The sequence below is a fragment of the Miscanthus floridulus genome, chromosome 17 (assembly GCF_019320115.1).
Source record: "Miscanthus floridulus cultivar M001 chromosome 17, ASM1932011v1, whole genome shotgun sequence".
Classification (NCBI taxonomy): Eukaryota; Viridiplantae; Streptophyta; class Magnoliopsida; order Poales; family Poaceae; genus Miscanthus; species Miscanthus floridulus.
Genome location: NC_089596.1, coordinates 8,556,493 through 8,617,789, shown reverse-complemented (window position 1 = coordinate 8,617,789; position 61,297 = coordinate 8,556,493). Strand labels below are relative to the sequence as shown.

Genomic DNA, 61,297 nt, shown 5'->3' with positions numbered 1-61,297 from the left:
GTTTGCTTCGCTCCAAAAGAACTCTCTCTTGCAATATACCAAAAAGATGGTTCAAAGGACTATCCACGAAATCATTGGATGATTGAACTAGATAAGAACTCCTTGAGCTTACTTACACATGATGGAACTACCACTAGCAAGAAGTCTTCAGTCTTGCATCAAAGTCCATGGATTAGATCATTGGGTGAAAAATCTAAGAAAAGAGGATGGTTCTCCTTGAGCTCATCATGAAGGGATTGAGAGGTGAAGGGTGTCCATGGGTTGCTGCTGATGCTTCCCTTCTTCCTCTCCTTCATCTTCTTCAATCCCTTCTCCAATCTATCCCCTCTCTAGCTTTTAGGGTTCTTGCTTGTTTTTGAGTGAGTAGAGAGAGAGTGTTGCAAATGGGAGGATGAGTGAGAGAGAGTGGTTTCATCCGAGGAATATCTATTCCAATTCATGCTGACAAGTGGGTCCCACCCACTTAAGTGACATACAACTCATTTCTCACTTACTGCTGCTACACTATGATCTATCGGATGGTCTGATGGCATTGTCGGACTGTCCAGTAGATTGTTGTCTTTGCCCAAATGGTTCTGTCATTAGTTGGCTTGGTATTGTAGACCAAGTTACCATATCTTGATGTGCTCTCCGAGGTTGAGTTGGTGTTTTTGATGTCAATAGGATATCTCTTAATCCATTTGGGTTCCTCTCCATCGCTCTAGGTATAAACCAGATCATGGCTATCCAAAGATGGTTACGGGTTCCTTTTTGGTCGGCTCATGATGATTGATCTAGCTCAAGGCATCAGGAATCTATATAAGATCTTGAAAGATTGCTCACTCGGACAACCAAAAATGATGGCCTATGTTGTAATGAACTCGGGTTGTTACACAAACTATCCGTATGTATCTATATTCAACACATCTCACAATATCCAAGTTGAAATATAAACAATAATAATGATATACAGCGGGCGTCCATTCCATTCAGATAGACCCACCGCACACAGTGTTTTCCTAAACGCTAAATGGTAAACAGTCGGTCACCTACCGTTTAGCCATTATTCGGGCAAAACGTCCCATTAAACGAGCTAAACGGCCAATTAAACAGGGTAAACGGGTGATTAAACGGAAACGGCGCACCACCGTGTAGCGTTTACACGGTGTTTAAACGGGCTAAACGACTGTTTAGGCAAACAGTGACTACACAAGGAATGACTCAGCCGCCCTCATCTGCTCCTGCTCCGTGCTCCCTCATCCTCATCCCTAATGTGTCGCTTGCTACACCATCTCCACACTCCAGCTAACTATCATGACGCGCTCGACGGACGTCGTGCCCGCCCTACCCACACATAGGTGCTCCCTCCCTGCCTCCCCCTTCCTCCCCTCCCCCTCTGTGACCTCCATTGCTACCCCATGCTCCCTAGTGACCTGGTTCCCACCCCCCCCCCCACCGGACAACAGTGGCGGCTCCGATGAGCTGAAAGCTCTAGTTTGGTTTTGGTAAATTGATGAAACCCTAAGTGCTAACCTATTTGCTCTAGTGATCATGAGATAGGGTAGCACATTCCAAGTGGTGGAGCAAATGGTGAAGATCATGATGATGGTGGTGATAGCCATGGTGATGATCAAGAGCTCGGGTTTCGAAAAGAAGAAAGAGAAAACAAAATGGGCTCATGGCAAAGGTGAATTTGATAGGGACATTTTGTTTTGGTGATAAAGACACCTAGTGGGTGTGATCACATTTAGGATAGATAGTCATACTATTAAGAGGGATGAAACTCGTCGTGAAATGTGGTTATTAAAGTGCCACTAGATGTTCTAACTCATTGCATATAGATTTAGATTCTAGTGAGTGCTAATACCCTTGACAATGTTTGTGAAAATATGCTAACATGCATGCACATGGTGATACACTTGGTGGTTAGCACATTTGATCAAGGGTGGCAAAGTTGGAGTTGATCTAGGGGCATCGGACCCTAATCATTGGAGTGTCGGACCGGCCTCTAGCTGGGTCTGACGGCTAACCCTTGCGTAGGGGCTCGGGCGTAGGAGCGTCGGACCCTACAGCGCGGCGGCAGCGGGCGGCATGCGCGCACTATTCCTCTATGCGGGAACTGGCTCGGCACGCGCTGTCCTGACATGTGGAGGCGTCAGACCAAGGGTTCTGTCCGATGGTTTGTATTAGACAGGGGTCCAACCGAAAAACACATTTTGGACCCTCTCTGTGTAAAAATCACATGCGTCGGACCCTGGCCTTCGATGCGACCGATGCTGAGTCCGACGATGGAGTTGTAAGCGCGATCGTGTGATCATTGGCGGCAACGATCAACTGACTTTGAACGACGACGCATGGCAGCTCATGGTTGGTTAAGACTGGCATCGGACCCGACCGTCGAATGGTCCGATGCCCCGAGGCTATGTATAACACCCTAAAATTTGACCTAGTTTAAAAATCACTAAAAATCTAAACTTTTTAAAACTTTGCATAGGAACTAGAATATATAATCAATATTGGTAATATTTATAAATAAATCAACATAGGAAATAAAATATCATGTGTGAAACCTTGTGTGAAAATGTTTGCTTGACTTGCTAGACATATGGTGGTACTCACTGCATACTTGCATTTCAAATTTGAATTCAAAAGCTAATTTAAACAATGCATAGGAAGGCTGGGAAAAAGAAAACAAAATGGAAATAGATAGAAGCCCCATGGGCTCATTCTCTCTCCCTCTCCCCTTTCGGCCCACAGCAGCCCGCTCTACTCCTCCCCCTCTCCTTCTCTCCACATGTGGGCCAGCCCAACTAGTGCAACAGCAGCCGCAACCCAGCGCTCGGCTAGGCTCGCCCGCACCCCTCCCTTCTCCCACTCTCTCACCGATGCCTGGGCCCCACCTATCATCTCCTTCGTCCACCTCGTGGCAGCAGCCGTACACGGCATAGCTATGCTTCAACGCCTCACCCCGCTCCACCTTGGTACCAGCAAAGGTAAACGATGACACGATGAGACCTCAGGACCCCATGGCGCCCCTCTTTTCACCTTTTCTCCCCTCTCCTCCCTCATTGTGAGCTTGTCAACATTGATGCCATGGTCGCCTCTACGCCAAGCCACCGGAGTAGCCACTAAGGTACCTTGTCGTGCGTGTGGGCAAGCACTAGCTGTGGTGAACCGACCTAACAAGGTCAACCATGAGTGCATGTGGTGGATAAGAGCGGCCACGAGAAAATATCTCGCCGCCGGGAATCGACCTAGCCGGCCTATAAATAGGCCCGGCCGGCGACGGTCTCGCCTCGCCCTCTCCACCATCAGCTCCACCGAGGACGAGAACACACCATCTCCCCCTCCGCTTTCCTACTCCCCTCCTCTCCACCTTCTTCCAATTTCCCCCAAATCAGGAGTTCACCGGCGCTATTGGTGCCACCTCCCCTCTTCTTCTTTCCCGCTGCGTCCTTGGCTGATTGGAGTGACCGATGAGTTCCATAGCCCCTCCCCTATCTCCATTGCTAGCTAGCTAGTTAGTCATTGCCCTCTCTGTGTTGCGCTGCCACCATGCACCTTGCTTCGCTGAGCCGCCATGGCTATCGGCCATCGTGGGCAAGGCCACCCAGGGCACCACACCACCCCCACCACACTCAACACTCACCCGCACTCATGTACATGCTATTGGTTGCAATGGTATAGGCTTGTATGGCTAGGTTCACTATGCAGCACCGACACGTTCCCTTCGACGATCCACCACCGCCACCGTGGGCACCCGCTACTGATGGCAACTCCGCCATCGGTCGTGGTGTGACCCTACGAGCACCGTGTACCCATCACCTATCACCACCGAGGGCCGATGCCGCTGGCGTGACTAACTCCGGTGAGCCTAGGCCTTCCCTCCCTTATTCCAGCATCATGGTGGTCACCCCCGTCCATCGTTGTCTCCCTCTCTCCCCTTCTCTGTCTTAGCCAGGTAGGCCAGGCGTGGAACGGTGTCGCCGTTACCGTTGGCTCCCGTTCGTCTCTCCCTCTCTCTCTCTCACTGACACATGGGCCCATGGCCATACTGCCACTAGCGCTGTCTTCGCTGATGTAGCAAGATGGCCCACCTATCATCCGCGCGCGCACACACACACCACACACAGCGTGGGGTATGCGTTAGAAAACATTTGGTACACCCGGCTAGTGTACATAGAGAGCTAAAAACACATCTTCCTAGTTTGAAAAATTCCTAGAAAATTTGTAAATAAACTAGATGCATTAGGGAATTTAATCATGTAGTTTGCACATATTTTCATGCACCAGAAAATGCATATAAATTTCTACCTAGTAAAATAGATATAGAATAAACTTCTAAATTATATAACTTTTAAACCCTAACTCCTTTTTACATGAAACCACCTCTAAAATTTATCTAAGATCTAACTTTCATTTGCACCTAGTACCACCATATTGTTCTATATTTGTTTTTGTCCTTTCTTTTATGGTTCTTAATGGTAGGAGCAAAGCTATCCATTCTATTATTTATATTTTCTAGAATTTTTATCATTGGTAGCTACCTTCTTAGATAATCCTTCCACAAGTCTAGATTGGCCAGCAATTAATTCTCTCAAGGGTGGTTGCTTGAAGTTATTATAATTATTACCTTGATAGTTACCTTGGTAGTTTGGCCTCTGTTGCCGGTTCCATCCTTGATTCTGTTGTGGACGATAGTAGTTGTTGTTGTTGATAAAGTTCACATCGTCTTGGGTTTCAGGACAACTGTTCCCTAAATGCCCAGTGTTGCCACATACTTCACATGTCATGCAGGAATCATATGCCTACCTTCATCATCTTCAAAGGGACTAGCTCGCGTGTTAGCAACAAGGACCAAGACAACAAGATGCCACTACATCATGGCATGCATCATTGTGTCAACAAGCATCATCAATCAATGGTTCATTGATGACTATGTCTCATAAGGACATAAACGACCATGGTCGCCCAAAGACATCCCCTAGTCATTGAAGATGAAGCTTCCATGCGAGTACCAATGAGGATCTTTCTTTGATCATCAAGATGGTTGGTATATCGCTACGTTAGACGATCAAGGAGGAACTTGAGTTTGCATCTCCAATGAACCCCAACTCATCAACCAAGGATCAACAAAAATCAAGAAAGGTTGGTGGAAGAAGAGCATGCAAATGGATGGTGCAAAGAAAAGCTAAAGGCAAGAAGAGGTCTGGCTCAATGGACCTAAAGCCATGAAGCCCTCACTGATAGGTACATCAGACGAGTTTCCTTCAGGTATGTTTGTCACTAATCATTTCAATAAAAACAAGGGAAACATAAGGTATATTCAACCAAGCATTATGCAACATAGAATCACAATAATAGGAGAATTCTATCATCCAAGCTAGATTTTGCATTATGCAAAATTTAAGTCTAGGGGATGGAGTTCTTTAAAACATCTTATGCCATGTTGCTAATTTGCCTTGATCATCTTTACCTTCATGATGTGCTCGATTTGCTAAATCACTAACAAATAAAAATCTAAATAATCATGCTCCCTTAGTTCATCATACATATTCTTGTTTTTACTTGAATGAATCTCTTTAGTCTTTTAAGCTTCCTTGTTTTGTTACAAGTATGTTTTGGAATATTATTCAGACCTGATTATTAAATCAAAATATACTTGTATAGAATTTGGTTGTATATATGGACTAACCCTTGTAGGAAAATATTCAAATTTTATTGGAAATATTAGGAGATCATTCGTAGAAACAGATCAAGGTTTGAGGTATTTTTCAAAATGATTTTACACATCTTTGCCTTAACCTTGTTGAAAATTTGAAGTAGTGGTGAACAATCAAGGTACACTATTTAAAATATGGGATAAAGATTCTATGTAAATTAAAATGTTAAAACTAAGTTTTCTATAGCATAGAAGGTAACCTTTGGCTCTATGACAGCACTATCCTTGCTTTGAATCATTTGTATATTCTTTTGGGTACGTGTTGTCCACTAATCCTTTGCAGAGAAGAAATAATGAGTTGAGCAGAAGGTCTAACACAATGCCAAGATCCACAAAAGAAAGGACAAAAAGATGGCATGACAAAAGAATAAGAAAGAAGGAGTAGGACATAGGAGACAAGATGCTTATGAACAGCTCAAGCAAGGGAACCTTCAAGCAGGAAGAGAAGATCACCATAAGTCATCTACCCTTCAATACATGGTGTCATCATGCTCCAATAATGAAGGTAACATCTTAAGATAAGTGATCATCATCATCCGCTTGATCTTGGTATGCACATAAATAAAGAAACAAACATGTTTCAGTTATAATTTTGCTTAATCCAATCAGATTAACTCAACATGTTTTGTTCCTTAAGCTTATTCTTAGCAACACTTTCTTGATCTCATAGTCTTAACCAAATGAGCTAAAATTTTGCATTTCTTACCCTTGGAAGATAATATTCATGATCATATAAAGTTTGATACATTATAAAGATGGACAATTGTCACACCCTAAAATTTCTAATTTTAGGTTATGCATAGAAAACACAAATTAAAATAAATGTTTTGCTATTTGATAAACTTTTTTAAGTTTAGTTTAAGTTAGCGTCAATTAGTTATAGAAAAAATGTGAATCTTCAAACTTTTCTAAATTAAATTGACATGATATTGCTTGATGTGATGTTTGCTTATTGTTTCTTTGTGTGTTGAGAGTGAGCAAAGTCTCTAAAATGCGTTTAGTAGGTCGATCTTCCTTCTTTGGCACGCCTTTATCATTTTTTTGCAATCAAATTCCTTGTTTCTCAGCTCAAGCTTTCGTTCGCAGCCTCTCAAAACTTTTCTTTGTAACGCAGATCACTCTTTTCAGTTTCTCGTCCGTCAATCAATCTCTACAAACTTCTTAGAAATTTTTTTCAATTTTTTCTGGAACTTGTTCCTACTTGTCTATGAGCATAATTTAATTTTTAGATACTCCAAAGTATCTTATCATGAGCTCCAAATACTTTATTTGGGTTCCTCATGTTCCATAATTTCTCTAGGAATTTTCCCTGAATTTTTAGAGCTTTCGGAGTATTTTTTACGGCTTAAATAATAATTCTAAATTTTTCTAGAATTATTTTATCCATAAAATTAATTAATTCTGAAAATAATAAATCTCTTATTTTTTCCAACGCTCAAAGCCCATATGCAATAATCCTAATAAATCCTAAAGGCACGTGTCTTTATTTACTAATGGGCTTTAATGTTTATTTTGGACCATTAGTGCAGGTGGACGGTGCAACGTCAATTAGTACCATATCGCTAGTTGACGTGGATGTGGGGAGTTTTTCTCCCTATATATATGTACCAACCCCTTGGGCAAAGCACACCAAAACTGCCGTAAGCGGAGCCCCTAGTTTGGAAAATCCCTCGGGTAGTAAATTACAATTTTCTCCCTCCCTGTCATGTCATCGTCGGCCTACTCCGACGACTCTTCCCGTGAGTCCCCGCCATCACAAGGTATCTCTCTTCGTTCTCTACATCTTAGCATCTTTGTTTGTATCAAACCACCGTCGTATGACCGTTTCCCCTTCGTTTTCCTTTTTCCGGTCAACTTTTCGGGGAGGAACTCCATGGACGACGAGGCTTTCTTTGGTTTTCCGACCAACTCTTGTGCAACGACGTCCCTTGTGCCCCTCAGTTGTCACGTCCTAGCTCCGTGCCACCGTCGACCTGCCATTGGAGTGTTCTCTGTCCATGTGAAGCACATCTCCAGCGTCGCTGGAAGATCCAGTCCGCACGTCTACCGTCATCTAGAGGAGGTTGTCGCCTGAGCAGCACTGCAATGCTCGAATAAGCTAGTTTCACTAAGTGTGGCTCAAGGCTTAGGGATTAAACCAAAACTCATGAGATGAGAGATAAACCTTGAGATTGAGATAGAGATCCTTGGCTCCAAGATCAAGAGCTTTTATAGCCTGAGGATTGAAGATCCAACTCTCCTTCCATCCAAGCTTCCATCATCTCCAACCTCCATCAAAACCACACATTAACTACTTTGGGGAAAATTCACAAAATGGGAGCTGCTCTCTTGAGCTCACCATGACTATATTGAAGAGGTTGATGGAATCTATGGGGAGGTGCTGATGCTTCTCTTCTTCTTCCTCTTTTCCTCCTTCAATCTTCTCTTTATTCTTTTCTCTCTCTAGTTCTAGGGTTCTTCCTTGTTCTTGAGAGGTAGAGAGAGAGAGGGTGTTTGCAAATGAGTGAATGGGTGAGAGGGTGCTCCTTCAGCTGGTGAAGTATCTCAACTCATGCTGATATGTGGGTCCAAGTCCATAAATAAGAAACAACTTAATTTCCACTTAGCTTTGTTCTGCCCTGACTCTTATCGGATGGTCTAGTGTACTGGCGGACAGTCCGGTATTCCCTGTCTTTGCTGAATTGACTGAGTCATTGAATGGATGTTCTCGATGTCGAGTGTTGTGTTTCATGTTGCAAGTCTTCACTGATGGTTGGTGACTGACTCCTTTTGATAAATCAAAACGGTTGCCTAGGTTGCAACGAACTCGGATCGTTACAAATCCGTAATCTTAGTCCACTTTCGGACCAACCCCACACCACCTCTTTTCGCTAACGGATCAAGCTGAGTGTTTTCTCCTTTGGGCCAAGTTTGGATCAGCCCAACACACCTCTCTTCCCTTCTCCCAACTCCTGGCTACCCCTGCCCCCTCTCTTTCACGTGAAGATGGAGCCCTCTCTTATGGTGTCGCGCCTCCTCTTCTCACCATGCAAAGATAACAACAACATCTAATGCCTACTCCCTTAGTTCCCTGGCCTTACCTCCTTTGCTTGCCTCTCTTCAATCTCTCTTTAATGCTCTCCTAACAACACCCTTTACTCCATCAATTTTTCTTTTTCTTCACTTGCATGCATGAAGCAGCAATATTACGTGAAGATGCTACCCCTCTCCTCTTCTACACTAGTGTCACCTTCTTCTCTTTTCCCCATACAAGAATATCAGCACATCCCATTTTTCGTACATTAATTTCCCTTCTTTATTTCATCACAACTCCTCTCTAATATTCCCTTCTCAACTCTATTGAAGTGCATGGAAAGGAATAGCCCTCCCCATGGCCGGCCACTTCATTAAGCCGCACCACGCCTCCTTACTACTCATGCAAAACTAGATGCAAGAATTCCTTCTTTTAATTTCCTAGACCCACCCCTCCCAATAGTGCTCCTTTACTCTTCATTTGTTCTCTTTTCCTTTCAATTGCATGCATGAAGAAGTTAAAATAGCAGCGCATCTCTTCTCCATGCCGACCACCTCATCCCTCCCTCATGCAAAAATAATAGCAATACATAATACTCCTCCTTAATCACCTACTTCACTTGCCTCCTCTTCAATTGCATGCACAAAACTGCAGCACATCTCTTCCCCATGGCGCATCTTCCTTTTCATCTCATGCAAAAACAGCAGCATCAAATTCTTCTTCCCTTAATTCCCTTGGTCACACACCTCTCTTCAATCCTATCTTGATAGCACCCATTTTACTCCATCAGTTTTGTTTCTATTCAATTGCATGCATCCATGCAGAAAACTGCAGCAATATCTCCCCCTCCCTCACGCACAAGCAGGACACCTCCCCTTCATCTCCTCCCTCCCTCTCCTATAAATGGAACCCCCTTGCCCCCTACAATTCCTTTTCATCCCTGCTGTCCTCCTCTCCCTGATGATCTCTCTTGGGCATCCCTCTCTCTTGCATGTGAAGAAGAGGACATAAACCATTGCCATGGCCGCCCCTTCCTCTTCCCTTCCTCCCTCTTCCTCCTTTACATCAAAACAGAGAGCCCCGCTGCTGCAAATTTGGTTTTGCCGCTGCATCCCTCATCGTGAAGCCTCAATACATCAAGGGGGAAAACTGTTGTCGCCATCCTTCTCTGTACAGAGCATGTGGGCAGCAACCATGGTAAGGATGCCCTCCCTCTTCCCTCTCTGTTTCTTCAGTCCATGCCCCTCTCATCCACCTCTTGATCTCCTTCACACATCGCAGATCATCTCCGAGGAGAATCGCTGCTGCCCCGTCGACCGCCGTACATCTCGCCACTGCCACCGTCGCTGACCCTCACAGCAGTAAGGTCGTCCTCCATCTCCCCTCTCTGATCTCTCGTGTGGCGTAGATCATCTCCGAAGAGGAATTGGTGCTGTCCCGTTGATCGCAGGCCATGTCTTCACCCGTCATCGATGGCTCCCATCAACTTCATCTCCAACTGCTACTAACCATGATGTGAGGCCCTCTCCCATCTCCCCATATTGTATACATGTCCTCTGTTGTAAATCATGAATCATCAATCAAGTTTAATCGAGTTTTGGTGAGGTTTGCAAGCGATATGCTCTGCTGTCCCTGCGTCCAGCAATGCTGCTGTTGACGGCAATGGCGTTCCCCGTTGATCCAACAAGCTCTATGATGAATCCTTTGACTATAACATCACTTATATACCTGCACACGCCTCTGCGAAATTTCATGGCTATAGAATCTAAGATGAACGAGATATCATCCTTTTTGTGCTCGCGGTCCCTGCTGCCCCGCAGCAACGCTGCTGCAGTTGGCATGCACGTTCCCGATGATTGGGCACTCCAGCGGTCATACCCTTCAACCACGATGTGTATCACATAGCTGCACATCTCCTTGCAAGATGGATCGGCCATACGATCTTCTACGTTGGAGATACTGAGGTTGCCGTGCTCGCTGCGCCTGCCATGCCAGCAGCCACATAGTCCAGTCAACTGATCGCGTTCCCCTCTAATCCACAATCCAAATAATCAAAACCTTTTACCAAAGTGTAGATATCATCCTTGCACACACCTCTGTAAAATTCCTTGGCCATAGGAGTTCAGATTCTGGAGATATCATCGTCTCCGCGTTCCCTGCTCTACTGCCCTGGCTGCTGCACCCCTCTGCATGGCATTGGCGTTCCCTGCTAATCCGATGCCCAAATCACCAAGCCCTTAAATCTACATGTTCATTATATCCCTGCACATGATTCCAAAAGTTGGTTCGTCTATGCAATCCACGATGGCCGAGATATTGAGGCCGTAGTATCTGCTACTCCTGCTATCCAGAAATCAGCCATGCCACTCGCTTTGTGTTCGTGTTCCCCGGCTCACAGATGGTCAAACCACCATGATCTTTTGCTCATACTCCATATAGTCCTCAACATTCCCACAAAATAGATCACCATTTGGTGTTGCTATTGCCAAGCCCTTGCTGCTCATAACCCCTGCTGTCTGCCAACATGCACGTCCTGGATGCACTAGAATTTTGCTACGTTCCCCGCTAAATTATTGTCCGGATCGCAGAACCCTCTAATGTGATTATGTGTTTTGTAGTTGCACATGACCCCACTGAGTTCCATGTCCAGAAGTTGAGTGTGGCCCTGCCTTTTGATGGTCACAACCACTGCTTTCCGCTGTTGAGCATTTTCAGCGTGTGCACCGGCCACTATAGTCCTGTTCTCTGTTTATCTAATGGCCATCTTAGTGCACCATTTTCTCATGGTATTTCTCACGTCTATCCTATAGATATCCAAAAGATCACCATCATATCCTCAAGGAATAAGAAGAGTGTGTGCCATATATATGTTTAGTGCACTCGCTAGCCTTGTATCCTCGAATCATGCTAGACAATTTCCAGCCATCTCAGCCTCCACCCCCACCTTTTCCTTATCACATTCTATAGCCGGAGATCAATCGTCTTGCCAATATTGTACCATATAATCCGACATGACTATGATGGTGCCATTCTTTCATGAGCTAGTCATCAACCTATCCACTCTCCTACGCAAGTTGTACAAAATCAACGACTCTCCTACACCACATAACCACCGCAAAGTATCATCCTAGTTAAAAACCTTGATAGCTCACCTTGGGTAGTCATGAACATGTCATCTCACTCTTGTCCAGTCATCAACATGTATACGCTCTCTTCCACCAAGTCTAGCACATCCCCTCAAATGTGATCTACTCTAGATATGCTTATGTTCACTTCATTGTTATCAATGACATGACCATCTTATATACGAGTCCCTGATCATCTACATTGAATCTAAAAATCCTTGTGCTTTGCAAATCTTCCAAGATAGCCTATATCCATCATGTTTATTTCATTCCTATCATTTCTCAAAACCTCCTAGTCTATACAATGATCTTGCATATATTTTAAATCGTCTTGTTTTAGTTGTTTTTGCGCTCTACGATCATAGTTACAAGCCCTCTTATGTGTTTAAAAACCTTCATATGTTGTTTTATAATGATTGATGTACTGTTCCTAGGTTTGTCTATGATGCTTGTGATGGTTGCTGCTATCGTTAGAAGAATCTATACAAGGATGATCCAGAAGGAAAGCTAGACAAGTTTGAACACTATTTGAGGCAAGTGTAACAAAGGCTTCCTTGTACCTATGAATAATGTTTAATTCATACATATGCATGTGTCTAATTTTAAATGCCAATAAGGACTTTATCTAGATGATTCTGGTACAACATATCATTGATTCCTATAGGTTGGTATGCATGTTGGATAGTTGCTACCGCGCAGAACCAAGCTATTAATTTAACTTGATTTATGATACATGAAATGTGATAAAATGGTGCTTTTTAGCAACATGGACCTGGGGGCTAGAGCACGGGGTTTCGAGTGCTCTAGATTTCTCTCCCTAAGGACTTAATCCTGAAGCGGCCACCCAGGAGGTACCATACAACCATGAGTATCACATGGCTCTAATCTTAATCAAGTAACTAGTACGTCTCTAGCTTGTTAGTGGTTACCAAAAGGCACAAGAGGGGGGCACTAGTTGGTATGGATCTTTTCCTACTAGGGTGTGTGCTATGCCACGACCATGAGTGTCACTCCTGAAGGAGGGCTCCATATGACTAGACGGCTGAAACCTTAGCGGCTACTAACTAGTTAGGGTGTCTAGTGAAAGGTTACGTAGTGAAACCCTGCCGCACTTCCTTAGAAGAGGTGATATGGGAGTCATGACCCCTGGCATATGGGAATCATAGCTCGGGGATAAAGTTGTACAAATTCTGCAGAATTCTTTGAACTGATATATTAGTCGTGCTCATGGACATGAGCGGCCTAGATCCTTCTTGATTAGTAGTTACTTGGATGGTTTGGGAATGACGTTAATATTGACTAATATTACTTCAACATGGGTTAGTTTATCACTAAAGTAGTGACTCAGGTTTAATAAAATATGACCAACTAAAATTGCTAACTTCAGTCAAATAGTGTCAAGCCTTTGAGCCTTCATGAACCCCTTTGTTATACTTGTTGAGTATGGTGCGCTCACACTTACTTTACAATCAACAAAAATCCTAGATGAGTACCGGATGGTGGTTCAAGTGAAGAGTTCTTGCGGAGTTCCATGAGTACTAGGTGAGTGCTCCCCCAGTGAAGCGTTGAAAGCTCTAGTTTTGTTTTGGTGAATTGATGAAACCCTAAGTGCCAACCTAGTTCATCAAAGTGATCATAAAATAGGTAGCACATTCAAAGTGGTGAAGCAAATAAAGATCATGACATGATGCTGGTGATGCCACAGTGATGGTCAAGTGCTTGGACTTGAAAAGAAGAAAGGGAAAAACAAAAAGCTCAAGGCAAAGGTGAAATTGTTAGGAGTTTTTTGGTTTAGTAATCGAGACACTTAAAGAGTGTGATCACATTTAGGATCGATAGCCATACTATTAAGAAGGGTGAAACTCGTATCAAAATACGGTTATCAAAGTGCCACTAGATGCTCTAACTCATTGCGTATGCATTTAGGATCTAGTGGAGTGCAAACACCCTTGAAAATATTTATGAAAATATGCTAACACACATGCACAAAGGTGATACACATTGTGTTTAGCACTTGGGAGCAAGGGTTTGAAATTTTATCGGTGGAGTGTCCACCCGTAGAGTGCGGACAGTTCGACGATGCCACCGGCGCCCTATACAGTAAAGACAGGGTTTCACAGAGTGGACCGGATGCTAGCCTCAATTGGACTGGTGCGTCCGGTTAGTGGAAGCAGCAAAGACACTGGCGTCGATCTTCGACCAGACGTAGAGTGGGTGCGTCCAGTCCCGCTGACATGGCGGCACAGAAGAAGAGGAGAAGGACCGGACGCTGATGTTGTGTCCGATCGTGTGGGGGTATTAACCCCTATACCCTTACGGCTGGGCTTGGGCTGGCCTAGATTAGGGGGTCCGGTCCACTAGAAGACGACGCGTGGCCCGGCCAACCTATTTGAAATCCCGCGCAAGGAATTAAGGCAGATTTGGAGATCAAGCAAGATCCTGATCGGTTAGAATAGAAATCCTTATCCGGCCACCTATGGCAATTGTAACCAGTTAGGATTAGTTTCCAGATCTATAACCCTGCCCCCCAGACTATATAAGGCGGGCAGGGGACCCCTCTAAAAAACATCTCTCATTAACATATAGCAATACAATCAGACGCAGGACGTAGGTATTACGCCTTCGCGGTGGCCAAACCTGGATAAAACCTCATGTCTGTCTTGCGTCACCATCTTGTTTGTGGCTTGCGCATCTGTCTACCGACAATCTACTATCTTGGGCATACCCCTAGGTAGACTGCCGACCATATTTTGTCGATAGTGGCGTGCCAGGTAGGGGGTGTGCGTACTGCTCTTCAAGCGAACAAGATGGTCATCATCTCCGGCTCCATGGCTATGCCAAATGGCCTCACGTTCACCGTCGGCCAGATCACCTAGACCACTGGCTCCGATGACTTCATCGCCATGATCACAGAGGAGGCGCGGAATCAATCTGCGTCGACCACTGCTTCACCTGCATCGGCTATGGCTCTGACCACGGTGGATCTGGCTCCGACCACAGTGGATCTAGCTCTGACAACGTCCGCATCACCTTCAGCCACGCTGACAACCCGTCGTCTGCTTCCTCGCTACAAAGGGAAGCAGATCGACAACACCGACCTACTCGACTCCATCGATCGGGTCGGCACCAAACTTGCTGAAACCCTAGCTCTGATAAGTTCAATTCAAAGTCAACCTAATGAGTAGGTAACCGCAACCCACAACAGATCTACCTGACCAGCTCGGGCCAGTCATCCTACACAACTCGGTACAGATCTCGTGGTCACATCTACTCCTGAAGGGCGCTCCGCTCGTCGCCGACTAGCCTCCGCGATGGGTCTCCGGCTCTCCGAGTACGAAGCCTCGACGGAGAACTACTAGGCCCAGCCTTATGGCCTACGAAACACTGCCTCCAACTACACGTACAATATACAACGCTGCTCGGATCTGTGGCCAAAGCCACGCAACTTCGTCAACATGGTCCGAATTGAGGATTATCAAGAAGGATCGGTCCACATAGTTCAAGAGGGTGGCTCAAGCTCTTCGTCCGGCATCGCATCTAATGCCTCTGTTCACACCGAGCTCTAGCATCATGACGATGAAGGCATTGAATACGATCTGGATATCCCAGACCACACCCCGGGATACCCCCGATTCCCGTCCTTCCCACCAAGGCGAGGAGACTTGATCAATGTTGTCAGTAACGACGAACCACTGGCAGTCAGTGAGACGGAACAAGAAAGGTTGGTGCGCAAAGCACACAATATTGATCGGTTCAATCGCCGACAAATCGAAGCCAAGGCAGAAGAGGAGGCCCGACGCATAAGGGTCCAGCCACGCGATCTTAACAATGCCTTTGACAGGGTGGGGGACAAGTAGGTCTTCAGGACCCCAAGCGCCAACGTAGCTGTTGCTATGGCAACAATGCAACGACTACCCAACACCCCGGAAACACAGGCAGTTCGTGATGATATACAAGCTTACCTGACGGCTACTATGGCCTAGACCACAGAGATTGTAAATCAAGCCCGGGCTCCATCTGTCTCAGTCGAATCAAGCCACAACCGTCAGTACTCAAGTCGCTCATAGACACCCAACCAATGTGGCTCACGCAACAATGACCCATCAGACAATCGTCAAGGAGGAAACGGTGGCCACGATGGTGGTCGGGACGACAACCGTCGTGACTTTTGGGACGACAACCGCCAAGACAACCGCAATAATCGCCGCGATAACCACGGTCGTAGGGTTAATCAGGGTGGCAACCGAGATCGCCGTGATGGCAATAACGATCTCCGCCATTATCTCAGAGAACATGATCTGTGCGATCGCATCAACCAAAGAGCCAATGATCGTGCATCCCACGAAAGCTATCGCCGTATGGAATATGATACTGCCCATGGCCCTCCAGGTTTGAAGCAGTTTACTCCACATCTTAGCCAAGTCATATGGCCCAAGAACTTCAAGCTCAAAAAACTTCAGAAGTACAACGGCAAGGAGAACCTTGAATTATGGGTCATGCTCTATGAAACCACGTGTAGATCAGCCATGGCTGACGAGCACGTTATGTCTAACTACTTCCCAGTCGCTGTTGGCCATGTAGGTCACCAATGGCTGGTCAGCTTGTCGGTGAACTACTTTGATTCTTGGCAAGAGCTCAAGCAAGCTTTCATCAACAACTTCATTGCCACTTGCGAGCAACCTGGCAACAAATATGATCTGCAGCGGATTTGAGACCAAAGAGATGAGCCACTACGTGAGTACGTCCGACGTTTCTCGGAGATGCGCATCAAGGTCCCATCAATCTCCGACAATGAGGCAATCGAGGCTTTCATCACTGGTCTCCGCTTTCACGATGCCCTATGGGACAAGCTCCTCCGCAAGAGACCTGAATCAGTCACAGCGCTCCTAGCCACTCCCAAGAAATATGCGGATGTCGACGATGCTAAAAAGATAATCATCGAAGAAGCAGCAAGGGTTCCACGCTCCGACCACCCCCCACACCGTGATGACTACCGCGGCAACCATGGTCGGAATGACAATTTTGATCGCCGCAACCAGCGCAACGACCCCCGTGACCACCGCAACCAACGTAATCAGCGGCGTAATTGCCATGACGATTACAGGGGCAAGCGTGCTCGGGAAGACGACGGCAAGGTCAACACCGTTAAGAAAGGTGGCGGACGTCGCAACTACGAAGAAGACTACGTTAAAGCATTGAAAGGACCCTGCCAGCTCCACCCCAAGTTAAACCATACCATGGAGAATTGCCGCATTCTCAAGTCTATCTACACACGTCAACAGGCTCCGGATACGTCCGACAAGCCTAACGACATAGGGGAATAGTGCAACAAGGACAACGATGATGAAGACACAGATCCCTATCATAAGTACGTCAAGCCAACCGATCGTGTCCACACCATCATTGGAGGCAAAGTGTCCATCGAGACCAAACGAGAACGCAAGCTGCTCGCCCGTGCCTGCTTGAACATGGCCAACACCGACAACCTCATCGCCGATCCGCGGCTCCCTCCTTGGTCTCACCGCGAGATCTCCTTCAGCAGAAAGGACCAATGGGCCGCAATACCTAAGCCAGGTTGTTTTCCTCTGGTCCTTGATCCTTGTATCAAGAGGGTCCAGTTCGACAGAGTGCTGATTGATGGCGGCAGCTCCATTGATATACTGTTCAAGAATAGTTTGCCAGCTCTGAAGATAACCCCGACTGATCTCAAGCCATACGAGGCATAGTTCTAGGGTGTTCTCCCTAGACAGAGCTCTACTCCTCTCGTGCAGATCATGCTACCTGTGCAATTTAGTACCCCATACCACTTCCGCACCGACTATGTCAACTTCGTGGTCGCCGACTTCGAAGGCACCTACCATGCTATCGTTGGTCGACCAGCGCTCACCAAGTTCATGGCCATACCTCACTATAGGTATTTGGTGCTCAAGACTCCTACTGAGAAGGGGGTTCTAACTCTCAAGGGCAACATGTACGCAGCTTACACCTACGAGGATGACAGCTTCAAAATAGCAGAGGCTCACTACATCTCTATTCGCATGATCGAGACCACGCTTGATGCTAAGAAGACCCCAGTCGATGACCTGGAGATCCTAGACCTCGAGGCCCCACGCAAGAACGTCAAGTCCAAAGAGCACAAAATGGTCCAGCTGGTCGACGGTGATCCCAGCAAAACGGCCCTTATCGGGGCCAACCTGGATCCTAAATAGGAAGACATGCTCATCACATTCTTGAGGAGCAACATGAGCATGTTCGCATGGAAACCTGCTGACATGCCCGGTGTACCTCGGAACTTGATCGAGCACTCCTTAAATGTCGACGGCAAGGCCAAACCTATCAAGTAGAAGCTACGACGGTTCGCTCATGACAAAAAGGAGGCGATTAGGGTAGAAGTTACATGGCTTTTGGCAGCCGGATTTATTAAAGAAGTGTATCATCCGGAGTGGTTAGCCAACACGGTTCTTGTACGAAAAAGAATAATGAATAGAGAATGTGCGTTGATTACACTGATCTCAACAAACACTGCCAAGACCCCTTTAGCTTACCTCGCATAGACGGGGTCGTAGATTCAACGACCGATTGCGAGCTGCTTTCCTTTCTCAATTGCTACTCTGGTTATCACCAGATCGCTCTCAAAAAGGATGACCAGATCAAGACATCTTTTATCACGCCTTTCGACGCCTACTGCTACACGACCATGTCGTTCAGGCTCAAGAACGCCGGGGCTACCTACCAACGCGCTATACAGGCCTGCCTCAAAGACGAGATAAAAGACGACCTTATTGAGGCTTATGTTCATGATGTAGTTGTCAAAACCAAGGAAGCACATACCCTTGTTGACAACCTGGAACGCACCTTTGCAACCCTTAATACATTCCAATGGAAATTAAATCCAAAGAAGTGCATCTTTGGTGTTCCTTCTAGCATACTACTTGGCAACGTCATCAGTCACGATGGCATACGCCCTAACCTGGAGAAAGTCAAAGCTATCTTGGACATGAAGCTGCCCAAAAAGGTGAAGGATGTTCAGAAGCTTACTGGATGCATGGCCGCTCTCAGTCGTTTCATATCAAGATTAGGCGAAAAAGGATTACCGTTCTTTAAACTGCTCAAAGCATCCAAGAAGTTTGAGTGGTCAGAGGAAGCAGACGTTGCCTTCACACAGCTGAAACAATACCTTACGTCACCTCTGGTCCTCATTGCTCCCAAAGAAGACAAAACACTCCTGCTTTACATTGCGGCAACTAATCGAGTGGTCTCCACTGCCATGGTGGTCGAGCGTGATGAGCCCAGCCATGTCTACAAGGTACAGCGACCAATCTATTTCATCAGTGAGGTACTCAATGAATCCAAGACCAGGTACCCATAGATTCAGAAATTGATCTACGCCATACTGATAACATCCCGAAAGTTGAAACATTACTTCGACGGATATTGTGTGGTGGTCATGACTGAGTACCCTCTGTGAGACATCATTAGCAACAAGGATGTGAACAGGCACATCGTCAAATGGGCAATGGAGCTATGCCCTTTCTCCTTGGAATTTGCAAGCTGTACTACAATCAAGTCTCAGGCACTTGTCAATTTCATCGTCGAGTGGACAGACTTAAGCACACCTACCTCTCAAGGGCCCGATGAGTATTGGAAGATGTACTACGATGGCTCTCTCAACATCGATGGCGTAGGAGCAGGAGTCCTTTTCGTATCACCATCCAAGGAGCAGCTCTGGTACGTCCTCAGGATTCATTTCCTAGCATCTAATAATGCCACCGAGTACGAAGCATGCCTACATGGTTTGCGCATTGTGGTCGAGCTTGGTGTCAAACGTCTCTATGTCTATGGAGACTCGGCTCTGGTCATCAACCAGCTCAACAAGGACTGGGACACGACCAGCGAAAAGATGGATGCATACAACAAATCGATCAGAAAGCTGAAAGGCAAGTTCTACGACATCGAGTACACACATGTGGTCTGGGACAAAAATCAAGCAGCAGATGCGCTGTCAAAGTTAGGATCATCCCGAGCTAAAGTCCCACATGGCATATTTGTTCAAGACTTGCTCACGCCTTCCATCGAAGAGGAAGATTCCACAGTCGACAAGCCTCCAGACCAGCTTTTGGTGGCTATGGTTCTGGCGTCAAACACCATCGAACCACCTCCGACCACTAAGAAGTCTAACTAGAGAGTACCTTTCATCAAGTACCTGATAGATGGTAGCAGTTACACCGATCGGACAGAAAACGAACGCCTGATGCGGTGCAGTAAGCAGTATCTGCTCGTTGATGGCAAATTATGGCGCAAGAACGCAAAGGAGGAAATCTTGATGAAGTGTATAACCCAGGAGGATGGCAGACATCTCCTGGACCAAATCCACTCTGGCTCCTGCGGCAACCACGTGGCCTCGAGAACGCTGGATGGCAAGGCTTTCCGAGTAGGGTTTTATTGGCCGTCAGCTATAGCCGATGCAGAGAAGCTAGTCCGCCATTGTGAGGGTTGTCAGTTCTTCACCAAGAGAATCCATGTACCAGCACACGAGATTCAGACAATACCAGCCTCTTGGCCTTTTGCATGCTGGGGACTGGATATGATCGGGCCCTTCAAGCCGGCTCCTAGGAAATTTACATGTGTCTTTGTGCTGATCGACAAATTTTCTAAGTGGATAGAGTACATGCCTCTGGTACAGGCATCTTCAGAAAAAGCTGTCACGTTCATCGACCAGGTCATCCACCGCTTCGACATACCCAATAGCATCATCACTGATCTGGGTACTCAGTTCACTGGGAATGCTTTTTGGGACTTCTGCGATGAAAGGAGCATAGTGATAAAATACGTCTTGGTGGCACACCCTAGAGCTAATGGATAGGTCGAGCGGGCAAACGGTATGATCTTGGACGCACTTAAGAAGAGGATGTACAGAGAAAACGACAAAGCTCCTAGAAGATGGCTCAAAGAGTTATCAGCCGTGGTCTGGGGCCTCAGAACCCAGCCCAGTCGTAATACCGGCGTATCACCATACTTTATGGTTTACGATGCTGAGGCAGTGCTCCCAGCAGATATAGCCTTCAGATTAGCACGGGTAGAGAACTTCGATGAAGACAAGGCCAATGAAGCGAGGGTTGGCCGTGCTCGGGGACTGTCCAGACCACTATCATGTCCGGGGACTATCCAGACCACTACCGTGCTCGGGGACTGCTTCGACCACTACCGTGCTCGGGGATTGTTCCGACCACTGCTCAGAGACCACTCTCCTCGGCTACATGTGATTTATACTTACATATAGTTGAGAGGCATTTATTTGGACCTTGCTACAAGTCTTATATTTCGCCTTCCAGCAAGCTCGAGGACTGCATCGGTACGATGCACCTGCCGGTGCATCTCGTATTGCTTGTATGACGATTGGATTCTTAACTTCAGTGGAAATTCTTTTTAGACCCTAGCACCACATGCCTACATCACCTACTATCAGGCTCGGGGACTAAGTGGGCATACTTCACCTTGCGGTGAATGTGTTTATCTTATCGACCCCTACGCTTTGACTGATTGCTAGAATTACTATTGTCCGTGGGTCACTTACATTTCTTATTAGAAATACAAGTAGGCACACTTGATAAGGAAAGAAATCTTTTTGTTTTTTCTTTAAGAGCACCATGCATTTTTTAGATAACCGAAATCTTCGGCTATAATCGTGGTCTACTGCTCTCTGTTCTGACCAGAATGCTGGCACATTCGGTTGGCCAATGTTTCAATCAGTTGGAGATGACATGAAGACGGATTGCATTAGTCGACGGAGATCGAACGGCGTGTCGCAGCATAATACATGGTGCTTAGGGACTAGCTGTGGGGGTATTAACCCTTATACCCTTACGGCTGGGCCAGGGCCGGCCCGGATCAGGGGGTCCGGTCCACTAGAAGACGACACGCGGCCCGGCCAACCTATTTAGAATCCCGTGTATGGAATCAAGGCAGATTTGGAGATCAAGCAAGATCCTGATCGGTTAGAATAGGAATCCTTATCCGGCCACCTATGGCAATTATAACCAGTTAGGATTAGTTTCTAGATCTATAACCCTACCCCCCAGACTATATAAGGCGGGCAGGGGATCCCTCTAAAAAACATCTCTCATTGACATACAGCAATACAATCAGACACAGGACGTAGGTATTACGCCTTCGCGGCGGCCGAACCTAGATAAAACCTCATGTCTATCTTGCGTCACCGTCTTGTTTGTGGCTTGCGCATCTGTCTGCCGACAATCTACTACCTTAGGCATACCCCTAGGTAGACTGCTGACCATATTTCATCGACAGATCGTGATCGACCGAATGTGTTTGGTCGTGAATTTCCACCTCTAGAACCTTACTAGAAATGATCGAATGCTAGGTTCCTGCGTCCGGTCATGATCTAACTAACGCGTCCGTTTGTGAATGGAACCTCTCTGTAAACGACCAGACTCAGCCAAGGTGCGTCCGGTCTTAGCACTATGTTGCGTCCGATCGTGACTTAACCGCTGAGATCGGGCACTCAGCATTTGAAGCGAGGGATGATGTGGCAGCCATCCATTGACCAGACGCTGGTAGGGTGCATCCGGTCGATCTGACCGTCGCATCCGGTCACCCCGTGAACTGAGGAGCCGACGTCTCTATTTCATGGGGGCTTCTATTTAAGCCCCATGGCTAGCTCATTCTCTCTATCTCTTGGCCATTTGCATTGATATAGCAACCTTGTGAGCTTAGCCAAAGCCCTCTCACTCATCTCCATCATTGATTCATCATCTTTGTGAGATTGGGAGTGAATCCAAGTGCATTGCTTGAGTGTTTGCATCTAGAGGCACTTGGTGTTCTTGTTTTGCTGCGGGATTTGCTTGTTACTCTTGGTGGTTGCCGCCACCTAGATGGCTTGGAGTAGTGAGGATCATCGAGCAAAGGTTGGTGATTGTCTCCGGCTCCGATCGTGGTGATTGTGAGGGGTTCTTGACCTTTTCTCGGCGGAGAGCCAAAATGTACTCTAGTAAATTGCTCATAGCTTGTGTGATCCTCATCTTGTGTTGGTTGTGCGGCACCCTATTGAGGGTTTGGTGTGTGATGCCAATTAGAGCGTGAACCTCCAAGTGAGTGAATCACCACAAACCTCAGTAAAAAATCATTGTGTCATCATTTGATTCTGAGGTGATTGGTCTTAATTGGTATTCATTCTTATGATTGATTGGTTCATTCCTCGACTCATCGGTATAACCATGTTGCTCACTCTCTCTTTACATTACCGTAAACTAGTTGTCAAGCTCTTTAGTGTAGCTAGTCGTGAGAGCTTGTTAGTTTGGTTAGTGTGGCTCTTGAGTTAGCCTTTGAGAGCACACTAACTTAGTGTAGTGACATAGCCATTGTGTGGATAGAAACTATATAAACTAGAATTGTGGTAGGTGGCTTGCAATTTAGTAGGCTAGCGCAACACTTGCTTCACCTCATAATTGTCTAACCGGTTTTCTAAGTGTTGTTGTAGAAATTTTTAATAGGCTATTCACCCCCCCTCTAGCCATTAGGACCTTTCAACCGTCCCTGTGGAGTATGGAGACCCGAAGAGAAGATATAGAATAGTTTCCGCTATGCTTTGTAATAAGTGTAAGTCTTGTTATAACTATGTTTCGATATATAATAAAACATTGTTCTTGATATTCTCCATATTTATCGCTATATATGTCGTGTGGACATCCTAGGCACACATATAGTTAGCGCTTGGTATTCTTTGAAAAACTGGGTGCAACAAATGGTGCTAAAGATGGTATTATTGGTGCACTCCGATTGGTATCATACTTCAAAGGTCCATCTCTTACACCTTAGCATCATTTGGTAGACATTGCCCTCCCACATTTTCAATATATGCATATGTGCAAGCTTCAATCCAAACTCTTAGCACATATGTAGGGGGAGCTAATTAATGCTACCAATTTGGGTTCATGAAACTTGTCCATATCCTTTACACATGGTAAAATGCTTGGGCAAGCAACATGGATTCCAATTTATTTTAATTCATATCTTTGTGAAAGGGTTGTCATCAATTACCAAAAAGGGAGAGATTGAAAGCTCTAGTTTGGTTTTGGTAAATTGATGAAACCCTAAGTGCTAGCCTATTTACTCTAGTGATCATGAGATAAGGTAGCACATTCCAAGTGGAGGAGCAAATAGTGAAGATCATGATGATGGTGGTGATAGCCATGGTGATGATCAAGAGCTCAAGCTTCGAAAAGAAGAAAGAGAAAAGCAAAATGAGCTCAAGACAAAGGTGAATTTGATAGGGCCATTTTGTTTTGGTGATCAAGACACCTAGTGGGTGTGATCACATTTAGGATAGATAGTCGTACTATTAAGAGGGGTGAAACTCGTCGTGAAATGCGGTTATTAAAGTGTCACTAGATGTTCTAACTCATTGCATATGCATTTAGATTATAGTGAGTGCTAACACCCTTGACAATGTTTGTGAAAATATGCTAACACGCGTGCACAGGGTGTACACTTGGTGGTTAGCACATTTGATCAAGGGTGGTGAAGTTGGAGTTGATCTAGGGGTGTTGGACCCTGATTATTGGAGCTTCGGACCGGCCTCTGGTTGGGTTAGACGGCTAACTCTTGCACAGGGGCTTAGGTGGGGGAGCATCGGACCCTGCAACGTGGTGGCGTCGGACGGCATGCGCGCAATGTTCCTCTGTGCGGGAACTGGCGTGGCGCGTGCTGGCCTGACACTTGAAGGCGTTGGACCGAGGGTTGCATCCGACGGTTGGCGTCGGACCAGGGTTTGACCAAAAAACACGTTCTAGACCCTCTCTGTGTAAAAGTCACGGGCGTCGGACCCTGGCCTTCGATGCGTCCAACGCTGAGTCTAACGATGGAGTTGTAACCGCGATCGTGTGACCGTTGGCGGCAACGGTCAACTGACTTTGAACGAGGACACGTGGTAGCTCATGGCTGGTTGAGACTGGCGTCGGACCGGACCGTCAGACAGTTCGATGCCCCAAGGCCGTGAGTCCGACAGTCACTTACATGACCCAAAGGCTCTATTTCGTGGGGGCTTCTATTTCAGCCCCATGGCTAGCTCTTGCTCACTCTCTTGGCCATTTTCATTGACATAGCAACCTAGTGAGCTTAGCCAAAGTCCTCCCACTCTTCTCCATCATTGATTCATCATATTTGTGAGATTGGGAGTGAATCCAAGTGCATTGTTTGAGTGATTGCATCTAGAGGCACTTGGTGATTGTGTTTCACTGTGGATTTCGCTTGTTTCTCTTGGTGATTGCCGCCACCTAGACGGCTTGGTGTAGCGAGGATTGTCGAACGGAGGAAGGTGCTTGTCTCCGGCTCTAATCGTGGTGATTGTGAGGGGTTCTTGACCTTTCCCCGGTAGAGAGCCGAAAGGTACTCTAGTGGATTGCTCGTGGCTTGTGTGATCCTAATCTTGTGTTGGTTGTGCGGCACCCGATTGCGGGTTAGGCGTGTGATGGCTATTAGCGTGTGAACCTCTAAGTGAGTGAATCACCACAATGGAGACTAGCTTGCCGGCAAGCAAGTGAACCTCGGTGAAAAATCTTGTGTCGTCATTGTCTCCGAGGATTTCATTGGTATTCATTGTGTTTGATTGATTGTCTCTTGCCACGGCGGTATATCTTCACTACCTCACTCTTGTACTTATATTCCTAGTGTAGCTAAGCTCTTTAGTGTAATTAGTTTTGAGAGCTAGCTTGTGTCTTGTCTAGTGGTTAATGAGGCTCTTTATTTAGTCTTTGAGAGCTCACTAAGTTAGTGGTAGTGACTTAGCCTCTTGTGTGTGAAATAGACACCATAACAACTAGAATTATGGATAGGAGGCTTGCATTTTGAGTGAGCTAGCGCAACACTCGCTTCGCTTTATAATTGGCTAACCACTTGACTTAAGTGTTGTTGTAGAAATTTTTATTGGCTATCCACCCCGCTCTAGCCATTAGGACCTTTCATGAGATAGGTCGGTCCTTCTCCAGATTTGAGCCCTCCTCCTCCTCCTCCTCTAGATCTGAGGGGCGCGATGGTGGCTAGGGATCCGGCAAGCTTTGGGTCCTATTCCCTCCTCTCTTCAGCGAACTCGAAGGTGAATGGGGCCAGGGGCTAGAGCAGCCTGCACCTCGAACCCATCCCTTTTGGTGTTTGTACGTTTTTGCTATTTTTCTACCATGTTGCAATAGGTTTTTTGGGATGTTGCAAACAGATGATTTTTGAATGTTGCAATGGGATTTTTGGGTTGTTGCAACAGATGTTTTTCGAATGTTCCCATTTACATGTTTCATGGTTGATTTTGCGGTGTTGCAGTACTACTGCTTGAGATGTTGCAGTACATAATTTTCGATGTAGCAGTACATATTTTTTTGATGTTGCAATAAATATTTTTTAATGTCGCACTACATATTTTTTCGATGTTGCGGTACATAATTTTCGATGTTGCAATACATAATTTTTCGACGTTGCAGTACATGTTTTTTAATGTTGCACTGCATATTTTTGCAATGTTGCGGTATTTATATCCCGATGTTGCACTACAAAGTTTTTCCATATGTTTTGCAATTTGCACTTAAAGTGTTTCGTGCTCTTTTGGGATAGGGGTGCGTTGGGGGAACAACAGGGTGCCGTGGGGAACAGGGACAGGAGTGGGTTCCTCCAATTCCGTTCTATACGCGGGGGCAGGCGGGTTCCGTTCTATTCCGCGCGAGGGGCGGGGGGGGGGGGGGGGGGGGGGGGGGCAGGTTTTGGAAGCGGAACGACATCCGGACGCACAATCGCATGTCGAACGTCCGGGTGCTAGAATCGCCAAAATATAAATAAATTAAAAAACATAATAATTTGTATTTGTATCTGTATATATCTATTTACACCCAATCCATTTGCATCCCTATTTATCAACGAATATTTAAACAATCAAATATATCAATATATAAGAATATATCAATAAAAAATAAGTGAATCAGAATATAGAAAACAATTTGCATAAAAAATAATAGTATTTGAAAATGGTTTCTTTAATAAATATATCAGTTTCAAACTAAATCAAACTGGCATTCATCCATATCCACGTCTACCTCGGATACCAATATAAATTTGGATCATGCAAATGAAGAAAGATGAATTCGAATGTATTTGTTACAACATCCATTTTGAAAGCAGATACAGATATGCGTATTCACATTTTAGAGGGTATGAATATCTGATAATTTGGTTAAGGCTAGCGACAACCAACGAGCTCGTGGTTGCTGAAATCTCATAAACTTGCTACATATAGACACCATAAACCAGAACACGACTCATGGCCTCATCCACTACAGCAGAGTACAACAGAATATTACAGGCCAAGTTAGCCACTCTGCCCGGCCAACTGCCAACCAAGCCACCATACCCTTCTAGGTTTCAGTTAAATTAAAAGAAAGAAAAGCACCATATGGACTAAATCACCATAGTATCAGAATCACTTGGTTCAAGATCCAGGTCAGAATCTGCTTCGGCTACTAGTTCACCGCATTCCCTGCACAAACAATGCAAAAAAATTATGACATGACCATACTACATCAGTAAACTTGCCCTCTAGAGTCTAGATAATCACTAGCCGAGAATGGGAATGCATCTAGACATTGACAGTCAACTTGCCTCGAGACGTGGGGAACGACGCAAAACACCGGGAGACACTCCTGACAGGGCTGTGGCTTCTCTCTTAGCAGGAAGTAACTGCACATTTTTCTTGCTTGAGGATTGGGTTTGATTGTGAGCGTCCTCACTTCTGTTGCTAACTGACATCACAGGAGATGGGAGTGGCGCAGCAGAGACATCTGAACCGACGACTGGACTTACAGGAAGAGTCTCTACGGAGACAACCGGGCTTATAGGAAGAGTCCCTGAGGAATAAGAGTTAACTGATAACTTGCAAAGAAAAAGTACACAATGACAAAAGTTAACTGCTAACTTCCAGAGAAAAGGTATACAATCTATCTTGCACACAAAAATCTTGGGACATAAAAGGGGGTATATATCCGGAGAATTTCACTGAAACTGAAAATATCCGGACATAAAAGGGTTCATTCTAGTGCAACAAACTATCAAGTTGCTGCAGCGTCAGAAAGTCTCAAGTCTTTTCCTAAAATTGGATATCTCCAAAGCTTTTGATTCGGTTTCTTGGTCATTTTTAACGGAGGTTCTCTCTCACCTTGGCTTTGGGCAGCGGTGGTGCAACCTTGTCTCAAGTCTTGTCTCCACCGCCTCGATGCAAATTATAGTTAATGGTGCTCCCAGGGAATCTATAATCCATCAGAGGGGACTCCGGCAGGGAGACCCCCTCTCACCTATGCTGTTCATCGTTGTTATGGACGTTCTTAACAGCCTTGTTACCAAGGCAGGAGAGGAAGGTCTGCTGCAGCCTTTATCTCGACGTGCAGCAGGACAACGTATTTCTTTATATGCGGATAATGTGGCATTATTCATTAGGCCCGTGGAAGAGGAATTGAGAATTGCTAAAAGACTATTGGAGTGTTTTGGTGCAGCCTCTGGTTTGCATACAAATCTGAATAAAAGTTGCGTGGTGCCTATCCATTGTGAGGATACTGCAATTCAGATTGTCCAAGACACCATGCAATGTCCAACAAAGGAATTTCCCTGTATTTACTTGGAATTACCAGTATCTAACAAGAAGCTGTACAAGAGAGATCTTATGCCTTGATTGAGAAAGTAGCTGATAGGCTACCTAGTTGGAAAGCCTCACTCCTGAGCAAAGCTGGTCGAGCGGCTTTGGTACGGTTTGTTCTATCAGCCATCCTTGTTTATTTACTAATTGCGATAAATGTGCCAAAATGGGTGATAAAGGCTATAGACAAGATAAGACGAGGTTTTCTTTGGCGAGGTCGCAAAGAGGCCAATGGGGGCTGCTGTTTGGTGGGATGGGAGAAAGTGCAAAGGCCTTTGGAACTCGGTGGCTTGGTTATCCAAAACTTGGAAATTATGGGGTGGGCTCTACAAATGAAGTGGTTGTGGTGGCAAAAAACTTCAGCAGATAGAGCATGGTCAGGTCTGGAAATCCCTTCCCATCCACATGCCCGAGGAATGTTTGCAATCTCGGTGATAACAAATGTGGGCAATGGAAGAAATACCTTATTTTGGACAGACCATTGGTTACATGGCTGCTCCCTAGTAGACATGGCCTCAGAGGTTGTTATTTGTGTGCCATCAAGGATCCTAAAAACTCGCAAGGTTGAGGAGGCGTCGGACAACCGGGTGTGGGTACAGGACATACGTGGGGGTCTCTCTTAATGGCTGATAGAGTTCCTCAAACTTTGGGATGCTCTTATGAATTTTACCCTCACAAGTGATGATGATCAGCATATTTGGAAGCATGAAATATCAGGTTCTTTCTCATCCAAGACGGCATACAAGGCATTCTTTTATGGGTCTATTCAGTTTGAACCATGGCGCCATCTGGAAATCTTGGGCACCAGCAAAATGTAAGATGTTCCTCTGGCTTGCCATAAAAAATAAATGTTGGACAGCTGATCAGCTAACAAAGAGGGGGCTTCCTCATCCAGATAAATGTATACTCTGTGACCAAGAAGAAGAAACTATCCAGCATATTCTTACAACATGTGTGTTTGCAAGACAATTTTGGCATAGTGTGCTCTCTCCACTTAATTTGCAGCAGCTGGTACCTAATAGAAGGGAACACAGCTTTGCCACTTGTTGGAGGAAAATCACTAAAAGAGTTGATAAACAACAAAGGAAAGGAGTAAACTCTCTCATCATTTTGGGGGCTTGGACCTTGTGGAAGCATCGAAACGCCTGTGTGTTTGACGGAGATTCGCCAAGTGTCTCAACCTCTATGAGAAACTTGCAGCTGGAGGGTCATCTCTGGATTCTGGCTGGGGCAAGAAACCTCCAGAACCTAGAACTCGGGCGTCTTGGGTTATAGGTCCAGTGCATTTGCATAGTCAGGTCGATTATTTGTAATCTTAGAAAGGTTGTTTTCTGGTTTGTTTTGTTTTACCCCCTCATGTTCGAGAAAAAAAAAAGTCCATTCGGATTATTATATTTGTAGAAGATGTTTATAAATCTGATACTTGATCACATTATCGTAAAAAGGTAAATGATATAAATTGTTGGTTACCATTCATGAAAGAAGACTGGAATTTCTCTCTGGCCATTCTTGCAAACTTGAATAGATGTTTATTCAAATCCAAATCTTTCGCCAATTCCTCAATATCCTTGACGTGAGGATCACATTCGATGACTGCTATGAAAGAAGAAGAATTTTGAGAAAATATACATGTAAAAAATGTAAAAAAAAAGAAGGGAGGTATACAACAGAGGCACTTGGCCAGACACCGGAAGGAGCTTCAACTCACATTGTAAACTCGGACTTACACGAAACGAGTATTCCTTCTCTGGACGTTGTGGGTCAATCTTGTTGTAAACAAACTTCACATCTTGAGGGAAAAAAAAAAACAAGATGCTTGTCAGGGAACACAGTGGCAGCACCGCACCAGCACCATGTAACTAAGCGTAGCATCAAGCTCGTGTATGGCTTACCTCCTTCTCCACCGATAACCCGGAAGCCGAGGAACTTATCATACCAGAGAAGAGCTTTTTTTCGTGCATTCTCATCCCTCTCGGTGTCTTCTTTACTCTCTGCTTCAAGTGATTCGAGAGCTGCAACAGGACGAAAACAAATAGAGTGTTATCACTGGCATTTTACTTGATGCATTTGTTATAACCTGTGACAATGCCACAACAATAACAACAACCCAAGAGACAAAAGTAGCATCGGGATAGTAGAGAAGGGCGTGCATACACCTTTAAGTTCCTCGGATGTGATTGCAGCACGCAAGTCCCTCTTCTCCCTGGAATCCGCCACCAAGCTACGGAGCCGCTCATTCGTAGCCGTGGCCTCCAAGATCGACTCTGTGGCACGCTTGCGTTTCGATTCCTTGGACGACTGAACTGCAAAGGGCGGAGCGGAACCGGATTTCAGTCACCGTAGCAGCACGGCCTCTCGTGAGCCAACCCCAACAGACCAAAATGTAATGTAGTGGAGAAAGAAAGGTTTGCTGCGCGTACGTGCGACAGCCTCGCTGAGCTGCGACTGGAGGTCCCGGAGCTGATCCTTGAGTCCCTTGAGCTGCTCTGCAGACAGGAACACCGAACACCTTGAGCTGAACTGAACCGAAACGAGGGGGGAGGTCGGGCGGCGGCGGCGGCAGTACCTCGGCGCGAGAAGGTCTGGTCGGCGAGGGACCGGGCCGGGGCGAGCTTCGCGGCGAACGCGTCCGTCGCGGCCCTGGCGCGTTGCGCGGCCTTTTGGCGCTGAATCGCCGCCGCCACAGCCGCCCGATCCGGCGCGCCTCCCCCGGCTCCAGCAGGCGCGGCGGCGGCGGCGGCGGGGGTCTGACGGCGGAGGGCGGCAGCCAAATGCTGCTCGAGGTCGGACCACGACGACGACATCTGCTGCTCCTCCGACTCCAGCGGATCCCTCGAGCACGGGGGCTCCTCGTCTCCTCCAGATTCCTTCCAACCGAACGGCTCGAGGACTTGCGAAGAGAGGAAGAGAGGGGAGGGAATTTTTTTTTGATTGCCTCAACCTTCGATATAAGTTGTACTATCTCAACACACGCCAACTCACACCACAACAACACATGTATACACATCTAAATCTACAATCTATATATTTAGGTCAACTAAAACATAGCTGAGCGCGTGTTCAGTTCCAAAAATAGTTTCAAAAAAGTGCTACAGTATTCGCCACATCGAATCTTGCAATACGTGCATAGAATAGTAAATGTAGACGAAAAAAAAACTAATTGCACAGTTTGGTTGGAAATCGCAAGACGAACGTTTTGAACCTAATTAGTCCATGATTGAACATTATTTGCCAAATAAAAACGAAAGTGCTATAGTACCTAAATTCCAACTTTCCCTCCAACTGTGTTTAGTTGGGTAAAATTTAGGAATTTGACTATTGTAGCATTTTCGTTTTTATTTGGCAATTAGTATTCAATCATGGACTAATTAGACTCAAAACGTTCGTCTCGCGATTTCCAACTAAATTGTGTAATTAGTTTTTTTTTGTCTATATTTAATGCTCCATGCACGTATCGTCAAGATTCGATGTGATGACTACTGTAGCACTTTTTAGAATTTTTTTTAAAAATTAAACAAGGCATGAGAGATATGAGGTATCCACCGTCCTGACAATAATTGGAACTCCAGTGACGAGCAAGCCTCGAACTCACGACCGGCTGCTCACCGAGCACTCTGTTTTCCGAGCTACGGCTCGGTGCCCAGAGGGGAGGGAATTGAATTGGGGGATTTTGCAACAGGAGATGGAGACAAAGATGAAGAGCCAGATTGGGCTGGATGGTCGGCCCATCTATCCTTTATTATTATTTGGGCTTTGATGGGCTTGACGAGACGTATGCTCAGTTCAAGGGCCCAGATTAGTTTAGTCCAGGCGTGAGTAATTGCGTTGGAGTGGCAATACAAAACAATACTACCTTATGTGTTCTGGAGACAAGGAGAATATACTGATACTATGATACGTAATAGGTAATCCTGGGTATGGGTATAGACGTCAGCTTGGACGGTGTCGACGGTGGGCCGCGACGCAGTCCAATGACCATTCATCCACTCGCCCTCGTCCCCAACCGTTATTAAAAAAAAGAGAGAAAAAACCTTCTTATGCCTTCCGCTCTCTCCTCTCCACCACATCGGCTGCCACTCCGCTCGTCCTGTCCTGTCCCGAACGTGGGTGCCACTCCGCCTCGTTGCTGCTGCATGCCCCATCCCGCACCGCTCGCTCGCCCCCGTCGCGAGCGCTCTCACCCCCTCTGGTCGCGCGCCCGAGCCAAGACCGAAGCTGGTGGCGGTGGTGCGCACGTGCGCTGGTGCTAGTGCGCTCGCCCGAACGAGCCAAGCCCGCTGCTAGTGGCGGTGGTGCTTGTGCGTCGTCACTCGTTGCTGGTCCAACCCCGGTGGCTAGAATCGACCGGCCTCGGCCTTCCCTCCCCTATGTTGCATATGTATGTTTCAATTATTTCAGACGTTTTAGATGCATGTTATAATTGTTCCATTTTGATATTGCAAAAATAGATCAGGGGATGTTGCGTATGTTGCAAATGTTTCATATGCATGTTGTAAGCATTTGTTCAAAATATTTCATCTGTTTCCATACGTATGTTGTAATTGTTTTTTATCTGGATGTTGCGTATGTTTCACACATATGTTGCAACAGTATATTCCAAAATGTTTGAGCTGTTTTAGTCTTATGTTACAGCAAGTGGTTTCGTGTTGCAAGTTGCAAGTGTTATTTTTTTTATGTTTCATGTGTTCCACACACATGTTGCAAGTGCATGTTCTAAGTGTTTCATCTGTTTTTCAGACGCACGTTGCATTCATTTTTTTTATGTTGCAAGTGTTTTATGTTGTTCCGCCAGGGTAAGAGGACGGTGCGCGTGGCGCGTCGGGAGGGGCTGCAGATGGGGGTGTCGGGGGGCGGGCGGACGGGTGCTCTAGTCGGGGCACGCTAGGTCCCGGCTCTCGAGAGCCGTCCACACGAAGAGAGAGGAGCAGGTCTGGGGAATGACCGGCGGGCGCAGATACGGGGCAGGGCGAATCCGAACAGAGGGTGGGGCAATGGTGGACTGGGGCGGACAGCGCGCGCGTCCATTCGGACGTCCGGGCGTTAGCCACACCGATAATGCTGGGTATAGGATGTTCGTCCGCCCGTGTCATTATATTAAGGGTTATTTGGATCCACGCCATTATAATTCTTCAACTTTGGAGATCTGCCATTACAATTCACCTATTCTGAAAACTTGCTATTGCAATTCTTCTTCTACCTGATACTTGCTATGTTCTACGTCTTTCAAGTGTCTGGGCCCACTGTCAGGGCGTATACGTGTACACATCTTCCGTATGGACCAAAACACCCCCTGCTGCTTCTCTCCCTCCACTCACTGACGTGTGGGCCCCACACGTCATATTCTCCTTCAACCTCCAGCACGACCTCCCGCGTGGGAGCTCCGTCTAGGTCATGGCCGCACGCGAGCTCCGGATAGGCCTCTCCCCGACGCCGGCAGCCATGGGTCGCGGCTCCTGCTCGCTAACCCGCCGCCCGCTGTAGCCGCTCGCTGCTTGCCGTGCTTGCGCGAGCGTGCGCTGCCGCTGGCTGCTTGCCATGCTCCTGCAGGCGCACGGGTGAGCAGCAGCCGCCGCCGCCATGCAGGCGCGCGCGCGAGCCGCTGCCGCCGCCACGCATCTAGAACCGCCACGCGACATGGCGAGAAACGGAGACCGCACGCCCTCGCTCGAGATTCGTGCCTCGCTGGAGCTGGACGCCGGATCCGTGCCTTGCCGGAGTTGAACACGGGAGGGGCTGCGGGGGCCACCGAAGGTGGCGACGTGGCCGGGGCCATGTCCTCAGCCGAATCTGCGTCCTACGACGGAGCTTGGGGCGGGGCCTGCGGCTCGCCGATGCGGAGGGAAAAGAAGACGGAGTGCGCTCGCATCTGCTGCGGATTAACTCGCCCGCCGTCGTGGCCGCGTTCGCCAGCTCGGTGGGAGACCGCGGGGAAGACGAAGAGGGGCCAGAGGAGCGCCTGCCGTCGAGACGGACTCGCTTGCTCGATGGCCGGCCACGGGGAAGAAGACGACGGAGTGCGCCCTTACCTGCCGCGGGGAAGACATACTGCACTAGGCAGGGGCAGCGCCCGCGCCCTTGACCGCAGGAGCCAGGGCCGGATCCACTCCCGCGCACATCCGGCCCTCCCCCTCGTTGGACGGTGGAGGAAGAGGAGACTCAAGGAGGAAGACTGCTGGAGGTTGAAGGAGAATCTGACGTGTGGGCCCACACGTCAATGAGTGGAGGGAGAGAAGCAGCAGGGGGTGTTTTGGTCTATATGGAAGATGTGTACACGTATACGGCCTGACAGTGGGTCCAGACACCCGAAAGACGTAGAAAATGGCAAGTATCAGGTAGAAGAATTGTAATGGCAAATTTCAGAATAGGTTAATTGTAATGGCAGATCTCCAAAGTTGAAGAATTATAATGGCGTGGATCCAAATCACTCTTATATTAATATAAGACCACACTTTTATAAAAACCTATTTATAGATATAATGTTGATATTATTTTCTATAAACGTAGTCATACTTAAGAATGTTCGACTGCTCGAGAAATGAGATTCATATTTGTTTTGGATTTAGAGAGAGTGTTTTACTACGGCAGCGTAAGAAAGTAGTAGCCTGGAACGCCCATCTTAGTTTATTTATTTATATCTACATCTCTACATTCTATCTAATATAAATATTTATAGAAGAAATTTTTCTCTCCTACTTTTTCGTCGCGACGTATCCGACCACGCCTCACTCTACTCCATAGTCCATCTGCATCTCACTCTTTGTCATCTTACGTGTTTTCAATCGAAGTTCAGACCACATTTCGGATCCAAATTTAGCATAGTCCAAATTCAATACGAGACCATATTTCATCTAGACACATACAGAGTTTGATTTTAAAACATACATCAGAACAAAACATAAATTTCCAAAACGCAAGTTGTACATGTGACTGAGCAACCAACTCTATCGCAACGCATGGTTTTTTTACTTTTTATATATTCTTTTTTTAGACTTATTTTTTTTATATATTCTGGGTAATGGTCGAACTAGTGGTCGTATCGTGTCGTGCGCTCCTACTGTGTACCCACTACCCAGTGTGTCTCGTCTCCCTCGTCTCTGTCGACGATGATGATCAAACACGCACTCGAAGAAGACTGCAGCTTCGGATAAGATGAGATGAAACGACTGATTTTCCACAGTGGAAAACACAGAGAAGGCAACAACATTGATCCGAAGAAGCAACTCCAACTCTGTCTGACGCTGCTGACTTGTAGCCATCCACGTCCATCCGTCTCCTCTCCTGCGGGCCGCTGCGCGAAAAGATCTGTCCGGACTCCGGACCCCTGAGACGCCGCCGTGGCCCCGTGGAGCAGAGCCACACGTTGTCCCGCCCCGACCTTCCCCGTCGCGGCTGGCTGCCTGGCTGCTGTGTGTCCTCCGCGCAACCGCTACTCCCTCGACCTGCTCGCAGGCGCAACACGACGACGGCCAGTTGATTGCCCGATTTGGTTGCCCTCTGTTCTGTAATCTGTTCCCTTTCCCCTCCGCGCCGCGCTCCCTTGTCCTCCTCCCTTCTCCCACTCGAGAGCTGCAGGGAGGTCGCCAAGTCCGACGACGAGAGAAACAGCTGCCGTTTCGGCTTCAGCGTATGGCGGCCGCCGCCCCGGTGGCGCCTGGGAGCGGCTGCCTCAGCCGCCCGCGCCCGCGCCCGCCCTGGGTGCGGCTGCGCGGCGCGAGGGTCGCCGCGGCAGCGGCGGCGGCGGCGGAGGGTCCATCCTGCCTCTACGTGGGGCCAATCGAGACCGCCAGCCAGGAGAAGCTCGAGGCGCTCTACCACCAGGTGCTTCTGCCTTCCCCTCCTTCTCCATGCCAGAAAGGAGCTTCTTTTATACTAGAAAGAAGATTGTTCAGTTCTTGCTGGGAGTATACGGATTGCACACACTATAGTGCAGTAGTCTGCCGCATCAAGTTCATTAGCTGCCAGCCATTAACGTGCTCTTCAACCCTGTGCTGTGTGCGTGCAGGCCAGGGATTCCTACTACAGCGGTCAGCCATTGATCGTCGACGACATGTTTGACAAAGTCGAGGTAAAGTGAAATTCGAGCTGCACTTTGCCAATTAGCTGATAGCTAACCTCACCACATACATATTCAGAGTTTCAGACTCCAAATTCGTAGTAAACCAGATTCCAATTTCCAGCAGCTCTTCTTCTGACGAACCATACACCCTTTGCAGCTGAAGCTCCGGCTTTACGGCTCCAAATCTGTCGTAAAATACCCCCGTTGCAGCCTCATAAGGCAATCGACCTACGCCGACGCCGAGGTAACCTTTCGCGTTTGTTTCCCATCTAAACTTAATCCCGTTGGCTCGGTACTAAGGCTATTGGCTTATGCTCCGATGTTTTATCGGCCTTTGGGTATAGGGCAGGAGGACCAAGCGATGTTTATGGCATTGTCAAGCATCTGGATGTTGCTCCTCCTGTTCGGTACCTCAGCCTTTCTTGTTCCTAGTCTGTACACTCTGAGCATCGCGTTCGGGGATGTGTTTGGAGCAAGGCATCTCCTGTATGGTGAAAAGTCCCTTGATGTGATAACAAGAGTTAACGACTTGGTTTTGGTTGGATTGGGGCATCTAGTTGGTTATCCCATCGCTTCTGCGTCCGGTGAGGATGCAGATATGTCAATTCTCGCTTTTGCCGTCATGTTTGTACATCTCATATCTTAATTTCTATACATGGTAAACCCTCTGGTTGGTTGTTTCAGTTGGTGCGCTGCGGGGCTTATTGACAAACAATTTGGTTGCACTAAAAGGGTCCTGCCCGAATTGTGGTGAGCAGGTTAGGTTCAGTTCTAGTAGTAATGTAATGATAGTAATCAGTTATCATTCTGCTTATCATTTATTCGTAATCATCTGGTGATCTGAGAAACTTGAGCATGTTGATGTCAGGTATTTGCATTTGTCAAGACTGATAAATCCGTTCGAGCACCTCATAGAGCAGAATGTCATGTCTGTGAGTGCCCTTTGGAGTACCGCACGCAAATTGAGGTACACGGAACACCTGTATTTTTCATGCTACTTTGCAATATCAAAATGTCGGCAAAAGAAATGAAGTCAAATTATGATTTCGGATGGCAATGCATGCAAAACAACACAATTTCCTTTTTCAGAGTACAATGACATCTGCTGATCTGCACCAAGATTGTGTTGTATATAAAAAAAATCTGCTACCCCTTAGCATTGTACATGTTCAGCTCCTTAACTGTGACACATTTCGCATTCAAAACCAATGCTGCAAATGCACTAATGAATCACATGTGCTTAATAAAGTTATTTATTATTTATGGGCTCGATTCCAGATTTTCATAGGGTTCACAAGTGGGTGAATTCACTATAGATTTTTTTTCCCACTACAGAACATGGCATCTTAGTTTTTCCCCTTTGTCATGGTGTTCTGCAGAAATCTTTGTCAGGGCCTAGAAGAAGTTGGGTCTACGGCCGGGTTTATCTAGTGAAGCAAGGGCATCCTAGGAAACGGAAATGGATAAATGACTAAAATTCTAATTGCAGCTGATGAAGAAAGTTTAGATAATCTGATGAGATGTAGCCCTTCTGATCGACTGAAACATTTTTCAGATGCCACTCTTATTGATCAGAAGGGCTTACTGTGTACGAATCATTTTAAAGATTTGATCAAGCCAAGTGTTTTGTAAAACAGATACATTCCTTTCTGAGATGTGTCCATACGCAGCAGATGAACCCATGCTGCATTATATTCTTTTCTGTTTTCTGTGTTTAGATAAACCCATAGTACAACAATTTGGATAAAGAACTGCTCAAGAGGTTACGAAAGTGTCATTGCTATCAGGAGGGAGGGTCACTGAAAGGCTGACACTCTGCACCAAACATGCTTAATCATTTGATCGAAGATGTGCGTTAATTAATTTACCCTGGATAACTCAGCATGTATCCAGACTTGTTCGAATGTGATGTGTTATACAAGTATATGTATGAAGTTTTAAGGGTTAATATATGTTCTCAGATTCATTTACCCGAATCTGGAACCTGTCTTGGTGTCTGATAACACTTGATCGATTGCATCCGTTCTACCCTTGCACAGTTTTAACAGCGGTTGAGCTGTTTGGCTTGAACAAAATTTCATAACACTCTCGACTGGATGTAATTATGTATTTACATACTGTACTTTACAAAGACTTGAAAATGTAAAAGCTACATGGACAGACCCAGTGCCAGAGGCTCCTACATGAGTGGAGTCTGGGAAAGGGATAAACCGAGACAAGCCTTTCTCCCGCAAAATCTACGGAGAGGTACTTCGAACCCACGACCTGGTGACTCAGTGAGACAGCTCTCACCACTGCACCGGGCCATGATAGACACAAAACATCCAGAACTCTGCCTCTTTACAAATCCCTCTATGAACCTACTATATTACCTACACCTACAAAAGGGGGAAAAATACTCTAGCATATAATCCACTCACTCAAACTGGTTTTACAGAAGGAGCAGGCTTCCCCTTCACTGCCACTTTGACACCATTGTTGTCCATGCTCCGACTGCTTGGCCTCTTCTGTAGGTGATGGTTACCTCCTTCCTTGGCGTCCTGGAGCTGTTCTAAGGCCGTTACCACCTCATCCATGCTGGGCCTGTGCCTGGACTCCACTGAGAGGCATTGCAGGGCAAGTGCTGCAGCCTTCTGCGCCCTAGCAAGGGAGTACTGCCCGCCCAGTCGGGGATCCAGGATGCGAAATATGCGCCTCTTACTTCTCAGGTATGGCCTAGCCCACTCTACAAGGTTGTGCTCCCCGTTCGGGCGGTTCTTGTCCAGTGCTCGGCGTCCTGACAACATTTCTAGGAGTACTACTCCAAAGCTGTACACGTCACTCTTGGTGGTCAGATGACCTTCACAAGGAACAATGACATTTGTCAGTAGGTTCAGTAATTAGATTCAAAATGACTCTTAAGACTGGCAGAAGTATGACCATGAATATAGTGTGAATGAGACATTTTTTTTTTGCTACAATCCAATCATGCATGTTTCGGACAGATTTGGTTCAATTTTAGCAATATAATTCCAATCATTTGAGTGCAATTCATGGCTCATGATGCTAGTTGCATATGATGATCTGGAATCTAGAACCACCACAATACCTGTTGCAAGGTATTCTGGAGCTGCATACCCATGAGTCCCCATCACCCTGGTGGAGACATGGCTCTTGTCACCAGTTGGACCATCCTTGGCCAGCCCGAAATCAGAGAGCTTTGCATTGAAGTTCTGCAGAATATTTGTCGCTATGAGCTCAACCAAACCAACAGAGCTATTCTGTTTGTACAAGGATACGACTACTGAATATTACATACCGCATCTAGAAGGACATTAGAGGTCTTGAAATCACGGTAGATGACTTTAGCTTCATCGCTATGGAGATATGCAAGACCTTTAGCTGCTCCAAGGGCAATTTTCATTCGTAGGTTCCAGGGCAGTGGCTGGAAATAGGAGCTCCCTGCATAATAACGAAACATTTTATTACCATTCCTTCAAATGTGAGAAAGAGCAGTAAGTAGCAGCAAAAAGGAAGGGCAGATGCTTACTCCTAAATAGATGATTCTCCAAACTCCCGCGTGGCATGAACTCATAGACAAGGAGGCGCTGTTCGTCTTCGAGGCAGTAGCCAACGAGCTTTACAAGATAGGGGTGCGACAGCGTTCCAAGGTAATTCACTTCAGTCTGCACATCAAAGGAACTGCACGTTATACAAAACACAAAACTGGCACGAAACAGCAAGTGGCTTCTGCCCAACAAACAATAACTCCATGCAGATACTAACCAGCCACTCCTTGTGACCCTGGAAGCCTTCCTGGTTGAGCTTCTTGACGGCAATGACCATCCCTGTGCCCGGTCTAGTCGGGGCGAGCGTCTTCTCATCAATCCAGCCCTTGAAGACCGAGCCAAACCCACCCTCGCCCAGCACACTGTCTGGTCTGAAGTTCCTGGTGGCGGTCCTCAGCTCATTGAAGGTGAAGGCCTTGACGTTTGCCGACTCCAGAATCTCATCCTCGCTGCGGGGGGTTGGCAGCATCGACGCGGATGAGGCATGGCTGCTGCAGCCGCTCAAGGCTGCTGCCCCATGTCAGTAGTTAGCCTAGTGTTCTTGTTTTTCATGTTACCTGCTATAAGATATTTACTATTCTCTGTAATGTGTTTCCTTGGCAACCAAGTTGATCATGGTGCCTGGCAACCAAGTAGGAATCATAGCATCTGCTTTATGCAGTTAGAATATGGCTAAGAAGTAGGTACACCACTTGCCTATATATGCAGTGGTTAGCATCTTTGTATCCCTAAGTCATTTTTGCAATACAATCCAAGCGGCCTGTTGGCCAAGCTGCCCTCTGGCAGCCAACAATTGGTATCTAGAGCCGGTTGAGAGATAGGGAAGAGCATGGCCACCTCCGCAGAGAGAGCAGCAGCAGCAGCCGCCGCCGCCCGAGCACCGGGCGCAGAGTCTGGCCGCGGCAGAGGCGCAGCCGCGCAGGCGCAGCAGGCCGCGGAGGCCGCAGCAGCAGCAGCTCGGAACGCAGCCGCCACGGCCGCGGCTCTGCGCCGAGAGTTGGTGGAGGAGGATCCGCCGCGTGATCGCCGCCCGTTTCCGCGGAGGAGTCCGGAGCGCGAGCGCAGGCAGACGCGGTCGCCCGATCGGGATCAGGATCGCCGCCGCGGACGGGCCAGGGGCCCGCTCGCCGGTGATCCAGACCGTGTACAAGGACTCTGGCGCAAGTTCCACCTGGCCGATGCTCAACAAGACAAATTACCATGCCCAACATCATCGGGGACGCACCCACACCGCTGCCGGCTTCACGTCTCTTCGCCGAGCTTCATCTCACGCACGCCGGCGAGCCAGCCAACTTCACGGAGGCTGAAGGCGATCCTGCCTGGCAGGCCGCCATGGAGCAGGAGATCAAGGCAGTTGAGCAGAACTGCACTTGGGAACTTGTGGAGCTTCCTCCCGGTCATCGGCCCATCACTCTGAAGTGGGTCTACAAGCTCAAGAAGGACGAGCGGGGCGCGGTGACCAAGTACAAGGCGCGTTTGGTGGCGCGGGGCTTCGTCCAGCAGGAAGGGATCGACTTCGACGACGCGTTTGCTCCCGTGGCGCGCATGGAATCCGTCCGAGTTCTCCTCGCGCTGGCAGCCCAAGAAGGATGGCGCGTCCACCACATGGACGTCAAATCTGCTTTCCTCAACGGCGACCTCAAGGAGGAGGTGTATGTGAAGCAGCCGTCTGGCTTCACCGTCGCCGGGAAGGAGAAGATGGTGTACCGTCTGCGCAAGGCTCTGTATGGCCTGCGGCAGGCTCCTCGAGCTTGGAACGCCAAGCTGGATGCCACCCTCAAGGAGATGGGTTTCCAGCAAAGCGACCATGAAGCTGCGATGTACAGGCGAGGAACAGGGGAGGAGCTGCTGCTGATCGGTGTCTATGTTGATGATTTGATCATCACCGGTGCCAGCACTCAAGCCATAGAAGGTTTCAAGGCTCAGATGAAGAAGGTCTTCGACATGAGCGACCTCGGCCTTCTGTCTTTCTACCTGGGAGTCGAAGTACATCAAGATTCAGCTGGGATCACTCTGAGGCAGACCCATTATGCCAAGAGGATCCTTGAGCTAGGAGGCATGGATGCCTGCAACCCTGCCCATACACCAATGGAGGAACGGCTGAGGTTGAGCAGGCAGAGCACGGCTGAAGAAGTTGATCCTACCCAATACAGAAGATTGGTGGGCAGCCTGCGATACTTGGTCCACACAAGACCTGACTTAGCCTTCTCAGTTGGCTTTGTCAGTCGGTTCATGGAAAGACCAACAGCAGAGCACCAAGCTGCCATCAAGCGCATCCTGAGATATGTGGCTGGTACTCTGGAATTCGGACTTCACTACACTAAAGCTCCAGGGAGAGCAAGGTTTGTTGGATACTGCGACAGTGACTTGGCTGGGGACATTGACACCAGCAAAAGCACTAGTGGCACTCTGTTCTTCCTGGGAAGCAATCTTGTATGCTGGCAGTCTGTGAAGCAGAAGGTGGTAGCTCTATCTAGTTGTGAAGCTGAGTACATTGCCACTACCACAGCTGCAAAACAAGCTATTTGGCTATCCAGGTTGCTAGCAGACCTCCTTGGAAGGAATGTGGAAGTGGTTGAACTGAAGGTTGACAGTAAGTCTGCACTTGCTCTAGCCAAGAATCCAGTCTTTCATGAGCGCAGTAAACACATCAGAATCAAGTACCATTTCATTAGAAACTGCTTGGAAGATGGAAGTATCAAGGCTGATCACATATCCACCACTAATCAGCTGGCTGACATTCTAACCAAGTCTCTTGGAAGATCAAAATTTGAAGAGATGAGGGGAAGAATTGGGCTCAAGCATATCACTTCCAAGGACCACAAGGCTAAAGGGGAGAATTGTCAGTAGTTAGCCTAGTGTTCTTGTTTTTCATGTTACCTGCTATAAGATATTTACTATTCTCTGTAATGTGTTTCCTTGGCAACCAAGTTGATCATGGTGCCTTGGCAACCAAGTAGGAATCATAGCATCTGCTTTATGCAGTTAGAATATGCTAAGAAGTAGGTACACCACTTGCCTATATATGCAGTGGTTAGCATCTTTGTATCCCTAAGTCATTTTTGCAATACAATCCAAGCGGCCTGTTGGCCAAGCTGCCCTCTGGCAGCCAACACCCCATTCCTGCTAGCGAACTTGGAAGTTGTCCCTGACGATCATCAAGAAAAACAATAGAAATTCAGAATTTCGTGCATCATATTCATTTCCCTGCCGAATCAAGCTAGCTGCCAGTACATCTTATTACAGTTTATCAGGGGTATTTATATTCCTTTTTTCGGTATTAATAAAGGGAGGAAGAAAAGGAAAAGAATCCATGAACGAAGTTAGAAGTAGGTGGCAGTGGCACCAAAACTGAAGTTTCGTCTTTACTTCCTTAGCTTGGCTTAGAAACAAAACAAGTAAACCTTTTGTCGTCGTGGAGCAGTCAAAAACATTGAAAAACGGGCAAGGATTTAGCAGAAAGGTAGCACCAAAATCTGAACGTTCAATCCAGTGCCGTCAGTGGCATGGCATGTGAGGAAAAAGTCCTATAAAGTGAGCTGCGCTACCAATACCATTCTCATAACATAACACTGAAATACTACAAACAATCGTCTCCGGAAACTGGAAAACGAAAGGCTTTGGCCTTAAGCACATGGAAGGATCCAAGAGGGCGAATCGTATGTGAAAACTGAAAACAGACGTGTTTCTTTTGAGCACGCGCGGGCGGCAGGCACTAGGTGCCAAAGTATGTGATGGCAGTGATCATACACGCGGACACAGCCTGTGATGAGCCGATTGATTGATTGGTTTTATATATAATATATGAAAACTAAAAGGGGATTAGCAGCAGCTAGTGTCGAAATGAACGGAGGAGAATCGCAGAGGACAGTTGGACGACGAAAGGGGAAGAGCACAAAAGGCTAACATGATTGATTGATGATGGAATAAATTAAATTAAGGAAGGAACCTGATGGGGAGATGGCGCCGCGGGACGGGCTGTCGGAGCTGATCTTGGCGCCCCAGCAGTTGCCCATGGCGACGAGCACGCGCTGGCTGAACCGCTGAACGAATCCTCGAGACGAACGCCGCGGGCTCGATCAGAAACGCCGCCCCCCGCCGCCGTGGCCGCCGGCTCTGGGCTCGAATCTTGATCCCCAGGGCCCGGAGCTCGCTCGTCACGGCGGAGAAGAGCACGAGAGCTGCAAGAATCAACCGGCGCGTCGAGCCGGATGTTGTGTGTGTCTGCCCGAAACTGCCAAATCTTCTCCAGTGTCCCAGTCTCTCAGAGTCAGAGAGAGGGTAGAGGGAGGAGGTGGGAGATTTGGGAGAGCAGCCCAGCACAAGCAAGCAGAGCAGAGGAGAAAAAGGCGAGACCTTTTTGTGCGGGCGGGCGGATGAGGGTGGGGTGGGGAGGGCAACGCAAGGGGGCGGCAGAAAAGCCGGTGGTTTCCCTTTCCGGGTCACGCACCCTGCGTTGGCCTGCACTGCCAAGGGGGGATGAACAACTTTCGCGCCACCACCGTCAGGGGCCGGGCCTCCCTCCCTCCGATACCGCCTGCCTGCCTGCCTGCCGCCGCTTCTTCTAGAAGTAGGAGCAGGAGGGAGATTCAGCCGCCATTAATGGCGGGCGGGGCGGGGCGAATGGAGGAGGGGAAAGGCTCTCTCGTCTCGTCTCCGGGTGAGAAAGCGAGAGGGCGAGCGAGGACTGATGAAACGAGCTGGTGGTTGGCCCCCCACCCCCTTTCCTTTCCTTTATTTATTTTTGCCTGCCGTCACCCCACGTGAGGGCCCCGTGGCCGTCCGATGCGCATCGGACGGAGGTGACGCCTTCCGTGGTGGGTAGGAAACGTGAATGAATATTAAAATAATTGATGGATCAATTTGCCGGCGCACGGCTCTGTCCACTGTCCTCTCTGGAGTCCAAAGAGGCACAACCTGTGGTGGTGTCTCGCTGACTAATCCTAGACGTTATTATTTATTCATTTTCGTTTCGTGTGCAAAATATTTTATTATATATTTTGATCTGAGTTTTTGGAGGACAAAAGCCGTTGAATTCAAATCCATTTGGTCATCTTTTGAGGCATGAAAGTGGCCTTTTTTTTGTGTGTGTGGTTGGCTGCGCTGCGACGCCAAATCGTGACCAAATGCAAATGCAAGCAAGAAACGTCCGTACGTTGTTTCGCGCTTGCGTGACGTCCGTAGGTCGTATGTATTCAACCATATTTATTCATTTTATTTATGTTATTTTAATTTTACTTTGAAACAAAAAATGAGCAGCGGCGGCGCTCGTTACTTACTCTTACTAGTACTCTATTAATTAATTTGTTTTGGTTTTGTTTGCAAACGGTGGAGAGGCAATCAGGCAAATATAATAATATAAGGTGTCAACAAATGATGGCATGCGCGCACACGTCCGTTCACACGCAATGGTCACTCATTGTACTAGCTGATGTTTCCATTGCCAACCTACCTAGGGCAACCAAAAAGTGAGCCGTCCTATGATGTCAAGATTAATTAATTAATTGATTACTCTATTTGAATAATTAGTCTACACATACAAGGTGATGTAATACAACTGTCTGATGGTGGGCATGCTACAACTATAATGTTTTTGACACTTTTTGATTCAAACAAAAAAAAAGTGATTAGGTAATGGTGGAAGCATATGCTCTAAGCGAAGGGTTGATGGTAGCTCAACATATTGAGGCAGCCGTCTGATTGTCCGGTCCAGCTGTATGGAGGTTGTCGAAATTATGGGTAATGCAGGTTTCACTGCTAAATCAGCTGTTGCAATATATGATGAATGCAACATCGTTTGGGGAGGATTCCGGGAGATATCCATTGAGCATACAAGCAGGGAAGCAAACCAGGTGGCACATGAATTAGCCAGGCGAGTGATGTTTACAAAGGAAACTTGTATCTAGGACAATGATCCCCCTAGTTTTATTGTTGATGTGTTATCAAATGATGTAACTATTCTCAATAATAAAGCTCGCGATTTGTCAAAAAAAAGTGATTAGGCGGCGAGCCAAATGATAAACCTTGGCAGCACAGGCGAGTCAATGTTTCTTCAAAAAAATAACACAGGCGAGTCAACTTGGGATAGCTAGCTCCATACCTAATGCAAATAGCAAATCTCGCAAAAACAAAACAAAATTAAGGCCATCTATCCATGCATGCACCCATCCATATCCATCCATCGTTATCCGGCCCGGAGCTAGCTAGCTAGCATATGCATATAGCGTGTGTGTATGGATGGATCGGACAAAATATTACTTTTTGATGGCCGCCAAGTTGCTCCTTGTGATGAACACGTTCACAGTGATTGGACAAGGACAACTTAACCACTCGAGACCATGAGCGAGATTGTTATCAATTGGGTTCAACAGGTACTAGCTAGAAAAGAAAACCAATACTCTTATTACTCGTACGTTCCATATAGTCACATTCGTAGATTACCTAGTCCAGGCAATCAAATGCCAGCTTATCCATCCGTTGAACAAAAAAAGGTAGGTTGTCACGCACAATGTTTTTCTCTGTCCCAGTAATCGTTTACCTGGTACTAGTCCAAGGGGTTAGGTCGGCGGGTTTGGTGTGCAGTGGCACCTCAACGAAATTGTATTGATGTGAATGTGATCTGGGGACTCTTGATTGTGAATTGCTGCAAATTCAGAGCCCATTCAAAGTAAAATTAAACTAGAAAATGGTGAACCAATTATTTTTTCGCCTGATCTGACTCCTTCGCAGACTATACAAGGACCGGAGTAGAAACCAAGACCATTTAGAGCCGTACCAAACAAGGCCTTAAGGGCATCACTAGTAGACCTCATTTTTGCACACCACTAGTGGTGTCCTATGTGAGAGTGAATTCACATACTATAAGTTGTACTTGGAGTGTTGAGGCATAAAAAAAAGGTCCTATAGTTTAGACGTGGTCTCAATCTCATACATTAAAGCAGTGGGTCTTATGAATAAAAAATAAGAAACCCAGTGAATCCCTGAGCAATTCTAAACCAAAAGAAAAATCAGCTACCTACTCTTAGCCTATTCGCTGATTGGTTTCTGGGCTAATAAGCCTGACTGGTGCCGATTTGTTGTGAGAGAAAAACATTGTTGACCGACTGATAAGCTTAGCGAACATGCTATCTAGCTAGGAAAATTAGAGGCAAACTGGTCCTTTACCTATAGTAGTACTCCAGGTTAGCAAGGTTCGGTAGATCTCCGTTGAATTGTCTGCACATCGCCGGCCGTGTGCGTGCACACAGCACACGTGAGAGCTTGCATGTGTTGGAGCGACTCTTCTTTCTTCTTTGGCTTGCAACTAGTTTTGTCTCGCCTCCAGGGAACACGCAGTCTGTACACGACGCAAAAATCACAAAAAGTGACAAAAAAAAATGCACATGTTTGGTAACTCCGACACTGCAGTAACATTTTTCCCGGTGGAGAGCCGTGCACGGCAAATACAAAATTTGGCTTTTATTGGTCCGCCTTTTGAAAAGGCTCTCGCCCTGATTTATCGAGAAGCCTTATCAAATGAAGTAAAGAAATGGCAGCAGCCGGGTTTGAACTAGGAGCCAAGCTAAAACTTTTAGTTTCCTACCGTACCGATTTCTCCCTAAAAATACTCTCCAAAACCGTTTTGCTAAACGTCTTTTTCTAGAGTTTTATCTCCATTAGAAAAAAAAACTAATAGGAGAGGCTAGACCTAAGTGCCATTTTAGGAGGATGTAGAGCTCAGCCAAATAGGCCGTCCTAAGCTAGCTTCCGTGGGAGTGCTAAGCTAGTGTGCTCCTCAATTGTATTGTTTCTATTATGCAAATAGTAACAATAGACTACGAGTTTGAATCTTTTAAGATAATTATAAAAACTTTCTTGGACGCAACTATAGAAGTTTTTACTACCTACGTTCCAAAAATATATAATCATGGGTTTGGGTTGAGTCAAACCTCCATGAATTTTACCAAGTTTAAACAAAATAGTATTATCATTTATAACTTTAAATATATATGTTATAAAAAAGATATTCCATGATTAATAATCTCCTAAGGATAGTGAGAGTTGCCTTTTTTTTAGAACGGAGGATGTACGTGTGCATTGGTCAAGCCTGCCGAGTTAGATCTTCTTCAATATATAATAAATAATAAAAGCGTTGTTATACAGTCAGTTTGGTAAAAGTTTTCTTACTCCTCGCCACCGCATCTATTCATGTTACTACACGGTCTTGCCAACTTGGACCGAACGTCACATGCTACAGATCCCCAGTGGCACGGAAGCATCAGTAGCACACAAGGACATGTTCCCATGGGAACGAATATTTTTTAGCACTTCTCCTATATACATTTCAGGTGCTTGAATTTTAAAATAATTTCAGATAACACTCTGGTACCACAACTAGTACAAGTAAATTATTATTTTTGTGATTTTTTATTTGTCTTTATGTCATAACATATCAAAATTTTGTCTTTGTCTAACTATAAAAACAATTGTAAATTATTAATCGTCTTTGTGCTAGCACAAACCAGATTTGGGTAGGTTTGTAGTTTTTTCTAACGGATTTTTTATTCTCAGAACAAAAGATTGCAGACTGTATCTACTGAAATTGCAACGAATTTAACTAAAGCTACAATTTTAATATAAAAATGCAATAACTGTCGTCTGAAAGGAAACTAAAATTCAGGCACCTGGAATTTAGTAAGTCTCTTAATTTTGTGAAGGTGGAGTATCCTATATATGGCCAACGGGCCGGACCGGCATGACACGGCACGGGCACGGGCCAGCACGGCCCGATAGCCAACGGGCCGGCAAGGCACGCCGTGCCTCACGGGCCGTGCCTTATAGGGCCACGGGCCTAGCCTTCGGCCTAGGCACGGTCCTATGGGCCAATTTCTGTGCTGGGCCGGCCCGCGAAGCACGGCCAGAGTCACGGGTCGTGCCAGCCCGCGGCCTATTACCCTTTGCATTCACAGAATCATAGTTTCACAAACAAATAACAAGTTCACAGTTTCATAATTCATACATTCACAGTTCACATCAATACATCATCACAGTTTCTTACATTCACAAAATCAAAGTCCAAAACTTGTCCGATACAGTCACATTTTCATACATTCACATAATCGAAGTTGAAATGTCCGATACATTCATAGATCACAGTTTCATACATTCACTGATTCACAGAATTAAAGTCAAAAGCCGACAGACAACAGAAATAACCAAAATAAGCTGTTTAGTGCAATGCTGCCTCATTAAAAACCTTTGTAGGTAAAACTTACCCTCGTGAGAAACCCTAGAAAGAAAAAAAAGAGTGCAGCCAGCTCTTAATTAATTATTGTTCAAATGATAGACAAGTCTTTCATAGTCACACATACCCTTTCACAGTCACAGATCACACACACACTCCGGAGGCAAGTCTCAACCTCAGTACCTCACTAAGTACCAGGAGCACCAGCAGCAGGTCCATCTTCATCAAGGTACAAGTTCTGGAATGAATCTTCAAGTTCTTGGTTGTCAACAGCATGCTGTTCCCTTTTTTATCCTAACTCCTAGTCCTTTAAGCAGGTCAGCATCTCCATAGTCTCTGGTGACAAGCGTCGTCGTCGTTCCTCAATTATCCTTACCTGTCAAACTGAAACAAGACTCTGAAGACACAGTAGATACAGGAACTGATAGGATATCTCTAGCCATTATAGACAGGATTGGAAGGTTAGCTTGTGGTCACACCACCACAGAAGTAGGTTCAAAATCATCCTCATAAGAAGTGACATTGTCACTGTCTAAGTAAGTTGATAGCTCAGAAACAACAGAAGTAGATGAAGATGAAGTGGCAGGGAGAGGGGAAGGACCAACAACACCTGATCCATGGCCAAAGATTCTTCCCTAGGCCTGCTTTTTCTTACCTGTATGATGTGATGGTTGTGCAACCCTTTGAGACCTAGCTGCACCAAACTTGCTCTTATATTTGTTAAACAGTTTATACAATTCAGTTTTGACATCAACATAGTATGAACTGTACTCAGAACTAGTGTATTCGCCAAGTAATTGCAGTACATTAAAGAAACATCTCATCTTAGCTCTAGGATCAAGAATGAATGCACATGAATATAACAGAGGTATGTTCTATCAATATTTAAGGAACTTAAGCTTCATAGGTAATACAATAGCTCTCAGATTATGATCTTTTTCACATGCATGCAAATGAGAAGCAATCTCTAGGATATGGTGCAGAACAAGTGGACTTATAGGATAATAAACACCAGACAGTACAACAGTGGAGTCATAGAAGAGTTCTAGGAACTCCAGTAACTTCTCAGCAAAATACCAATAATTTGTAGTCAACAATTGTTAACCATAATGGGAATTAATGAACACAGAAAAGACATTCTTGTATGGAACCAAGTGTTTAAACATCAGGTAAGTAGAATTCCATCTAACATCCATATCCAAGCCAAACTTTCTAGGTCTAACACCCTTAGCATTACAGTATTCCTTGAACAATGTAATTCTTTGATTAGAGGAATTTAAGAAGTTAATTGCAGTTCTAAAATCTTCTGTGTAAGGTTTCAACCTCTTTAAGCCAGATTTTACAATGAGATTAATGATATGACAAGCACAATGTTGATGTACAAGACTGTACTTATGGTTACTAGGATCCAAAGGATTAGGTGAAGGATTAGGACCCAAGTAACAAGCAAATAGAGGTGTCAAAGTGTTCACAGCCCTAGCATTAGAAGAAGCATTGTCTAGAGTGACAGAGAAAATCTTGTCAATCAGACAATACTCCTCAACCACAGCAACAATTCTTTCAGCAATGTTTTCACCAGAATGTTTAACCTCAATCAGCCATAGAGGTACAGATCTAGAGTCAGTGGAAGAGACACAAGAAGTGGAGAAGACAGATCTAGGGTTAGGGTTACGGTTAGGGTTAGAGTTAGCGGAGTACCTACGCAACCGGAGCCCGGTGCCAGAGATGACGAGTGCCACCCAGAGGAGAGAGACCGATTAGAAACGATGGCAAACGGCGGAGGAGGGACGGACGGGAACACGGTCATGAACTCACATAGTTCACCGAGAGCAAGAGAAGAGAGAGGGAGAAGGGAGGAGAGGCGGATCGAGGTCACCGAAGTCACGGACGACAGACGAGATCAGTAGATCACGAGAGAGAGCTCAGATTCACCAGATCGTGGATGCGGCCGATGCGAGCGAGAGAGAGAGAGAGCAGAGATTGCACCGCAGCGAGCCGGCGAGCGAGTGGGGATTAGGGTTAGGGTTGGGAGTGGACTACGGAGCCGGCCACCGGTGAGGCCGAGGCGACTAGGGCGAGCGGGGCTCGGCTGCGCGGCGGCGAGCGAGCGGGGAACTGGGGATTAGGGTTAGGGTTTGGAGCGGAGAGCGGAGCGGACGAGGAGGCGAGGCGGCTATTGACTGCAGAGCGGGCGAGGAGAGTGGAGAGGTGAGGACTGAGGAGGCAAGGTGACAGGGGCCGGGGGGAGCCGCTTATATGCGGGGGCGGGGCGCGGCGCGATGGGGGGTCGCTGGCAGGCCGGGCCGCTAGCGGGCCGGCTGCTCTGTAGCAGGCCGTGCCATGCCGGCCCACGTGCCTGGGGTCAGGCCCAGGCACGGCCTACTGCTCCGGGCCGGGCCAGCCCGGGCCCGCTAACCTTCGTGCCGGGCCGTGCTTGGGCCAGGGCCAAAAAAATAGGCCTTGGGCCGGGCCGACGGGCTCGGGCTGCATGGCCAACTATGGAGCATCCCAAAGGAAGACACGCTGGTCTAAAATATGTTGTTTTCTATGCAAAATTCCAGGAGGGATTTGGACAAGTATTTTAGTTGTATGTATATATGCATGTATAAAACATATACCAAGAAAATAATACCACTAGTACCTTGTATCTCTGGATCGGAGCTTCAGTGTTGTTATCTAGTAGTGGTGACGACAAAGGAGGAATGCATGATGCATTGCGGCATGCGTTATATGTCCAAACACGCTTGTGAATCCGGCATGAGTAGTTATTAGCTAGTTTCAGGAAGGAATTCATTAATTAATTCGAGTTTGTGATAATCATCAGATGAGAGAGTCCATCTTTGTGGCCTCATCGATGGCGACATGCATGACGAGCCTTTGCTTACTCCTACGTTGCTGTCAATGTCATCACGGTATCTACGTTCTATCTGCCCCATGTCGGCACGCCAACTGATAAATAATTATATCACAGTCAGCCGCCTTTTCTATGATATATACAGCTAGTAAGATGGTCCGTGCAAATATAGGACGGGTAGCTAGTTTGTTTAGACAGTATTTGGATTTTTCATTCTAATGTTAGTTTTATAAATAGTTTAATTTATCAGATTATATAATTGTTTACTCTCGTTGTGCATTTACTCTATCTATTGGTATAAACTCCAACTCTAGCTTAGAGCTATTGTAACTCTTTTTTGTCTCTTCATATTTTACATACTATCTTGTGACTACGTAATTTAAACTGAGGCCAAACTAAAAGTCTTCGTTTCTCCTCTTGGTGAGCTTTTTTTGGCTATAAAACCACATTTTGAGTCTTTATCTATTTCCTTGACTCTCTTGCAGATTTAAATTCGAGATGTTCTTGCATCTTCTATAACAGATTTATAACTTCTTTTTTTTCTGTAGTATCGCTTGATTAATCACAATACTTTTCATGTCTTGGAGCTATCCGCTAGGAGTCTCACACCGCCATGTAGTTTCACGCAACCATGAGACAACTTCTTGATGAGTTGTCCTTTTAAGGTGTCATAGTAACCCACAATACCTTGATTTGTGCTTAAAACAAAATAGACATGGTGATTTGCATGGCAAGATAGCGCATACAATGGTGTGGGATTTGTCATATAGTCCTATTTTTAGCTTATTAGGTGCTTGTTTCGCGGCCTTTTTTATTTTTAATCCTTTTTTACAAAATATTTTAAAAATAATTCCCAAAAATATTATTTGCAATTCTAACCCTTTTGTTCGCGCCACCGTGCGTGTGGCGCGACAAGTCGAGCCACGGTGGCGTTTGTCGTTGACCATCACTGGCGTGGCGAAGAGTGTGGCCCACCTTGTCGCGCCAGCAACTCTGGCACGACAAAGCAAACACGCCAGGCGGGCTGGCGCGATAGGCCGAACAAAGGGTTTGGTCGGCCGGGCCCAATTCATTTGTCTCGCCAGCCTCTCCTCTCCATCTCCCCGACTGAGCGCGTCGCCGCTGCCGCCCCGCCGCCCCCGCGACTAGTGCGCGGCCACCGCGCCTCTCCGGGCGCTCCAACACCATCGAGTGTCCCTCTCCGTTGGCCTCTCCATCTCCCTCCATTCGTGAGGCGGTCCAAGGGAGGAATAGGAGCATGGCAAGGGCGCCTTCTCGCGGCCGTGGTCCGTGGGCGCAGCACCGCCGCCGACTGGCTTCCCTTCACCGGCGAGTGAACGTCCCAGCTCCGTGGAGTGTAGTACAGTGGAAGGTGAAACTCCATGTCCCTGATTTTATGATTTGATAGCGCATTTGTTGGTTGATTAGGGTTAGGAAATTTGGGAAGACTGAATGTTTCTAGCTTTGATTTGGTTTAGGATATAGTCTTGGCGTGGATTCGATGTGAACCACGTGTTGGATGGTCGTAGGTACTTGATGCATGGTGGATTTGGATGGGATAGTGTGTTGCCTATGTTGACATGGACCTAGGTAGTGTTTTAGTGAATGTATATGATTTATTTCCGAAATGCGTAGTTGTTGTGTTGTTCATTTGTTGGTTGATATTTTGTAGGTGGATCATTTAGTGTGATTGTTTCATGGTGGCAAAGTTAAAGGAAATGGAGAGTTTGATCGAATGTAAGAACATGTTGAGTTCTTTACTACACCTCCTACCTTTGATGGTTTGGTTAGCCAATGCCGGGATAAATTCGGGTGGCCACTAAGATTGAGAGGTCGGTTTGACTATGGGAAGGAACGAGCACACTATGTGTTGATGTCTTTGTCATGTGAGGATGAATGAAAGAACTACGTAGAAGTTGTCAAGAGTAGCAGTGTTAGGTGCTTGGAAGTTGTTGTGGATAAGGGGTGTAGCCCAATTGTGGTGGTTGTGGATGAGAATGTGGATATGGAGGCTGTAGAGAACCTCACCCAAGAGGAAGAGTTGCAGGCTGTTGGTGTTAGAGAAGTTGATAGGTCATGTGAGGCTGGTGCATTGAATGATGATTTTGATAAAGATACGTTTGACGAGGACGATGGCAACGGAGATAGAACACATTATATGGACGACACATCTGAAAGATCCGAGGATGACAAAGTTCATGTTGCCTCCGCGGACGAAGATGACTTTACATCGGGGCAAAATACTTTGGATGGTGTGTTGGAAGACGAGTATAGGTCTGAGCCTAGTAGCAAGAAAGAAAGTGATTGTTGTCAGGGAGGGTTTGTGGATGCAATAGGAGTCCCAGCTGATGGGTCATTGAGAATGGAGTACAATGATGTCGAATTGAGGCAATTGAAGGCTGTACATGTGGAGGTACCCTTGGTACCAAATTTCATGGACATTAGTATGGTTGAGCAGGCAATATGTGACACCGGTTTGTCCCTATTGGTCAATGAGGTACCTGATAGTGAGGAGGTGGAGATTAAGAAGGAAATGGTATTTGAAATGTTGGAGCATCTCAAGTATTTCCTGATGGATTATGTGGTTCGGTTTCACAGGCCGTATTATGTGAGCCACTCCGATAGGAACAAGAGGTACATGGTCCTCTGCAAGAATGGATGTGGATGGGGTATTTGGGCTCGGAGGCAGAGAAATGAAAAGTGGAAGATTCACAACGTGAGGCAACCTCACAGGTGTCGATCTTTGAAGCCAAAGGGTGTGCACGCACAAAACACAGCCCGTTACCTTGGTTGTCGTCTTATTGGCATGGTTAGGGCTGATAGTGACACATCTGTTTCAAGCATGATCGAGACCATATTTGGGTTCACTGATTATAGAGTGAACTACTCAACGGCATGGCGGACAAAGAGCAGCATGCTATAGAGTTGCTATGGGGCGATTGGAAAGAGGCGTACAACCAAGTTCCAAGGATTCTAAGTGCCATGAAACACTACAATTCAGGCCTTAGGTGGTATCCTTATGTGGGTTGCATTGTGACGGACGTGGATGGCGTTCTGAAGCATGTTTTGCAGAGAGTTTTTAGTGTTTTGCTCAGTTTGCGGAGGCCTTCAAGCATTGTCATCCCTTACTACTTGTTGATGGTACATTCTTGATAGGCAAGTATAGGGGTGTACTGATGATTGTTGTTGGAGTGGACCCGGATAATCAACTTGTCCCTTTAGCATTCGCCTTGGCTGAGGGAGACAACGACGATAGCTGGTGTTGGTTCCTAAAGCTTGTGAGACAGAATGTGGTCTGTTCATCTCGGAACATATGCATGATCTCAGATTGGCATCATGGTCTGCTAACAGCTACAAAACAACATATAGATGGACGTCCTCCTCTCGAGCATCGGTGGTGCATGAGGCACTTTGCTGCCACCATATGGAGGAGGCAGAAGAAAAAGGAGGTAGTGCAGAAGTTGAAGTCACTATGTGGGTGTCGATCAAAGGAGAAGTTTGAAGAGACTCTTGTGGAGTTACAGAAGGTCCTCAATGCTAGGGCAAAGAGTTGGCTTGAGGATCATATGCCTCAAAGGGAGAAGTGGGCTCTTGCATTCAATGTCGGAGGTCTTCGGTACGACATGATGACTACCAATTGTCCAGAATCGTTCACCAAGGTGTTCAAGGGTATCCGTGCAGTCCCCGTGTCAGGTATTGTGGAGTACTCATTCAGGAAGTGCAATGAATACTTTGTTAATCGTTGGAACATAGCAAAGGCGTCCAAAGAGAAATGAGGTAGAGCCGGTATAAAACACTTAGATATGTCAAAGATGATCGCTTCCAACCAAGTAGGGGAGGCCTTTGGGCCATCAAGGTTCATGTACAATATCAGGTCAGCTAGAGGAATAAACCTGGGGGACGAGAAGTACGGTGGTAGGAATTATAGGGTGGACCTTGACAAAGTAGAATGCTCTTGTAACATTCCACAACTCCTCCATGTCTCGTGCTCCCATGTCATAACAGCTTGCAGATGTAGGGGTCTAGACCATGAAAGTGACAAGTTCATGCCTCCTTTGTACCTCATGTCAAACACTCTCAAAGTGTGGGAGTCGAGCTTCGAGCCTTACCTAGATCTGACACAATGGCCTCAGTACTACAGAGTTGGATTATGTTCCTGACCCAGATCTTCTAAAGACAAAGAAGGGTATAAGGAAGAAAAAGTGGTTGCAAGGAGTTATGGATGCATCCAATGGGTATGGTGAGGATATGTATGGTTTTGGCGACTTTGATGAGGCATAGGGATAGCTCCGTTGCTCGAAATGCCACAAAACCGGTCATACAGCTGCCACACATAAGAAGCGTAAGAAGTCAAATAAATTACAAACATGGAACACGAGTCATAGTGGTTTCAAAGTTACAAAGGTACATACATTAATTAAAATATGTCATAAATATAAATTACATGCATTTGTTCCTTGTTTATGTAGCATGTACCATGTTTTATTCAGTTTTTGCATATTCTGATGTGCTCCCATTGTTTTCACACTTGCAGCATGGCGTAGCCGCACTTCTCCCTGCTGGACACCCACTATGACAAGGATCCCCGAGCAGCACTTGACGGTCGACAACAGTGATGTAAGTGATTTGCACATATTATTTTATATTCATGTATAATGTCTTAACCCTGTTATCCAATATAACGTTCTTTTTTTGTAGGCCTTGGGGCCCCTGCGTCCCTAAACTCACCGATCGCTTATGAGCGCTATGCCTCGTACCTCACAAGAGCAGGAGCCAGTTTTCTAGGCTTGGCTAGAGCTATCAATGTTGGCCTCCCACACATGGATGGTCCCCTTGTCACCTGCCTTCATCGAATAGGTGGCGTCCGGAGACCCATACCTTCCACCTACCATGTGGAGAGATGTCCATGCTCATGCAAGACGTTGGCTATATTTTGGGCCTTCGCTTGGACGGTCCGACAATGACAGGCATGGTAGAGCCACTAAACTGGAAGGATATGGTGGAGGAGTTTATCGGCCACTGGCCGCCTGACCCTGAAGAAGGGAAGAAGGAGAAGAAGACTTTGGGTGTCAGCTCAGCTTGGTTGCGGCAACGGTTCAACATGTGCCCTCCCCTAGGCACCGGAAGACGTCATTGAGAGGCACGCTCGTGTGTGGATCTAGCACATGGTGGCACTAGTTCCTATTTCTGAACGCTTCTGGGAACACGGTCTCATGGATGGTCCTACCCTAGCTACGTGAGCCATGGGAGAATATCGCCCAATATAGTTGGGGGTCTGGCACTCTTGCTTGGTTGTATCGACAATTATGTGAGGGATCTAGGAGGGCGAACCCCAATTCAAACATAGGTGGTTGCACTTACCTGCTTTAGATTTGGATTTGGGAGCGCATTCCTATTGGACAGGTGCATAGAGGGAGAGTTGTGGTAAGTACCTTGTATACAATTGGAATCAGTTCGGTTACTTGTAATCATTGGCTCAGTATAAACCAATCATCATCGATATCTTATTGCCATTGATTAATGTTTGCTTAAATGATATTTATTCTGAATGAATAACCTGATTCTTCTTCACATGACCCCATGAACTCTAACTGACTTATTCTCATGAATATACTGGAATCGGCTATTTAGCCGATTTCCTTCCATATCGGCTCTCGTAGCCGTACTTTCAGAACTATCTGGCAACACCGGCAAGTTTTGTCCTTAATTACTGATGAACTTTCTCTCCTTGTCAATTGCAGGGTCAAATTGACTGGCACATCTCGGGAGGATTGTGTAGGATCGACCACCCCTACGCTGAAGCTAGACGGATCTGCTCCATCGAGCGGACCCTTCTGGCTTGCTGCGTGTGTCCTCGGCATGGGATGAAATTCTGTGTCGACACATGTTTCTGGCATGCTCGGTGGGACCCCACAATCATCATGGCGGTTCACAACAACAACAACATCCTTATGGTATATTATGAAGACCTACCTGATGAAGATAATGATACAATCAACAAAGCTATAGAAGAATTTCAGAAGAAGTGTTTGTTGTCCTACACCAAAACATGTGACGGCACAATTATTCGGAAATTTTCACTACCAAGAATTCTACTACATGGACAGACAGATACAGTTGAAGCCAAAGACAAGGCGTTTCTTTGCAGAAGCCATAGACAAATCTGTTCAGTGATGCCCTATCAAGCCGCAATGAAGCTTTTGTTGACGCATTTCACGACGCCATGAAAGAGGCGATTCATGGAATTCTAGTTAGTCAGGTTGGATCGACTTGTTACAACATTCCTAAATCCATTGACCCAAAGGACTAATCAAGTCGGCACCAACCATCAAGAAGCAGCACCAGCTGGTAATGGTGAAGTCTAGGCACTTCAAGGTTCATCTGAATAAACTCTAGGTACTGCTACAAATCAGATACAGTACAATCCTAGGACCATCAGTACAGTGTGTGCAGCAGCCGGAAGAGGCAAAATCAAAACCAGATGATCAATTTTGGCACATCAGTCCACATACCATCATCGGCTCAGAAGATAGCACCATCCGTTCAGAGGATCCGTAGAGATATAAATCCTCATGTCTATAATCAGAGACTTCAAGCAGCAAGCCAGCAAATGACCCAACAGATTGAGATTCCACAAGGCTATCATTATGGCACAGATTATAACACCCTCCACATGATACCAAATCTAGGGTATCCAGGCACATGGGATTTCAATCCATAGATGGGTCAGCAAGTACCTGAGAAATCCGAATCCACAAGCTGACGAGTTGCTACTCAAGGTGACCGAGATGATGAAGAGTCAGTTCGGTCTGAAGCCAAAAGGAATGACTTTTTCGTACAAACGCCCATATCTAGAATGGTATGATTTGGTCGCCCTCCCTACAAATTACAGGCTCTCGGAATTCACCAAGTTCACTAGTCAAGACGGCACAAGCACAATAGAACATGTCAGTTGGTATCTTACACAATTGGGCAAAAACATCAGTTGAGGATGCCCATCGAGTTCATTTCTTCTCCTTGTCCCTATCAGGACCGGCCTTCACTTAGTTCTCGTCACTACCAGTCAACTCCATTGCCAATTGGGCTGACCTGGAGAAGAAGTTTCATACATATTTTTACACTGGGACTAGAGAGAAGAAAATAACCGATTTGACAACCATGAGACATAGGACTAATGAATCGGGCACTTGAGTTTCTTTAGAGATTCCAAGAGACTAAGAATCTGTGTTTCTCGTTGAGCTTGGCAGATGATCAGTTTGCTGCTTTAGCTATCCAAGGAATGCCTGCCGATGTGGAAAGAGAAGCTGCTGGGACAGAAATTTGACAACTAGGGTCAATTGGCTCAACAAGTGGCAGCACTTAATAGCCAATTCTAGAGCATACGCAGAGATACCCGATTCTAGAAGAGTACTTCAGTAGCCGAAGCTTACGATCCATATTCAGTCAATGATGGCTATGAAGATGAAGAAGAAGAGGTCGCTGCAGCTGAATGGAATTGGGGCAAGAAGACAATGATGGTGCCAAATCCTTGGGGAAGAGGAGTTGAGGAGAGTTATGACTTTGATGTTACCAAATTGGACACGCTCTTTGATTTCTTGCTTGAGAAGGGGCGAATCAAGTTGCTCGATGGTCATATCATGTTGCCCCCTAATCAGTTAAAGAACAAGAAGTTCTGTAGATTCCATAACGCCACTTCTCATTCTACTAATGAATGCAGAATCTTCAGGCAGCATATACAGAGAGCTATTCAGCAAGGGAGGCTCAAATTTGATACTGCCTCAGGAAGATGAAAGTCGATGATAATCCTTTCCCAAAAGATCAGAACATGGTTGATGCTAGGCTGTTCAAAGAAAAAACTAAGATTCTAACATCAGGCCAAATCAAAAGAAGCTAGGAACAGTTGATCCCAAGATGCAAATATCGGCTGATGAGTACTAGAGAGATTAGAAGACGCCATGCCAAACAAAAGAGTCGATACAAGCAGGGGAAGACATCAAAAGCAGAGACGTCAAAGCCGCGGGATCACATCTCGGATTCTGTTGAATAAATGGCAGCAGGCAGAAGGAAAAGGATTATCAGCGTTGGTTAAAAGATCAAGCATACCAGCATCAATTAGAAGAAGAGAAGTATGAAAGGAAACAAGCTAAATTACATTGGAATTGTCCCTTGTTTAGATATTGCTGGAATGAAGGTTTAAAGTTGCCTACCAGACATGACTGTCTAGAATGCAGCAATCAATATCGGGAGTATAGGCAATCTCAAACCAACCGCCGGTCTATCCATGCTCAAGATGAATATCATTATAACAACATGGATCAATGCTTAAAAAACAAAAGTGTTCATGATCGGTTGGGGAAAAGAGTCATTAGATAGAACTAGGGCTGATCATGAAGAAGGAAGGCACTGAAAGAATATACACATGGTAGGAAGGCTAGTGGTGCCCAAGAGATTTGATGAGAAGCTAAAAGAGGAGGGTGCAACGCCTAAGGAATAGAGAGATGGAACAGGCTCAGGCACCCAGTAAAACCCAAGTATGGCGTACCAAGCAGATAGCTGATAAGGGGCAACCATCAGCTAATATTCAAATGGCTTTTCTATTACCATCAGAATTTAGAGCTCTGGTAGATCAGGAAGTTTATTCAGACTACGACGAGTCAGAGTATGAAGAGATGGTTGCCAAGTTAAAGGTTGTGCAGCAAGCAATATTTGATAAGCTAGTCAAGCATCGGCACTTAAAGGCGTTGTATATGAAAGGTCTTGTTGATGGAAAGCCAATGAGCAAGATGTTGGTGGACGGAGGTGCATCTGTTAATCTTATGTCTTATACTACTTTTCGTAAGCTTGGCAAAGGACTAGAAGATCTATTGGAAACTGACATGATGCTCAGAGACTTCGGAGGGAACACGTCTAAGACCCAAGGGGCAATAGATGTCGAACTAACAATTGGAAGCAAGACTCTGCCCACCATGTTCTTCGTCATTGATGGGAAAGGATCATACAGTTTACTCCTCGGTCGTGATTGGATTCATGCGAATTGTGCATACCGTCGACCATGCATTAGTGCTTGATTCAATGGCATGGAGATGATGTTGAACT

The 61,297-nt window shown here is 46.4% G+C and overlaps 2 protein-coding genes and 1 pseudogene across 2 annotated transcripts; 1 reads left to right on the top strand and 2 right to left on the bottom strand.

Moving 5' to 3' along the window:
- Positions 1–27,037: 27,037 nt before the first annotated feature.
- Positions 27,038–31,450, bottom strand: LOC136518138 (kinetochore protein SPC25 homolog). Its single transcript, XM_066511807.1, has 8 exons — positions 31,087–31,450; positions 30,941–31,006; positions 30,677–30,823; positions 30,413–30,532; positions 30,229–30,309; positions 29,991–30,113; positions 27,494–27,738; positions 27,038–27,371 (listed from the first exon to the last, which is right to left on the bottom strand). Exons 1-8 carry the CDS (start codon positions 31,322–31,324, stop codon positions 27,360–27,362), a joined length of 1,032 nt encoding a protein of 343 aa, XP_066367904.1. The 5' UTR covers positions 31,325–31,450; the 3' UTR covers positions 27,038–27,359.
- Positions 31,451–35,759: 4,309 nt separating this feature from the next.
- Positions 35,760–38,270, top strand: LOC136516715 (PGR5-like protein 1B, chloroplastic; annotated as a pseudogene).
- Positions 38,271–38,651: 381 nt separating this feature from the next.
- On the bottom strand, positions 38,652–44,826 carry LOC136516714 (receptor-like cytoplasmic kinase 176). The gene is made up of 6 exons (XM_066510196.1): positions 44,074–44,826; positions 40,342–40,634; positions 40,106–40,241; positions 39,875–40,017; positions 39,665–39,788; positions 38,652–39,415 (listed from the first exon to the last, which is right to left on the bottom strand). The coding sequence occupies exons 1-6, from the start codon at positions 44,138–44,140 to the stop codon at positions 38,997–38,999; spliced, it is 1,182 nt and encodes a 393-aa protein (XP_066366293.1). The 5' UTR covers positions 44,141–44,826; the 3' UTR covers positions 38,652–38,996.
- Positions 44,827–61,297: the final 16,471 nt, after the last annotated feature.

Coding starts and splice junctions, on each gene's coding strand:
- LOC136518138 (XM_066511807.1), bottom strand. CDS start 31,324: ATGTCGTCGTCGTGGTCCGACCTCGAGCAGCATTTGGCTGCCGCCCTC. Junction 31,007..31,086: donor CCAGACCTTCTCGCGCCGAG/GTACTGCCGCCG, acceptor TCCTGTCTGCAG/AGCAGCTCAAGGGACTCAAG. Junction 30,310..30,412: donor GGTTATCGGTGGAGAAGGAG/GTAAGCCATACA, acceptor TTTTCCCTCAAG/ATGTGAAGTTTGTTTACAAC.
- LOC136516714 (XM_066510196.1), bottom strand. CDS start 44,140: ATGGGCAACTGCTGGGGCGCCAAGATCAGCTCCGACAGCCCGTCCCGC. Junction 40,018..40,105: donor GGAGAATCATCTATTTAGGA/GTAAGCATCTGC, acceptor GTTATTATGCAG/GGAGCTCCTATTTCCAGCCA. Junction 39,789..39,874: donor CTAATGTCCTTCTAGATGCG/GTATGTAATATT, acceptor AATATTCTGCAG/AACTTCAATGCAAAGCTCTC.